General features: G+C 38.7%; 1 protein-coding gene across 4 annotated transcripts; it reads right to left on the bottom strand.

Annotated features, from left to right (window-relative positions):
* Positions 1-9,302: 9,302 nt before the first annotated feature.
* LPGAT1 (lysophosphatidylglycerol acyltransferase 1) lies at positions 9,303-55,863 on the bottom strand. 4 transcript variants are annotated; one of them, XM_063303185.1, is made up of 9 exons: positions 55,564-55,862; positions 53,802-54,030; positions 52,551-52,818; positions 37,189-37,307; positions 31,249-31,344; positions 27,437-27,710; positions 13,625-13,751; positions 12,334-12,440; positions 9,303-11,153 (listed from the first exon to the last, which is right to left on the bottom strand). In XM_063303185.1, the coding sequence occupies exons 3-9, from the start codon at positions 52,786-52,788 to the stop codon at positions 11,002-11,004; spliced, it is 1,113 nt and encodes a 370-aa protein (XP_063159255.1). In that variant the 5' UTR covers positions 52,789-52,818; positions 53,802-54,030; positions 55,564-55,862; the 3' UTR covers positions 9,303-11,001. The 4 variants fall into 4 exon arrangements, with proteins under 4 accessions (XP_063159255.1, XP_063159265.1, XP_063159273.1 ...); XM_063303195.1 differs by lacking the exon at positions 55,564-55,862 and adding an exon at positions 54,289-55,007; XM_063303203.1 differs by lacking the exon at positions 53,802-54,030 and having other exon boundaries at positions 55,564-55,863.
* Between the last annotated feature and the right edge of the window lie 5,085 nt (positions 55,864-60,948).

Consider the following 60,948-nt stretch of genomic DNA (forward strand, 5'->3'; position numbering starts at 1 on the left):
GTCCACACAGTCAAAGGCTTTAGAATAGTCAATAAAACAGAAATAGATGTTTTTCTGAAACTCCCTGGCTTTTTCCATTATCCAGCGGATATTGGCAATTTGGTCTCTAGTTCCTCTGCCTTTTCTAAACCCAGCTTGTACATCTGGCAATTCTCGCTCCATGAATTGCTGAAGTCTACCTTGCAGGATCTTGAGCATTACCTTACTGGCATGTGAAATGAGTGCCACTGTTCGATAGTTTGAACATTCTTTAGTGTTCCCCTTTTTTGGTATGGGGATATAAGTTGATTTTTTCCAATCTGATGGCCATTCTTGTGTTTTCCAAATTTGCTGGCATATAGCATGCATTACCTTGACAGCATCATCTTGCAAGATTTTGAACAGTTCAGCTGGGATGCCGTTGTCTCCTGCTGCCTTGTTATTAGCAATGCTTCTTAAGGCCCACTCAACCTCACTCTTCAGGATGTCTGGCTCTAGCTCAATGACCACACCGTCAAAGCTATCCCCGATATTGTTATCCTTCCTATACAGGTCTTCTGTATATTCTTGCCACCTTTTCTTGATCTCTTCTTCTTCTGTTAGGTCCTTGCCATCTTTGTTTTTGATCATACCCATTTTTGCCTGGAATTTACCTCCAATGTTTCTAATTTTCTGGAAGAGGTCTCTTGTCCTTCCTATTCTATTGTCTTCTTCCACTTCCGCGCATTGCTTGTTTAAAAATAATTCCTTATCTCTTCTGCCTAACCTCTGGAATTTTGCATTTAATTGGGCATATCTCCCCCTATCACTGTTGCCTTTTGCTTTCCTTCTTTCTTGGGCTACTTCTAGTGTCTCAGCAGACAGCCATTTTGCCTTCTTGGTTTTCTCTTTCTTTGGGATGTATTTTGTTGCCGCCTCCTGAACAATGCTGCCAACTTCTGTCCAGAGTTCTTCCGGGACCCTACCTACTAAGTCCAGTCCCTTAAATCTATTCTTCACCTCCACTGCATATTCCTTAGGAATATTAGTGAGCTCATATCTAGCTGATCTGTGGGTCTTCCCTAATCTCTTGAGTCTGATCCTAAATTGTGCAAGAAGAAGTTCGTGATCTGAACTACAGTCAGCTCCAGGCCTTGTTTTTACCGACTGTACAGATGTCCGCCACCTTTGACTGCAAAGGATGTAATCAATCTGATTTCGGTGTTGTCCATCTGGTGAAGTCCATGTATAAAGCCATCTCTTAGGTTGTTGGAAGAGAGTGTTTGTTATGCAGAGTGAATTGTCTTGGCAAAATTCTATCAGCCTATGTCCTGCTTCATTTTGTTCTCCCAGGCCATACTTACCTGTAATTCGAGGTGTCATTTGACTGCCCACCTTAGCATTCCAGTCTCCTGTGATGAAAATAACATCTCTTTTAGGCGTGTTGTCCAGTAGGTGCTGCAGATCCTCATAGAACTGCTCTACTTCAGCTTCTTCAGCATTTGTGGTTGGGGCGTATATTTGGATCACTGTGATGTTAGATGGCTTGCCCTGAATTCGAATTGAGATCATTCTGTCGTTTTTTGGGTTGTATCCAAGTACTGCTTTAGCCACTTTACTATTAATTATGAAGGCTACTCCATTTCTTCTGTGGTTCTCTTGTCCACAATAGTAGATCTGGTGGTCATTTGAAGTGGCCCATTCCAGTCCATTTCAGTTCACCGACGCCCAGAATGTCTATCTTGAATCTTGACATCTCACCAATAACCACATCCAATTTGCCCTGGCTCATAGATCTTACATTCCAGGTTCCAATGGTGTGTTGATCCTTAGAACATCGGATTCGCCGTTCACCACCAGCACCGTCGGCCGCTAGCCGTCCTTTCGGCTTTGAGCTAGCTGCGTCATCACGTCTGGGGCTAGTTGAGCTCATCCTCTGTTCCTCCCCAGTAGCATTTTGACCATCTTCCGACCTGGGGGTCTCATCTTCCGATGGTATACTGACATATCTCTGGTTGTACTGATCCATTTAGTTTTCACGGCAAGAATACTGGGGTGGGTTGCCATTACCTTCCCCAGGGATCGCATTTAGTCTGACCTCTCTGTCATGACCTTCCCGTCTTGGGTGGCCCTTCACGGTTTAGCTCATGGCATCATTGAGGTGCTCAAGCTCCAGCACCACGACAAGGTAACAATCCTTTGCTTTTATTGCATACAGTCAGGAAAATCCACAATTACTGTAGTTCTATTTAGAATACAAAGATTTAGTTTTTAGATTTAGTGTGCTGAAATTGATGGTTCTGTTTTCATGTTATTTCAGTCCTTTGGGAACCTGTTTTTCTTCATTTATTTAAAGCATTTATATCCTGCTCTCAATCTTTAAGGCTCCAGGCTGGTTTACATATGATAAATGGGGTGGGGGTGGGGGCTGGGAAATTGCTTTGGGTTTCATAACTGAATGGAAGTAGCCCTCGGCAGATTCAAATTCAGACATGCTGCTTGAGGCAAAGAAGAAACTGGTCTCCTCATCCTTTCATTTATGGAAGTGAATTGGTTGGGTAGCTGAATTTTACTCCCAGCACTGGTGACATCAAGGCATTCTCCACTGCATCTGAAGGAAGTAGCTTCGTTGAGGCCTTCAGGGTAGACCAGTGTTTCTTAACCTTGACGACTTCAAGATGTGTGGACTTTTAACTCCCAGAATTCAATTATCTTTTTATGGACATGGAAAACAGCCTCCTACTTTAGTATTTTTGTTTTCTATCCTACCTTTATTTATTTATTTATTTATTTTATAAATAACTCAAAGTGGCGAACATACCAAATATTCCTTCCTCCTCCTATTTTTCCCACAATAACCACTCTGTGAGGTGAGCTGGGCTAAGAGAGAGTGACTGGCCCAAGATCACCTACCCAGCTTTCGTGCCTAAGGCGGGACTAGAACTCTCTGTCTCCTGGTTTCTAGCCTGTTGCCTTAACTACTAAACCAAACTGGCTCTTGTTTGATCAACCTTCACAATTTGTGTGGCTCATAAGAAAACAGCCTGTGTTATAGTCAAAGAGACGTTTGCAAGACCAGATAGGCCAAAGGGCATTACTTTCAGTTTCCAATTGCTTCTCACTACAGTCCTGTCAATCAGTGAAGAAGTTGTTCATAGAAAACACACTCAAAGAATTTACCAAAACAATTGGAGAGGGTCCAAACATCATCTTGTTGAATACGGTGAGTTGTTGGACCCTAAGCCTTAGGAGGCAAAGAGCCCTGGTATAAGGTTACTATGAGTGTGCATGTGTTAGTATACTTAACATGTGTGATAATACCATTAGGCCATGATATCAATTGTTGCTTGGTAAGGGAGGCACGATAACGATTTTCTGACAAAGCCTTTCCGAGCGTGAAGACCTGGCAAAGAGTGCTTTGGTATGCATTGTTTATACTTGTCGGGGAAAGTACTGTTGTAATTGAAATTATTCAACCCCCATTGCAAATCAGGTTGTCAAAATGTACAGACTTTCAGCTGTTTGCAATGAACAAATTAAACAAAAGCAATTGAAATAGCTCAACACAATGAATGTGTCATGAGTAAGGATGGCGAGCAGGGGGCTCCCATCCAGACTGTAAAGCGCATGCGTAGCACTGAGGAACTGGTCAGCCATTCAAAGAGACACAGATCGGGACCGCCTTAACCTTTGGGGTTTATATGTCTGGGTTTTCCCACGCTTCTTCAGTTTGTTAGGATTCCTGTTACATACTAGCAATAAACATTAGAGACCCGTTCCTTGTCTCAGCGTGTTTCCTGGCTGTTAGGACAGAATGCTTCAAGTGGTGTCCCCAAATTCAACTGAAAATGCAACTTATAATGGCTTCTTCAGTCTCAAAATTATTCAACTCCCTGAATAGAATCTGTCACAACAGCACGCATACAGTATGCAAAATAGGTGTTGTCTACAGCTGAAAGTCTGTACATTTTGACAATCAAACCTGATTTGCAATGGGGGTTGAATAATTTCAATTACAACTGTGTAAGTATCTGCAGGCCATTGAATTGTCTTTGTGATGTTTGGTCTCCTAGGACATGAGCCTTTCTCCCAGACTAAGGAACGTGGTCCTGGCATGCTCAAGTCATGCTTACTTATACAATTTGTTCCTACCATTAGAAAGTTAATCTAGCATTTAATAAGATATAATTATATCAATTAATATAACAGTAGTGCACATATCGTATATCATTATGGAGCCAAATGTATTTGACTAAACTGATTATACAGTATGTCTGTTTCTAAATAAAAAATTTCAAGTAGCAAATGGCATGCCTAAGCAATGCCTTCCACAGAAGGCAGCATCTTCCTTGTAAACAAAGAGTAGAACCAGTACCAATTGAAGAGAATATCTGTAGCTCAGGGTTGAATTGTGGAGTCCTTGGTGCTCTCTGAGGTTGTTTGCCTGCCTCCAGGTGTTTCGTTGCCCAACTAGGCAACATCTTCAGTGCTAGAGGGGAGTGAAGGGAGAGTAAACCCCATTCCCTTCTAGAACTGAAGATGTTGCCTAGTCAGGCAAACAACCAAACTCAGAGAGTACCAAGGACTCCACAGTAGAACCAGTTCCCACTGTGGAAAAGCCCAACAGCCAGGGGTTTCTAGGAATCATTTCAGAAACTCAATATGTAAGCATCTCAAACTAGAGGATCGTTCTGCTGCCAGAAACATCAGAAAGAATTCAAAGAGCTCTACTTTCGGACTACTTGATTAGAATTTCCTGAAGAGATTAGATGAATCATGCATGACAAGCAATTGGCAGACAAAAACTGCAGATTTAAATACAGGGGTGTGTAAAATGTGGAGGCCATTTTGGTATTCTGAGCTTGGAACAAGACCTGCAGTATTCCAGATATTTGTCACAAGTCCAGGACAAAATGGGAGATGCTTTTGTTCCACAGAGTTTAAGCCTGAACTTTAAAAAAAAAATATCTACCAACCATTAAGAATGTATATTAACCAATCAAACAGGAGGCTGTCCTTACCGTCTCTGGCTGGTGCTAACTGAGGAAAGGAGGTGAAAACGTTTTGATCTGTCGGAACACAAGGATTTAAGGCGGGGCTTTGATTCCACAAAGGGACTTCAGAGGGCACAGGTGCAAAAACGTAGTACTGTACTACGTCTCTGTAACTCTCTAAAGCAGCTGTGGGGGAAAAGGTACACGTGCTTTATCAGGTTGCAAATGAGGGCTACATTCACACGTCCCTAAGCACCTTTTGGCCTCAGATCCAAAGTAATGCACAACCCTATTACTTTGTTTCAGGCTGGGAAGAACACCTTTTCCTTCCATTTAATACATATTCTTGGAGAGATACGAATGCAAGACCTCTCCATTGCTTCTGGGAAATCACCCTCAACATGTTATTGCAATTTTTTTTAATCACACCTTGCAGACACCAGTGCCAGCTCACTTGAATAGACTCTGGAAGCTGAGCTTCTTAGTCACTTGCCTTTAGATATGCAGTTTATGACAACACTGAATCCATGCCAGGTTATGGATATGACTTCTGAGGAAATTTTGCCCAGCTGCCTTGCAGATTAAAATCAGAGTAATTTAAGATCATGCTGTTTCAGAGGACACTTTAATGGCAAATACTGTTCCTTCCCATTATATAACTGCCCAGCTCTGTAGTTATTGTTCTACTGTGATTGTACTGTTGCTTTATCATGCTAGATAGCTATCTGTAACTAGTCATCAATGAAAACTATTTTTCTGAAGCTGGTTATTCTGCTTTAGTTCAAAGATGAGGGCATGTGTTAGTGGATCATCCAACCCACTGGGAAATAGATATTTTTTCTAAACATTGAAAACATTGGTTGCATTCAGACGCTATACTAAGCGATGCTCCCTCTACTGCGGCTCATGTCTGGGTCTTCTTCCATCCTTCCCTTTTCCCCTGCTTGCCTGGGAAAAGGTAATTTAAGCTTCAATTAACTGGTTGTAAAGTAAGTCACAGCTTCTTGCTTAGCCTGTGTCAGTGTATAATATTAATACAGAAATTCGTACCATGTTTTAACCAAATTACAATTTTGTGCTCCATCTCAGTGCATCAAAATTGTGGCCTCTAAGGAATTAAGATAGACACATACTAGTTCACGGGACTAATCGCTACATTGATAAACACAGATGTTTTGCATATGCCTTTGACTGCCAAGTTATACAGAAATGGGCAAATTATCTGGAAATGAATTTAAGGGTTCCAATGTGGGTTTTGGATTTTCCAAACAATTCATTTTTAGTATTCAGATGACACAGAAAAAAGACATCTTAGTTTTCAGTCAAGAATCATAATGTAACTTCACACAAATTAAATCAATGCATCACAGTCCCACTCAGTATCACTGAAGGCATTTTAGTTTGTAGCTGCATGAAAGGAGGTAACACAGTATTTTGACCCTGAAAATTCACAAAGATCACCTGAAACACCAAGCACAAATAGTTCTGAAATATATACATTGTATTGCTTTCTATGGAGTCAGCATTATTATTGACAAACTCATCCTTTTGGCCTAGAAAAAACACTGTGCTATTCCTGTGATCTGAAGTTAACTAACAATTTATAGGCATATAATTTCAACACACATTTTCAGGAAGAGCAGGTGACTTGTTTTTTAATGGTAAGCCAAGTAAGTCACACAATTTTGATAATCCCTGTGATATGTCCATATAGCACTAAGTCATTGTGTGGTTTGCTTTTGGCTTAGTTTAATGTATTAATGGCACTAAATAAACCAGTTTAAGACAATAAAATTGCATAAACAACAGTGTAATCCTGGGTTTCTGACTGAAATTGTGGTTTAAAATAACATTCTAATGGTGATGCTTGTTTTGCCTGTAGCTTCCTGGATTATTCCTGTTGTTTTTGTACTCTGCCCAAGCCACTAAGGTGGAAGAGGAGTTTTTAAAAGGACAGAGAACAAAACAGGTAAACAGGGCAAACAAGACTTGAATTCTTTGCTCATCTGTTACACTGACTCTGGCTTTTTTCTGCTTGATCAAATCAAGGCTAAAAACCTGAGTTTGTATGCAGTTGTCTAACAATCCTGTTAACAATTACAATACTGAACAATTAAAATACTAGCATTTTCTTCACATCGAATCAAAAGTACCTAATCTGATGATGTCACATATTTTGTGGAGGAAAAAGCATGTTTGGTTATGTGTGAAAGTATCAAGAATGGCCATGCAACTAAGGAGAGACCTTAGTAATAGTAACATATAAAGAAAGTATCTAAAAATTCTGTGTTTGGCACTTGATAGGTACAAAATTTAGATAAGCTATAAAACAAAGGACTAAGGCTTCTCCAACTGGATTTATAGAGACCTTGCAAAGCTGCAAGTTTCACTTTAATCTCCAAATAAGACTGTTGTTTAGTGCCCAAAGGCCAATATAATTTTGTAATTTCCATAGTGAAGCTGCTGGAAAAAAATCCAAACTTTTTTTAGGATCATAGAGGCAGAATTGGAAATTGCCATGCTTAAGCTTGTTCAATGAAGAGATTTAGAGATATAGTTGTTCAGAATATGCTTAATTACCAGTATGACAAAGCCCACCATCTTCTAAAACAAATTGTCTAGGAGATATGTCCTATCATTTAGCTTAAGTTTTCTTCCCTGAAACTTTGCACTCGTTAATTCCAGTACTTTTCATCTTTTTGACAGCCTTTCCAGACAAAACGTCTGAATTACTTGTATTGGTTTAGCATAATGATCCCAAATAAATCAAGACACATTCACATGTGAATTTTGCAGTATTGCTTTAAAGAAATCAGCTTGGGGCATGAGCAGAGTTCAGAATACAATGTATGTATTTAGAAGGAAAAGGCACACATAACAATTTTACAAAATTAGTAATATACTTTCCAACATGGTACTGTTAGGGTAGGTATTTTTACCTATTTTAATGTATGCCCATGTGAAGCATATACTGTGATTTGCATTAGGAGCTCCAAGAACATAACTAGGAGTTGTTCATCTGAGTTAATACAGGTGATGCCACAATGTTCTCCATTTGTGATTAGATGATGCAGTGGATATTAAGGGTATTAATTACCCTTCAAGATGTACCAGGTGTGAGGAGATACTGTCCACTTCTATGAAATGCTTTACTGAATAGAGGCTTGAGCTGATAGTTACCAACTAAAAATAACATGGCATACACACCCATATATACATTCCTCCTTCACACTTTTTGCATTCTTAGATTGGTTCATTTGGTCCTGTTGAACTCAAAGGGTTATTGCAGAATAAACAATTTGACAATCACATATTGTGAGTAGAAAAATGCTTTTATTTAGGAGTTCCTGAAACCACTATCTTCAGTTTCTCCTGATTCAGCTGTAAAAAAGACACAGTAATCTCTCTTCATATTTTCCACTGCAAATAGGAGAATAAAAAAGTCCAATGTAATTTATACCCAAATGCCTCATTTGGAAGTGTTCCTCGAAATTAATGGGACATAGCTTCATACCATTTCATCAGAATCATAGGCATAATTCATGATTGAAGGGCCATCAGTGCTTTATAAATGTCACTGTATCACATTAAAGAAAGTAAGCTAAAATAGTGGTTAAGCTAGATTACACCCAGTGATATCCATTTCTGTTTTGACAAGCACCCCATCAGAATTTGTAGTATTTTCCTATAAACAATATCTGCAATGGACAAGAATTATACTCCTGCTCATAGTTAGTAGTTTAAAAACAGCAGTGAATTGAGTATTTTCTTATTTTGTTTAGACCCAAATCATTTTTAGAAGTTGATGTTTCCAAAACAGAACATATCACCTAGCAGTGTACATCCAAACAACTATTATTTTCTATCCACATCAAGAAATGTCTTTTGGATTATAGTCACATCCATCTAATGCGTACTGTGAAAGAAAACCTGTAGCACCTTTCTGCTAGAGGAAAATGAAGCCCTCTGTTCACTTTAGCACCAGTTCAAAAAGACAAGTGGAATTAAAAAGTAATCTTATCCCAAAATGCTACATTTTATAAGAATTCATTTAAATGGCTTTTTTTTTGTATTAGTAATCAATTGCTCATGGGTCAAATACTAGTTAAAATGAACCTTTAATACTCACAGTTGAATATCATACTAACGGCCTTTTGCAGTGTAACTATGATGATGTTGAAAATATACTTTATCCTAGAATGAACTATAGAAGTTGCCATAAATACATACTGAAATGTATTCTGTAGTTTAAAATGTGTTATTTGTATTTTATGACATTTATACAGATAACACAGAAAATCTGCTTTTCTTGTTATGCTTCTTCACCATTCAAAACGAAAGAAATAGGTATAATGTGGTTTTATATCTTTATTTTATATACTACTCACCAAAGCTGGTTCTCATGTAATTTGGGAAAACAAAAACAAAACAAAAACAAGAGAATATATATCTCAAACTCAGCGCAGACAACTGTTGTTGGCTTGGCTTTGCTCTTAGAAAAAAAGTTACAGTCCATAAAAGACAACATTTGGTAATTAGTGTACAGGCCTGAACGTGTAAACTAGAAACTGGTCTCTAGGAATGGTTTTGTATATAACGATGCAGTCATATAGTCAAGGCCAAGCATTCAAAGAGTGATAATAACACAGAATCATTTCCTTCAAAGTTATTATAAAACTGTAATATGATCACCTGGAACCCTGTTTTAGTGCCAAACTGCCTCTTTAGTTAAACTCCCTTTCTATGAGTGACATATTTCAGCAAGATGACAGATTGAGTAATGCCCTTTACAGTTCAGAGAATTTTACAACAGCTCTGGATTATAAAGCAGATTATCTTCCTATTGTTTTGCTCAATGACTAGGTATTCTGTTTGGTGATTAAGCGAAATTCCTCTTATTTTTCCTATAAGCAAAGCATCTAGGTGCTTGGCATATATGTACAGAAACTGTCTCACATGCATTCCCGGTGCTTGTCAGACAAAAATAAAGGCCTCTCTGAAGATTAAAAATTACAAAAAAATATGATTCTGCCAAGTCTGTGGCAACTCATGTACTTCAATGCTGAAAATCCAGACCTCTCTGAACTGCTAATAGCCCTCAAAATACAAGCTGTTAGGAACAGCATCTACATTTCTTTCTAGCTATGCTCCTTCTCATCACTTTTTAAAAGTGACTTTTGTGGAAGAGGAAGGAAGGAAGGAAGGAAGGAAGGAAGGAAGGAAGGAAGGAGAGCACGCGCGCGAGAGAAGGTACATACACAAAATGCATTCTATAATAACAATAGGAAACAGGTTAATGACATTCCATTTCTGAAGCACCCTTTCAAGAGGATATTCACAAGAGGTTCAAGCAACAGAAAACATGGTAAGAATAGATTGGTCTATGAGGTATGCACAATTTTTTCAACACTTCATGACACTGCAATGCTTTTTGCAGTGTACTTTTCCTTTTCTTGGGTTACAGTAAAAGATTTCACTGAGATTGTGTTCAACAGAATTTTTTTAAAAAGAAAAACGAAAAAAAACCCTACTAAACAGGTATCATGGGAACGTCACAATACCATAGCCAGGACTGTGGAATATGTTAAACAGATTCAGCATAATTAATTACAATACAATTTGAGTTGTGCAGATGAAGGATCTCTACCACAAGACTTGCAGTACAGACTACTTAAGAAAGAGTTGCTGAAGATTCGGAGTTTTAACTACAGTGCTGAATACTACCTGTGATAAAAGCATTCTCTGCTACAGATATTCACCTCTGATGGTGTATAACTGTATCTCCTGTTCAAATGCTGAATTTGCTGACATAGGTGTCCTGGGGTCACACCTTTTAAAAATACGGACAGTTCTTAAAATATATCATCATTCGGTCATTATATTGTTGAGCCTTTCTTCTAGTGGAGTTTAAAATCCTCCCCCAAAAGGAGAGAAAGTCCATCCAGTATGTTCCTTTCTACTGGCATATTCATATTTGAACACATAACATGATGCATTCTGTGAAGTACCAAGTTCCTCATTGTGTCCTTGTGTCCCATTCATTCACCTTTTAAAATAGGCATTCATAAAAATACTGAAGAATGCAGTACCACATACCACCCGACAAAAATGCAAATAACTGCACAAGAATTAGCCACAAATTGCTAAGGGTCATCTCCCGGGAAACAACTTCTGTCTGTCCATGCAAAGGAGGGAACATTCCTGAAAGAGAAGAAGAAACACCCTGTGACAAATTCAAGCTATCTTTCTGGAATTTTTCCCAATCATGGAATTAACAAGAACTCAGGGCACGCCAGATATAACCCTGGCTCTCTTTTATGATGATCAATACATTAGGAGGCAGTTGTGTTTCCCTACCTGCAAACATTTTCCTGCCTGGAGCAAATATTGTTTATCTTAATGTTTGCTCCAACTAAGGCTAATTAGGTTTCTTGTTTTACCATCATTCTGAATTGGTTTTCAAGTCCTAGTCAAGCAATGGAAATGAATGTATCTTAGTTTAATTTCTGTTTGGATAAGCATTTGGGTTTAGCTTCAATTATGATTAACATCAGAACTGAATTCCTTGATCTTGAGATAGGGTTTCATCTTGGCAGAAGGCCTATCATACAATGTATTTCCAATCCACACATACGAAAGAATCAGAAGAACTTCAATAGTTTTGCTTCTCAAGATACAGTTTTGCTCATAAAGCAAGACACTGCAACAAATCTAATCTGAAGGAATCTGGATATGTATAGTTTCAAATATCCTCTTTCAATTTTTCTAAAATTAAAGAAGCAAGGATAACATCATTTCTACAATGCCACAGCATGGTGAACTAATATTTTAATGTAAGTTTAATGTATTATATACATTTACTCGAATAGTGAGATTGTTCAATAACTCAATATAAGGTGTCATTGTTTCCTAACAAAATGTCAAAGTTCATGGCAGCAGGAGAACCACAGAACTACTATCAACAACTGTTATTTTTCTACCCACTTGAACTTTCTTAGACAAATCTACAAGCTATGAAATAAATAAAAGTTTCTACTTACATAATATAGATTTCTTTCTTTGTCTTCTGATTTGGCATTTTCAACAAAAAGTCTAATGGACCTTAAAGACTAACAAATTTGTTCTACATAATCTTTAATGTCGATTTCACAAATATATATTATCTCAAGAAAGGATAATAAGTACATCCATTGCTTGATGGACCAGTGAAATGAGAATATAATATAGGAGTTGTGTATCATGAAAGCTTCTAAATGGATTAAGAGTCATTGGTGTTACACAGACATTTCTTATATTGATGAGCTGCTTAGTGCAGCGTGTTAAGAACTTTGATCTTTGACTAATCCATGAGAAATGAGTGTTGAATATTAAAAATATCTACCTGTCTTGTAAAAGTGTGACAAGAGACCCTCCTTTTCAATGAACCGTTGATATAACCAAACAGTGAGGGCTTCAGGATCAATGGGCACTTCCTTAATTGGAAAAATTCTGCATTTTAAAGAAAAACAGAAAAGTGAATTAGATATATGAAATATTTTAATTATCTAAGATGAACTTCATTTTTGCTTTGAACTCTATCAAGATATAGTACATATTCCAGTATTTACACAGCTTATTTTCGTAACAACAATCTGTAATATTCATTAGTATTTTCCAATAGAAACATTTTTTTAAAAATCACCAATTGTTGGGGCAGTTGAATTATCAAATAATAGTTATGTTTCAATTTCAGTTTAAGAAAACTAGACATTAATTCTGGCTTCCAGTTCAAACACCAACACCTGGCCTATATTTCACTAAGAGCTGCGTTTTATTATTTCAGAGACCTCTACATTTTGTAAACATTAAACTATCATTTAAATCTTGTATTAAATATCTCTTTCTTCCCTGGATTCTGGAAAAGAGATGCAGCAATTAAATGTTGACAGCAATAAATATGTAATAAATATATAAATGCTGATAACAAGAACCTGAACCTCAGAATCAATAATCTCTAAAAACTTTCTAGCTCTAATTTTATTTCCTATTTACAAAAGTCTACGAAAACAAGCATTACAAAAGAAATATTAACAAAATTAACAGATGATCTAACAGGAAAAAACTACTTCTAGTGCCCCACAGTCAGGAAACAACGGGAGCTGAAACAAGGAAGTGCTGCTTTCTGGGGTAGTAAGAAACCTCTGGAAAAGTCTCCTTGTAGAGATCAGAATGCTGCTGTCCCTGAGTACATTCAAGATGTCGAAGAAAGAGCTGTTCCAGACAGGGTTTTAACCTGTTTGGGGCCTCCTTTTGTTTTATTTTTGTTTTGTACTTATTTAACTGTTATGAACTTTTGTGTTTGTGAGCTTATCAGAGATGTTTTAAATTTGTTTTATAGTTCATATGCCAACTGCCTAATCATATATAGGTTTATGTATGCAGAGGCTTCCCCTTCAAGTTTGCTGGTTTGGAATTCCTTAAGCTCTAACTGAGTAGCTACATACTTACAGCAACCAGCATTTAAAGCATATTTCCCAGCATTTCCAAATGGAAAATTGCATGTCCAAAAAGGAAAACACTAAATGTAAAGCTGCTTAGATTTCTAACCAACTATATATTCTGAGATGTCCCATTAGGAAATTTCAAAACCAGGCCTGTTCATTTTAACAGAAGACAGAAAGTGCATTTCATACCTGTAATGTACATGAGTAATTGTTGGCCGTCTGTAGCCAAGAATCCACGTCTGAATGTCTATGGGATTAGCTTTGGGATATGCAATAGTTGTATCTATCACCCACTGAAGACCTTTTGATTTATTTTCTAAGAAAGGAGATTATGGAAGAAAGAAAACCAGGAAAATTAACACTTTTAATCACTTATATAATACTTCTAATGTAACGTTTCATTAATGTTAACATTCTAATAATTCATGCTACAGGATGCCAAATCCCACATACTATATTCAGTTTTTATTTCTCAACTTGGCTAACAAATGGAGAATTCTCTTTATCTACAAACTGCTACCTACATAAATGGCTAATTTTAATGAGTACTACACATCAAAATCCTGGATATCAATAATTGTTCTGATTTCTTAATAAGCCATGAAGTAAATCAACACTGCAATTTACTTGCGACAAAAAATGCTTGTTATTCAAATGCTTTAAATAGATTCTATGGTTGTATATATTAATGGAGTTGTTCTGTTATCAAACTTAAATAATAAAACAGTGGCTAAAATATTATTTTTCGAAAATCCATGAGCTCTGAGTGTGCACTGTTTGGTATTCTATCAATAAGTGAGTGGCTAATTAAGCCAAGCACTTAACTCAATCTATAAAGCTAAGTGCTATGTTTGTGCTTTCTTCCCAGGTAAAGGAGCTGACATTAGGCCAGTAAGTAACTTTAATGTGCTTGCAATTTCTAGTATCACTAGCTTAGGTCTAAAATCTATTTTCAGATCCAATTTCTGCACAGGAATATATAAGATTAGGTTCTGGCGTTAAGATTTCATGATCTAGAACTTCTCTTTCTTATTCTCTCCCTCACTCATATTTGCAAGAGTATTCTTGTAATTCTTTAATATACATGGTCCTCTGGTAAATATGCCTTTAGGGTTAGGGTTTGGGTTAGTCTAGACTAAAAGTATGACATAATTAAAAAAGAAAAAAAGCAACGAAGACAAAAGGAAAATTTGTCCAACCAAGTGCTATATTTGAGAGAAGAAAGAGACAAGAGACAAAGAGTAATATCTAATTAAGCAATATAAACACCACCAAAACTTTTTAACAACTTAACAATGATTTAAATGCTATCTGTAAAGGTAAAGGTAAAGGTTTCCCTTGACGTAAAGTCCAGTCGTGTCCGACTCTAGGGGGCGGTGCTCATCTCCGTTTCTAAGCCATTAGAGCCGGCGTTGTCCGTAGACCCGTCCGTGGTCATGTGGCCGGCATGACGACACGGAACGCCGTTACCTTCCCGCCAAAGCGGTACCTATTAATCTACTCACATTTGCATGTTTTCAAACTGCTAGGTTGGCAGGAGCTGGGACTAGCAACGGGAGCTCACCCCGTTGCGTGGATTCGAACCGCCGACCTTCCGATCGGCAAGCTCAGCAGCGCAGCAGTTTAACCCTCAGCGCCACCGCATCCCCTTAAAATGCTATCTGTACTTTTAAGCAAATATGAAAAATGCAACAATGATCACAGGACTGGAAAAGGTCAATTTATATTCCAGTATCAGAAAAAGCAGTGCTAAAGAATGCTCATATAACTGAACAATTGTACTTATCTCAGATGCTATTAAGATAATGCTCAAGGTTTTATAATCCAAACTTCAACAATACATTGAACGAAAACTGCCAGATATACAAGCTGAATTCAGAAGAGGTAGAAGTATGAGTAGAGTGCAGAATCTAACTGAAAACACCCAAAAGATAATGGAAGAGAGAACCAAAACGATGCCTCCTTCTACTTCATTGATTAGTCAATGGCTTTTGACTATGGAGGCCATAACAAATTATGGATAGCCCTTAAATACATAGGTGTTTGGGGCAACCCCATCTGCCTATGGAAGAACTTGTGTGATGGTCAGGAAAAGCAATTAAAATGACATATGGAGCAATTACAGGGTTCAAAATTGACAAAGGAGTGTGCCAACATTATATACTCTCCAAGTATTTAATTTATATGCAAAAACACTGGGCTAGAAGAAATACAAACTAATATTCCTGGGAAATCATCAAGCAAGCTGATGATACTACTCTGATGGCTGGAACCAAGGAGGACTTAAAGAATCTCATGTTGAAGATGAGAGAAGGTACAGCTTACGTTGGTCTGCTGCTCAATATTAAAAAACCCCTAAGGTTATGACAACAGACAATACAAAAAGGCAAAGAAGAAACTGAAATAATAATAGACATCATTTTCTTAGACTCAAAAATTCACTGGGATGATTACTATAGCTATGAAATAAATAAAAAAACCTCTGCTACTTGAAAAAAAAAACCTGACGGATCTAGACAAAATATTAAGTGCGGAGACAGCATACCACTAACAAAGGTATGCATTGTCAAGGCCAGGTCTTTGCAATTGTATGCAAGCTGGACCAGAAGGTCTAAACAAAGAAAAAGGTATGCTTTTGAACTGTGATGTTGGAGAAAATAGTTGAGAATACCCTGCATTGCAAGACTGACTTCATCTAATAGTCTACTCACTGGAAGCCCAAATAATGAAGCTACAGTTTAAATTTTTTTGGACACATAATACAAAAGCAAGAATCATTGGATGTCCAGAAAAGTTAACGCTAATTGAAAAAGAGACCAAGAGATGGCACAGTATCTAGCACATACCAACTCTGATGACGCAGGCATAAACTTACAAGACTCAAAAAAGCTGCTACTGACTGACAGTCCTAGCAAGATTATGTCCATCAGGTACACTCCAATTTTTTCATGCTTGGTGGTTCCAAGCCTTCACTCAAAGTGTGTGTGTATAAAATATTGCCAAGAAAACTGCAGGGACTGGTCCAAGCAGTTGCCAGAAGTCAACAATGACTCAAAGGCACAAAAAATGTGTGTGTGCGCATTCGTATTTCATTTCCACTTTCTTCCCCCAGGAATGATCGGAGACCTCTAATACAGGTAGTCATCATTTAGCGACTGCCTCGGACAGTGACCATTCACAATTATGAAAGTGATGAAAAAGTAATTTTGCAACCAATGCCCACATTTATGTCCTTTGCAGTGTCTTAGTCACATGTTCTCCATTACTAACTCCATTAGTATGGGTTGTCCTGTGTCTGACCATTTTTTTCTCTCCCCCCCCTTCACACAGCAGAGAGATTGCCTAAACAAGCTATCTCTTCCTGAGCTGCTTTTCTTCCCAGCACAGCTTTCCCTGAAAAATCTAACTGCAAATTAACAAGCTTATCTCTGTGACCTTAATTAATTGATTATTATTCTGGGCCCACTTGCAGCTGCTACCTGCAACTGACAAGACCCTAATCAGTTTCACACCAAAGGCTTTCCTTTGCCTCCTAAGCAGCTCAGGGCTGGCAGCTTCCAGCATGCTGGGCAAACAGCCGGTGCCAGCACATTCCTTTCAATGTGTATTTTACATTGTCTGTCTGCTTACTCTCTTGTAATCCCTTCCTTTCCAATAAATGTAAATACAAATGTTAATTCTCTTCTTGCTAATTATCCAGCACTGGGGTGAGTTTTCCAAAGACCAGGGGAGTGGGAAAAAAGAGCTATAAGATTTGCCCTTTTATCCAGCTTCCTCGTGAGTCGAGTTCCGGAAACCTTCCCTGCCATTTGGGCTCACCCAGCTGTTTGGAGTCGTATCCTTCCAACACTGCAAAGCAAAGGAAAGCGGAAGTAAAATCATAAGCACGGTCATGGTCACATGATTTTTCACTTAGGAACCGCTTCACTTTATTTATTCAATTTATATTGCCGCCCATCTCAAACTAGTGACTCTGGGCAGCTAACAACAATAAAAACAGTCATAATATAAAACAAAAATAACAAAATTTAAAAATAAAAATATATATATATATATATACAGCCGAGCGATCTAAAAGCCATGGTGTTAACATAACCATGAAACGGGGCCCTTCCCACACTTGGGGGCCCAGGCACAAAGACCCTGTTGCCGGTCCCAAATGCAGTCACTAAACATCCTTCCCCCGGAAGTGAGGTTAGCCTCCTCTCCTCCTAGACTTCAGAAAACAGCTGAAGACCTGGTTTTGCTGCCTTGCCTGGAGTGGGGAAGGGAAGAGCCATTCTTGGGGCTGGTTGGTTCCCTAGTTCTGCTGGGACTGGTTTTATCCCCTTATGGGTTGAATTAGATCCACCGTGGCTTAGATTCTATTGCATTTTATATTTGTTGATTACTGGTAGTATTTATGATTTTATTGAATTTTAAATTGTTCTTATTGTGAACCACCCAGGGTCCCCAGTCTGGGGGAGATGGGCAGTGATAAAAATCTGATAGATAGATAGATAGATAGATAGATAGATAGATAGATAGATAGATAGATAGATAGATAGATAGATAAACAAACAAACAAACAAGGACTACCTATACTATTATCTACACAGCATTGTTCCCATTGCTATTTAACTTTTACATGAAACTGTAGGAAAGTTCATCCCAGAAAGTGGGCACAGTATGTAGATGACAACCAGCTTTATCTTTCCTTTTCATCTAATGAGGCAGTGCTTGAGGTTGAGTCAATAAGGTTGAATTAATTAAATTAAATTAATTAAAACTTAATCTAGATACTACTACAGAAAAGGGACCACCTGTCCAGGTCATATTCTGCCTGTTCCAAAAAAGGACTGCGCTCCCTTCCAAAAATGAGACAGTTAGGGAGTAATACAGGATCCATTATTATTACTAAAGGCACGCATAGCCTTGATGGTCAGGGGCACTTTTTATCAGCTTAATCCGTTTAGTCATGCCGGCCACATGACCACGGAAGTGTCTACAGACGAACGCTGGCTCTTCGGCTTTGAAATGGAGATGAGCACCGACCCCTAGAGTCGGACACGACTGGACTTAACGTCAAGGGAAACCTTTACCTTTACTATACTGATATACTAGTTGCATCGTTTCTGGGCCAAGATACCTCAGCCTACCTTATCTGCTAAATTTGCAACTGAATTACTACATATATGTAGGGCTACTTGTGAAGATTATTCAGAAATTTCAGTTAATCCCAAAACTTGCTGCAACCCCTCCCCCCCCGGCAAACTTGAACTGCCCAATATAATCATATTGCAGTAGGGCTTCATCAATTGCACTTGTTGCCCACTCATTTCTGGGGCCCATTTTAAGATTTTGTGTTCAGATTCTAAAACTCTGAACAGGTTGGGGTCAAAGTACCTCAAAAACACTTCCTCCTCGATAACTTTTCAGACTTCCAGTGGGGACATGGCAGACTGAACAGCTGTGCCCATGGGCTCAATGGGCAGAACTGACAAGTTGGCAGTTTTTTTGGGCTCAGGCTGGTTTTTCCTGAAGCTGAGGAGTGTTTTTCCAGAAAAAGGAAAACACCTGGAATCACCCCATCTGTCCTCCAGATGGCTGCTTGCAGCCAGATCGCACACACTGTTCACACTCGACTGGTAAGAGCAGCCGGGAGGCTGAGACATCACCATTTTCCAAGCCACACTGTAGCCTTAAAGGGACACTAAGATCGGCCACCCCATTTCTAAATCACCCAATTTTTATTTCTTTTAAGTATCCATACCCTAAGACAGGCTTTCTACAGCAAGGAGAAGCGGGTTCTATTGGTGCTGTTATTTTGGGGATCAATTTTTTTAAAAAAATATTTTTAAGTTTTGGACATTGTTTTCCATCCAAATATTAAGCTGGATTGAGAGTAAATAATTGTCTTCATGTTATTATTTTCTACTAAATATGAAGATATTAGCATTTTTCTATACGATGAAACGTCTGTTTTGAACTTTTAGTATTCTGTTTCTACTTTCCCTGGGGAATTGTCTGCATATCTCACTTTCACTTGAGTAAACATATTCCGGAATTCTTTCATATCTTTGACTCTTGCTGGTTAAGCTCCTAGGGGGTGCCATAATCTACTGCATGAGACATGGAGGATTTTAAACAGACTTTCTCTGACTTCTAACGACATTTTATACAGATTCTTTCTGATTCCTACCAAGTTTTTATGCAAGGCATTCAGGACATTGTGGAAAATAATGAAGTCTAAAATATGCCATCTGGTTGGGGATGTCGTGGATGAAATTGAGGAATTTAAAAGCAACAGAAATGTCTTTTTGACTTTTGTTGAAATGCTGGATGAAGATCGGATAGTCGAGTTGAAGAAATTAAAAGGGAGAGATTGAGTGGCAAGCCGTAAGTGAAACTGATCTGATGGAACGCCATGGAAAAGAAGGGGTTATTATGTATGGGAGATCTCCTGAAGAGAAGTCAGAGTTTTTGAGGGGGGCAGTTGGGCTCTTTGATTTTTTTAAGAAAAAAGCTCTCTGCGCATTGTGGGGATATGTAAATGCTCTGGTTCATTTTCAGGTGGGATAAGGATTTAAGAATATTTATCTGGATTGTTCTTAGGGTTTGGCTGACTTCATTTATCTTTAACGATTTGGATTAAGATTATTAAGGTGTAATAAAAAATAATAAATGTCTGGTTTGGGGTTTAATATGATTAAGATTATTAAAATTGTTGTATTATCAAGTACAATGGCAGACAATTTGTTTTTTAGTTTGATCTTTATTACAGTAGACAGGAATGTATAGAATAGCAGTAGGAAAGAAATGTTATCTTTGGGGCAGGGAGTTGATTAGGAGGCATATATATATATATGGAGTTGATTAGGAGGCATATATATATATATATATATAGGGAGTTGATTAGGAGGCATATATATATTCCCTCCCCCCTTTTCCCCTCCCCTTTAATATACGGGGAGGGAACAACTGTATTTAGTGATGTTTATAATGCACCAATACAATGACTGATGGAACTAATGTGATTTTGGTTTAATATAGAGTAAGGGATTGATTATGGAAAACTATTGTATATCCTTGCTATTAAAAGTTGGAAGTCATGTCTTTTTGCAATTTTAAAAAAATTTCTCTTGTGTTTCTACACTTGTTTTTTCTTTTTTTCTTTGTAGTTTTTTTTCTGTAGCTTTTATCTTTGCTTGAAACTTAATAAAATTCTTATATATATAAAAAAACCTACTTCCTCCTCTATTACATACCTGTCCAGGCTCTTTGAAACCCTCCTTAAGAAGCCCCTACCAACTGAAGTGAGGTACTGAAGATCAGAGGTGTCAAACACGCGGGCCGCATGTGACCCACAACACTCCAGAGTCTGGCCCAAACCAGATTAAAATGCAATTGGGCAACATTTAAGAAAATAAAATAAAAATACAAGAAAACAGACATTATATTTTAAAAATAAATGATGATAAATTTTACGGTTATTTTCTTAAAAAAACACTTCTTCAAAAAATCCGTCTTAAGAGACCTTCAGTTATTGGATGGATCAGACATTTAATAAATAAATAAATAAATAAATAAATAGGTGGCGCTGTGTATGGGACAGGAACATATAGTCTTGTTCTAAGAGTCTTTGTGAATTTTTTTTAATCTGTTCTCTTTTTTTTCAACTCCATGCTTTTATAGAGTTCATCCTTTGCTTCATTGTTATGTCAATACGCCACTTTTGTAAGCTCCTTAGTGGTCTATCTCCAACTTCCTGTGCAACTTTCTTCAAAATTCAGTTTTCCCTGACTTTGAATAATGGATAATTATATTTCCAAGTCATGCTACTTTTGTGTTTATTAAAATACTGCCTTATTTGTACACTACTCTGTATTTTTTAAAAATCCATATAAACCATTGTTTTTAAATAGTATTTTAATGCATCTTTACTTAGCATACATACATTTAAACACATCTGCTCTCAAACACAAATTTTATTAAGTTGCCTAAGAACTGCACAGCACTTTTTGCACAGCTACAGAAATCCAACATATAGCTAAACTTCAGTTTGAACACTAAGTGAAGGTAAAGCCAGGTGAATTCCTCAACAGTTTGAGGAACTGAGTTTTGACAACTTTCCTTTCAGACACAGAAGTGGGGCTATAAACTTAGTCTCATTCCTCAAACTGGTATTTTCATGCATATTCTGTCATAACATGAGTATAGTTATTTTCAGAGACTTCACTACTAGAAGTACCAGTAGTGTACCATATAGATCCAGCCTGATGTATCTGGGAGGATAAAGCTTGTTAATAAAACTGGTTTAATGCCTTAGTGACAGCTACAAAATCACTTATAGTTCAGAATAGATATATTAATCTCCTTTAACATGACTCCTTTTGTTCTAGTTGAGAGATAATTAATCATCTGTATCATTATTGCTCAGGTTTCATGGTCTTACATAATGCTGAAAAAGATTTATAGAACCATCTGCCTCAAGACACTGTGATTTCTAATCAAAACAACATATAGATAAGCAAGCAGCAAATTTTACTTAGTTTCTGCTCCTTTGGGATTCAGGTATCATTTTACAAAATTAGGGTCAGGCTTCTCTTGGCAGACAATAGAACTAAAAGTTTTGGTATAAGGAATTAAGTGACCCAAATTTCTGATTAGTAAATTTATTTGAAGACCTGTAGAAGCTGTTAAAAAAGAGCTGCCCAGGACAACACACAAGCCTTATTTATACTGAATTCAAGTTTTAATCTTTGCAACTATTTCTCCTGCCCACATACAATGGACTTAAGTTGTACTAAGCGAGTACTGGGTGAAAGGAAGGTTTCCAAACGTCCCTTAAAGCAGAGAATCTGATAGCACCTTTTCAGACTAACAAATTTTATTGAAACACATAAGCTTTTGAGAAGTACACCTAACTCCATCAGGCATCTTAGAAGGCAACTAATGAAGTAAGCTATAGCTCACAATAGCTTATGACTTTTAATAAAATGTGTTAGTCTGAAAATGTGCTACCACACTCCTAGTACCACACAACTAGCCTGGTTTCAGGTTGGTTGCTTGAATAAACTCTCATAACCAATGAAATTCCAATGCTTGTGAAAATTTGCTGTAATGACATTTCAAAAATCCGAGAAGCTGTTTCACATGAACTATTTTCTATGTAGTTTGTGATGTCTCTCTTCATATAATAAGATTGCCTCATGGTTAAAACCATCGACTGGGGCACTGTCCTGAGTATACCTGGCCGGTGATAATAAAGGGAAGAACTTTTTTGGCTATGTTGACTAATCTAAAGAATGCCATCTAAAAGGAGTCTCATCTAGCTTTTCAGTGCAACTTGATGTGCTCCTTTTATGCACCTCATGTTCTTATATTTTACTGAATTGAATACTTTAAACTAGGGATAGGTAACCTCTAGGGTTGAAAGAACCACAAATGATACTGGATAGTATGTTGTGGAGACTCATATGCTTATTCACATTTTTTTTTTTATTTTTAATATCCACAAACAGGAAAGGGTATGCATAATTGAAGTAGCACAAATCAGGGAAACACATGCAAAGCTTTTCCCTCCTCACACGGATCTTGATGCAGCTAAAACTGTTATGGAGATTTTAAAAACTAAAAGACTAAGCTGACGGAGTTGATCCTTCTGTTGATCTTGTTAGAGCATCTGCATTTTCTATTCTTACTATTTGTAGTTTTTGGGTGAGGTTGTTTTATTGTTTATACTTCTATTAATTTTTTATTTGTTTTATACTTTATTTAAGGCACTGAGAGTTTCTGGTTTGCAGCAGGGTAGAAATGTGATGGATGGATGGATGGATGGATGGATGGATGGATGGATGGATGGATGGATGCTTTCCCATATGCCAGTCCCTCCCAATTTTATCAATATTGGAACTACTACTGATTTTCTGAAAGCCTCTGTTCCTGGCAGTGCCCAATGGTTCAGGACTTCAAAGCAACTCATATTCTCCTTGAAAATGCCGGGTATATATTCAATAACATAATATGGAAATGGGTTGGCTTTATTGTTCCACTTTAGCTTGATTTGGAACTTGCACATGAACAATTTGTGATATAATCAGTTTGATTTCTTTGTACTCTGGAGACATAGGCATCATTTTGGTATTTGAAGACTGTGTTAGCAATGAAGAAATCACTGGATTGGTAGAAAAAAATGGTAAGACATTCTCCTGCATCATTTCTGTTTCCTAGGACATACAGTCCAACTATGTTTTCCTTCTTACCATTTCCAACTTTGGCATTCTAGTCTCCAACCACAAGCAGCACATCTTGCTTGCATGTTGATTTCAGATTGAACTTAACCATAGAACTAATCAACCTCCTCTTCTTCTGCATCAGTGGTGGATAATCATATGAAATATGACATAAATTTTGTCTGCAAAATCTAATTGATATTATTTGGTCATTGAATGCACTGTACCTAAGTATTATCTTTGCTACATTTTTCCTGATACAAAAGCAACAAAATTTCTTCTTTGTTTTTCATGTCCTAAGTAGTAAACAGTATGAGAGTAGAGCCAGTTTGGTCTAGTGGTTAAGGCAATGGGCTAGAAACCAGGAAACTGTGAGTTCTAGTCCCTCCTTAGGCATGGAAGCCAACTGGATGACCTTGGGCCAGTCACTCTCTCTCAGCCCAACCCACCTCACAGGGTTGTTGTTGTGGGGAAAAGAGGAGGAGGAAGGAGTATTAGGTATCTTCGCCTTGAGTTATTTATAAAAATAATAAAGGCGGCATAGTAAGTAAGCAAGTAAATAAATAAATAAGTCTTCCACGTTCCCACTATAAATCCGTCTTTGCAGCTTTGGATTTTCTTTTCCTACATGGCAATATCAAAACCAGATACCCAGAAGGCATCTTACATAGATATTATATATGTCTATATAATCTAGCCACATCATAAAAAACATTAGTACTCTGAAAGATCCTCAGCTTTTCCTCAGTAGCCTCTTTTGAGTGCCATCAGACCGAGAGGCCCATCATCCAGCACTATATCATCGATCACTTTATCTTGTTTATATGTGTGGTTTTCTTGTTAAAGTACAGGAGTTGTTTACCGTCTGCCTTTTCCCACGTAATACGTAATGATGCCTTTGCTGTTGTCACCCAAGTGATCATCCACCCCCAGCAACTTCCTGTATTACTGCTGCTTGATCCAGGTGCCTGCTTGCTTTAGCTGGGCAGCTAGTATAACATTCACACACTGAGTGACCTGCTAGGAGTATACACTCTTGGGGTACACTCCTAGAATTCTTAACTCATCCCTCCCAGGAACGCCTACCCTCCTTGCTATGAGGAGGCAGCACAGAACTTGAGGGGAATGTGATTGTTTAAGTACTATTAAATATGGTGATGCATCAACAGTGTGAAGACACTGCCCACATTGCAAGCACCTTTCCTAACATTTGCCATACAGATACCTCAATGAATATGGCAGATAAAATCCAGAAAGAGATTAATTACACTCCAAGTTCTTGGTTCCTCTGAAAGCAAGCAAATTAGCCTATAGAGAATTGAACAGAAACCCTGCAGAGTGCAGGATGCATAATATCTATTTCTCTGAACAGGTCATTTTTCCCTCTTGGTTTCTTGCAGTCACAGGCTGCTAAGTACAGTAGTTTGCCTTAACATTTCTGAATAAACCATGAAGCAGAGTGGCTTTCGCTCAGTGTCAATACAAATTCTCACAATACTGAGGCCAATTAAAAAAAAATAAAGAATGGAAGGAAAATTTCGCAATGCTAACTGGAGTATCATTGCAATTCAAATATATTTTGAGCCACACACTGTGCCTGCAGGAACTAAATAGAAAATGAATATAAACATGCACACTTTGGGGGGGGGGGTTGAATAATATTATCTGAGTGCCATCACTATCAACTGCTTATCACAGAGCCTTTGGAAGACAAAAAAATAAGTGCATTATTTATTATACCCCACAAGGAATATCATTTTGCAACCACCTATTAAGTTGACTTACATGTTAGTCTGTATGCATGTCATGAAGTGTGTGATTCAGGTAAGCTCCTACATTTTAGTATTAAAAACCTACAGAAATATTATGAACACAGAAACAACACATGACCAGACTTGTAGCATCACACCCTGTATATGACCACCACGAAAGCCATTTATATAAAAAAATGGCAAAATAAATTAAGTGGCTAGCCAAGACTGGAAAGTTGTCAGACTAAATGAACTCTTGGTTTGATCTTTGCATAAATGTTCTTGTATAACTTTCCCTTAAAAACAGCCTGCTTGTTGAACAGAGTTGAAAACTTAGAAAATATTTGGTCTAACTAAAGGTGTGGTCTCACTTGGTCCTGTGATTGTTCTTTCTATAGGATCAGTACAGCACTTAAAAGCAATGCCAATAGATTGGTTTTTCAAGAAACTCAAAACACATGAATCCTATCTATTTTTTAAAAAACTAAGCAATGTATATATTGTGGTTCTGTGTTAGACTCCCTGTAGCTGCTGAAATATATATTGTTTATCAATGCAGATAGATATTTTGTGGCAAACTCTGATCCTAAGAAAGACATTGACAAGCAGTTATTTTAGTGATGGTTTGCACTGAGAATCGTATCAGAATCCACAGAAATGGGTTATCACTTGAACATGAAAAACTCATCCCAGAACTGAGACCTCACACTGGCTGGATCCCTTTCTTCCTACTTCAATCACAGAAGATGCATCCAGCAATTTTATAAATCTATTCTGGGTAGCTGAGTTGACTCTGCACATGAGACTAAGATGGTCTGAACAGAGTCTATGTTCTGCAGTTTGCCATTGAACCTCCTGTTGTGTAGATGTAATTAGCTTTAGGTGACTGTGAACTCCTCAACTGACTAAATCTGATCTAGGTAGGACTTTTTATGGTGGCCTCATGGACAGTTGTCGTAAGTGGGAGTATTCAGATCTTCTGGTATCTGAGTAACAGAAAGAAAAACCAGAGGAGTGCTAGCATTTGTACCAGATACTTTTGGGTGTGGTCTCTATTGACAGATTTTGTGGGAGTTAGGCAAGATGGTTCTTCTTCTGGTAATTGCCATTTCAGCAACCAGTTTCCCTGGTGGCAAAAGACTCACTCTACAAGAGCCCATGGAATTGAAACGGCACAGAAATTCGAAGGAAATTTGTTAGCGAAGACCACCTGCCTTATTGAATAGTGGAAGTCTCAGTGGAAATTGGTCCTGTTAACTATCAGGGAAGATCAGTAGCACTACGGCTTCCATCTATTAACTTCCTCCTTTCCCTCCACTCCCCAGAAGGATTGAGAATGATCTTTCACCCAAGGGAACTGCATAGGCAACCTCTAACTATTATGCTGCAGATGCTGAGGGTGATCCCTGAGAGCTACATGCCTTGATAGGTAGTCACATATTCTGGGGAAGATACTATTCAGATTCCCAATCTCCATGAAAGGTCACCCAGTGTAAATAATAAAGAAGATGACCTTGATGGAAATATGTAAGAACCATCACCTAGGCAAAAGCAGCTGAAATATTTTTCACGTCCAGAATAACGAGAAAACATTTATAAGAGGCTCAGGCAGACACCTTCCTAATTCACTGAAGTATAAAAGGGGGAGGAGGTACAGCACAATCAGACTTGATTTTGTCATTGTAGCCAATCTCAGTAAAGATAGTTTTAGCATTCCCATGGAGTTGATTTCCTGGTCTGGGGCTGACATCCCATCTGTCAGAAACCTTTCCTCAAGCCTTCAGAGGTCATAGCAGTAAAGGAAATTAAAAGAAATTAAAAGAAAAAGGGAACTAGAAATTGATTTGGTACAGCTTAACAGTGTTGCACAGCTTTATGTGTTAAATTTATAGCATACCGCAATGCTAATTTGTAAATTAATAAAATTGCTATATAACAAATTATACATGCAATACAGTACAGGATGAAACCTCAGACTACTTTTTAGATTCTGATCATGTGCCAATTGTTTCATAAATATTCAAAATGTTCCATACCTGATACAGCAACCTGTTCACCTGCCAAAGTTCCATTTTCTTGCTGAGCTACAAGATTTTTCAATATAACTTGTGTGGCTCCTAGTCTTGGCAATGTAACATGTGTAAGAAATGGCAAATTGTTTTTCTTGGCGAACACCTGACTGATTTCTCTTCTTTTTCTAAGAAAACCACCTTCTGGAAACAATACAATCCACTTGCGATCCCGGCTCCTGTAATATTTTTCTAGATGTTCATGGAGAAGCACAAGCTGCTGGTCACGATAAGCTTTTCCCTAAAATTGAAATGACAAAGAGTACTAACTAAAATGTCAGAGTAATGTCTACTTTCCCATCCAAATTAGTTATTATTTACTCAAAGAAAAATTCCAAACCAAGTTGTTTCAGTTAATTATGAATTTAGAAAATAAAAAAGGGAAACATGAAAGTAATACTATAATCAAAATATTTTTACAGGACTTAGGCTTCCTTTATCAAAAGCTAGGTTCATACATTGCTTGAAGCCATATTATACTTTGTTTGATTATAGCTTAATATGATGTGTGAACCAAGCTCATATGGCTTTTTAAATAAATTATAAAACAAGCCATGGCTTATTGCATTGTATGATCTCAAACGAAGTGTTTGGTTTACGAGTATTATTAGAAATTAGATACAAAAGTAAATCATAGAGTTGTCCAGTATTTAAGAAAGAAGACATTCATGTATTTTGTAGTTTACAAACAACACTATACATACCAATTCATATGCTTCACTAAAAGAACAAGGAATGGTAAAAGAACAATACCATCCACAGAACTGAAAGAAAGATAGCTTTCATTCTGTTGCCAAGTTTAAGTGCTGGTCATAACTTAGGGGCCCTTTATGGTTTGGCACCAAGTTACTTTCAGGACCACAGTCACCCACTAGAATTGGCCCAATCAAGTTGATCTCACTGAGAAAAGCAACTGGTAGTTCTCCACTCTGGAGAATGGGAGGCGGGTGGGGAGAAACCTCAGAGGTGCTACTTCTGCCACTAAAGATCACACTAGCTCTTATTTCAATTGCCTTCAGAAGCATCTGAAAACAGAACTCTTTCCGAGGGTGTTTGGGATGTGACACCAGGGATTTTGATTTATTCTACATGTTTTTGGTGTTTTCTATTTTTAATCCTGACTGTGTATTAAGAGTTTTGTGGGACTGTGGTGGGCCATAAATGGAATAAACAAACATACATTAAGATAGGAGCGTATGGGCAACAGAGAGAACGCACTATTCTGGCCCTAGGAAGTATGTACACAGGTAAGGATGTCATTCATAGGGGAGAAAGACGTATATATAAAATCACTAGCAAACAGCATAATTATATTTTATTTTATTTTCAGTGTCGTAAGCATTGTGTTTAGTAAAAAAAATGATTTATACAAATTATGCAAATTTTAAATGATCTCTTTCTTCTGCATTTCCTAGCAATAAGACCAAGCCTACAGTTGGGCAGGGGTCAAATTACTTCTTACAAAGTACCCTATTTCTGCAGATGATCTTCCATACATCTATAAAACACTGGGCTTAAGCATGAAGCTTCAATTTTAAGAAGTAATTCTTCACCACCCTTACCCTAGAAAAGGGCATCCAAAAGCTGAAAAATCATCGTGACTGACGCCTGGAAATTAAGAGGTGAGCTTTGTGTAAGAAGTCTAATTCTTTTAATCTTATTTTTAAAAAAAGTTAAAAGGGAAAAGGTGAACCTAGATTGTAAGTGAATATTTCCACATGGCTAAATAAAGCCAATCTGATCAGGCTTATCATTCAACAAACCTGATCATGTGCTAATCCAGTTAAAATTAAGCTTCCCCATCAACAGGCAATCACGTTAAAACTAAATACTTGTGAATTAATAATCCCTACATTTCTCCCTGTCAACCCAACAAGGTAGACCAGACTAAGCCAGCTGAACGTGCTTCTCCTCCTTCATTTTATCTTCATGTAAGCTAGGGAGGGGCCTGTCTCACATGTTTACTCAAGCCCCTCTTATCTGACCATTGCCTTGATAGCAGCTCTTCCTCCTGCCTTCAAGGTTATTCCCTATTCCCTCTACACTCCCGCATTGACATCATCAACATCCCCCATTTGGTGGATAAATCCAATCAAAATATGTTCCTGCCATTAGTTATAAAGCTAGCAGCAAAAGAAACAGAGTCTCCCAAGATCAACTATTTCTAGCCAAACAGAAATGAATACTCAAGCCCCTAAACTCTGTCCATTTCTTTTCATAATTTGCCACAGAAACCTGGAGAGATTATAAACTGAGGGAGAGAAGCAAACAAACTGCTGCTTTTATGAAGTTTTGATGGTCTGCTCAAGGCAACTTTCCTGTACAATAGAGAAAATTTCCCGTTTTTCCTAGATACAGACATAGTTGCTAAGTCTCTGTGCCTCTCACCTGGAAAGTGTTAAGCAGGACACTACAATAGAATTGAAGGTCTGAAGAAAAGGAAAAGGATCCCAGAGTTTTGCAGTGCTATGACCATTCTATTTTGAACCCTCATAATTATTTTGTGGCCTGGATCTAAGCTGCTTCCATTCTTCAGCTACTCTCCAAAGTGGTCCATTAGGAAATTTTTGAACCCACTCCTCTTTCTCCAGGAAGCACTTTTTGTCTTTAAGTTACATGTTCATCTTAATCCCTTTGAAGTTAATATTGGTGCTTGTCCTTATCTCTTTTTCTTTGACTTTTTCTGCAAAGGCCGCTGAACAGCAGGTAACAAGTTTCCAGAAAGCAGAATATTGCATCTGCATCAGTAGTGTTCTCTGAAATACACAGTCTTGATCATCATTGGCTATTTTTTAATCATATGGCATGCTGCTTTTTCTTGCTGGGAAATCCTTGTGAGGTCCAGCAGCCAGATGTGTAGACTATTTAGCCATGACAAGTCACGTTGCCTGGGGTGCATCACAAGGAGGCTAGTCTACATTGCACCGAGTTGGGCTGAGAGAAAGTGACTGGCCCAAGGTCACCCAGCCAGCTTTCATGCCTAAGGTGGGACTAGAACTCACAGACTCCTGGTTTCTAGCCCAGCATCTTAACCACTAGACCAAACCGGCTCTCATCACTGGCTATCTAACCGTGTATCTTAGGATTTGCTAAATTAATAATTAAATGAAAGTATTTGGAAAGTCTATAAAAGTACAAAAATCACTCAATTTGGGGTTCTTTGCCTATGCGTCTACTACGGAGATCAAATTAACAGATTTATATGATTCATAAGGTAGATTTATAGGAGTTGAATTTTACAGCCTAAACAACCCCTTCCAAATCTATAAAGCATATAAATGGTTTTGCATATCAAGGATATATTGTTACAATTTCTGATCCCTGACATTTTAGAATGGATGCAAAATAATCTGCTCCTTTCCAGTTCCAAAGAATCCTCTATAAGTTGTAGGAAGCACCTAGCATACAGAAGTCATTCAGACAAAGCCAAAATATGGGTTAATATTATGAAAAAAAATATTTGGACTCAGTTGTTCCTATCTCCCACTGCAAAAGGATTGGAAAGTTGTGGCATACCATGTACTCCAATCCCCAAAAAGCATTTCAGCCTCTGCCTGAAATTTCTAAGCTGGTGAACAAAATAAATAGGGAGCATATCTATATCTATACATAATACCAAACCATTGTATGTTTCTCCACATTCTGTTAACATTTTTATTAGTTTTTGACACTATTTGAAAATGGATTTCAATTTAATATATATTGACAATCATAGCAAGGTATAAACGAACATTTAGGAAAGCAGATTCTGCCATTAAAATATTTGTATTTGTTCTTGCCTGTCTTATAAAGAAGTCTCCATGAATCAGAGATACAATTCCAAAATTTGTGTATTTAAAAATATGATCCATCAGCCATATCATCTGACGAACAACCTGGGAAAATTCAGATAAGAAATAGTGTGTATTCTGCATATAAACAAAAATCAGAGATAGGTTTTTTTGTGCCATCAGATATAAGCATGTGTTTTTTGTAAGAGACATGCAAGCAAATATATAAAAATAAGAAAAATATTTTTATTATTAAATAGGAAACTGAATACAAATTGCATCCTTAGAGATAATTTTCATGTAAATGTTTTTACTAAAAGCCTTTTAGCTTTCAAGAAATATTTACTAAAGCAGCATTGTCTCTCAGTATATTTCTCCTTCATTCTAAAATCCTCACTTTCATTTTACATAAAATCAACAGATTTCTATTCCCTGAGCATCTGGGACAAATCTTATTATTTAAAATCCAGTTTCAGTAATTAACATTTTTTAAAAAGCCTTCATACAACCTTTATTTCTATATGAGCGTTTTAATTTTGTGCTTTTTTCATGTAAGAAAAAAACAAAGAATACAAAACAAACATGTAGAGGTAAACAGGATTTGCAAACTATATAGATTATTCAAAAAATATACCTACCCAATAAAAAATTTTAGGAAGTTCTTCAAACCTTTCTATTTACAATGTTAACTTAATTTTTAAGGTTTTTGTAGCTGTACAAAGTTGAAAAAATTAAGCTAATTCTCATTATCCCCATCATATTCATTTTAAGCATTCCATTATACATTGTCTATTCTACTAGTTCCAATTTTAATGATAAGATTTCTTACACTACAAAAACAAGGAGACAAGAAAAACCACATAAACCAAATTAAGATGTCTCATGGCCATCACTAGTTTCCCAGGAAAAAAAATTTAAAACAAAAACAGATAACATGCAAAATAGTACACATAATCCTCAGGTTACAATGGCAACTGGGACTAGGATTGCTGTCGCTAAGCAATGCGGCCATAAAGCACAACATCACACATCACTTAGCAACAGCAATCCAGGGAGTCCCGGTTGCCGTTGTAACCCCAAGACGCATGGATCCTTAAGCGGGAAGTGGTGGGAGTTCCAGGTAAGGAGCGTGGGGGTGCCACAGGGTGGTGGGGGAGGCCCTGGGAGGCCCAGCGCAGGCCGCATGCAAGTTGGGGGAGGGGGTGCTGCAGTGTGGCATGAGCGCAGGAAGGCCTAGGGAAGGAGGTTGTGGGTTGGAACACAGAACGGCAAGTTACCAGAGCAACTTGCAACCTTCCCTGCTGGCTTCCCCATTGACTTTGCTTGTGGGAAGCCAGCAGGAAAGGTCACAAATGATGATCACGTGACCATGGGGCACTGCAACCATCCTAAGTGCAAGCTGGTTGCCAAGTGCCCGAATCGCGATCACATGGCCATGGGAGCACTGCGACAGCCAGAACTTTGAGGACCAGTCATAAGTACCACCGGTTCAGCATGGTCACAACTTTGAACAGTCATTGAACGAGTGGTCAGTAAGTAAGGACTACCTGTAATACTTTTATATGAGAGCGCTTTGTGTGTAAGTTTTGTCCATGCTGAAATTTATAAAATTTAAATAGATAGTAACCCTTCTGGATAAAAATCTCAGGTTCTACTTTATTCTATTTACCAAGCCAACAACAGATTCTACATTTTGAGGTGTAAGTTCTTTCTGTTATAGGAACAGCTATAACTTTTCAATGTTTGTGCAATGAATATATAAAACCCAGAGAGATGTGTGTATAAAAGGGATATACTGTATAATCAATAAAGTAATATATTGAATGATTTCTTCTGATATACAAATATGATCAAAATGAATTCAGCATTAACACTGATTTAAATATATACTGTACATATGAATGAAAGCTATATTTACCATTCAAATTGTCTAGGCCAGGGTTTTTCAACCAGGGTTCCATGGAACCCTAGGGTTCTGTGAGAGGTCACTAGGGTTCCATGGGAGATCATGACTTATTTAAAAAATTATATATGAAAAAAAAATATTTCAAATTTGGGCAACTTCACATTAATGAGGTAACTTTCATTCGTTATTTTTAGTTTATGAACACTTTAATGCATATATACAGGCCTACACATGAAACAAATATAATAATTTTGTAACTTGTGGCCTGTATTTGAGCCTGAATGCACAGGGGCTCCCCGAGACCTGAAAAATATTTTATGGGTTCCTCCAGGGTCAAAAGGTTGAGAAAGGGTGGTCTAGGCAATTTTACAGTTATTTAAATTCAACACATTTAGTGCACTACTGAAAACAGTTTCATTTCAGTATTAACTTTCAAAGCAATTCAATTTGTTTTCCTGTTTTTATTTTTAAGCAACATTAAAAAATAGCATCCATGACATTTTATTTTATTTATTTTATTTATTTTCTATCCTGCCTTTATTATTATTTATAAATAACTCAAGGCATATTCCTAGGTGCAAAGATTACTGCAGATGCTGACTGCAGTCAGGAAATCAGAAGACGCTTAATCCTTGGGAGAAGAGCAATGACAAATCTCGATAAAATAGTTAAGAGCAGAGACATCACACTGACAACAAAGGCCCGCATAGTTAAAGCAATGGTGTTCCCCGTAGTAACATATGGCTGCGAGAGCTGGACCATAAGGAAGGCTGAGAGAAGGAAGATCGATGCTTTTGAACTGTGGTGTTGGAGGAAAATTTTGAGAGTGCCTTGGACTGCAAGAAGATCCAACCAGTCCATCCTCCAGGAAATTAAGCCAGACTGCTCACTTGAGGGAACAATATTAAAGGCCAAACTGAAATACTTTGGCCACATAATGAGAAGACAGGACACCCTGGAGAAGATGTTGATGCTAGGGAGAGTGGAAGGCAAAAGGAAGAGGGGCCGACCAAGGGCAAGGTGGATGGATGATATTCTAGAGGTGACGGACTCGTCCCTGGGGGAGCTGGGGGTGTTGACTGACAGGAAGCTCTGGCATGGGCTGGTCCATGAAGTCACGAAGAGTCGGAAGCAACTAAACGAATAAACAACAAAACTCAAGGCAGCGAACATACCTAATACTCCTTCCTAATCCTATTTTTCCCAGAACAACCACCCTGTGAGGTGGTTGGGCTGAGAGAGTGTGACTTACCAAGGTCACCCAGCCAGCTTTCATGCCTAAGGCAGGACTAGAACTCTCAGTCTCCTGGTTTCTAGCCCGTTGCTTTAACCACTAGACCAAACTGGCTCTCTTATACAGTGTTATTATCCTAATTAGAAATAAAATTAAACTCTAAATCAATACAATCTCAAAGTGATTTCTAATTTACTTATTTCTACTGCATATATATCCCACCTTTTATCTTCAGAGTTCAAGATATAAATTCCCCTTCATTTTATCGCCACAACCACAATTTCTGTGAGACTGAGCTAAAAAAAGTGACTGGCCCAAACTTACAGCATGAATTCTGAGATCAAGCAAAGACCTGAATCTGAGACTTAATCTAAATCAGCTCAAAGGTCAGCTTTATAATTATTCCTTTATAAATCGTAATACTTCATGTATTCCCTTATAAATTCAGTAATCAGAAAAAGATTACTGAACTTTATTACAGAAAAAGATTAATGAACATCAAAACTGAATATAAAATGCAAAAATCCCGTTTCATCTTGCATATGTGACTGTCAGATGTAAGAACATTTTATAAGGAAAGACTACTGCAACAAAGCAAATTTTATTTGGCAGCCATTATCTCTTGTATGTAAATGTAAAAGAAAAACAGTTGCTGACTCTGAATGTGCACTGCTTTACTTTCTATTCCTTGGTAAAAGTTACATTTACCATACAGCACTGATTAAAATAATAACTGTTCTTTAAAAGTGACAAGGCAAATCTATTGCTTTGTGTCTAGATCTAGCTTAGCTTATTTTTGTGAGAAACTGTACAGCATCTCCTTCAAGATGTTGGATGAGGTGAGCCAGAACAATCAATGGCAAGCTATGAACAATTTGCATCATTCTTTTAGAATAAATGTGAGTAGATCCAATTTGATCTTAGTTTTTAAGAGTACGAAAAAACTAGTCATGTAACCCAGCAACTGTTTGTGAAAGTACAAAGAGAGGTTGTGCCACCACCAGGTCACTTGACTGTTGCACCTCTTGGCTGATTGAATTTGCCAGGATGAGATTAGTTCCATGGTTAAGATATATAATAATGCCTCCTTCTGGGAAGGATATGTCCCATTCTCATCTAAAGGAGACAGAAATCAGATCTTTACAAAGAAATGCTCCCTGAACCTGGGAGACTGGAATAAATATAGGCCAGTCTCAAATGTTCCACGTCTTGGAAAAGTGATGGTGTGGCCTTACAGCTTCAAATGCATCTGAATGATACTGATTTCCTGAATCAATTTCAGCTGTTTTTTTAGCCAGGTTATGATACTAAAACTGCATTGGTTGCCTTTGTGGATGCCCTTTACTGGACACTGGATAGGGAAAATGTGAGTCTGCAAGTTGTCCTGGACCTCTTGGTAACTTTCAATGCCATCAAGCAAGATATCCTTCTGGGCTCCTAATGGCATTAGGACATCATGACACTGTTTTACAATGATTTCTGTTATTTCCAGTTGGACTATGTCCAGAAAGTGGTGCTGAAAAGTGGTGCTATGTCCAGAAAGTGGTGCTACTGTCCTATGGTGACCCACAGGCTTCCATCTTGTCACCCATGCTGTTCAACATCTATGTAAAACCCCTGGGGGAATTTATCTAGAGTTTGGAGGATGGTCACATTATATTAATGATACCCAACTCTATGGCTCCCTACCACTGAATTCAATCAGTACTTTTGAATGTTTCCTAAGTTCAAAAATGGGCTGGATGAAAGAGAATCAGTTGAATTAAATGAAGACAAGATGAAAAATTCATAAACAGGACTCAGGGACTGAGGTTCAGCCTCTTTTGGATAAGATTGCATTCCTCTTAGAAGATCAGCATCCCAGTGTAGGAATGCTCCTTGAATCTCAGCTGTGACTAGATTCTCTGGTGACAGTGACAGGGGAGAAAGAAAGATCTTTGCACAACTACATCTAGTACACCAGCTGCATCCTTCCTGAGCCAGTCAGAGTTATAACTTTCTTCATGCCCTGGTTACATCCTATCTTGAGTACTGAAATGTGCTCTACTGGAGCTATCCTTGAGAAGTATCTGAAAATTGAAGTTAGTACAAAGCACTACAGGTGAATCACCAACTGGTGGAAGATAGGGATTCAAATGATGCCTATGCTGAAAGATCTGCAGTGGTAGTCATTTGCTTCCTGGGCACAATTTAAGGTGTAGTTACTACCTTTATAGTCTTAAAAAAATAAGCCCCTGGTTACCGAAGGGACAGCTTCTCCTGTTACAAACTTGTTTCGTTTGTAAGATCAAAAACAGAAGCCCTCTTGAATGTCCATACCATCAAATGCTCATCTTTCTGGCATGTGGGAGAGGCTCTTCTCTTGCTATGCCATTCACTCCCTTGAGATCTACATCTGGCCCCCATTCTCTCAGGGTTTAGGAAGTTTGTAAAAATGCATATCTTCCATCAGACTCTTAACTGTCAAATGATTTGATGGGTTTGTTTTTTAAATGTCTATATTTTAACTTCAATACTCAAATTTTTATTAGCTGTCATGACTATACATCAGAGCAGAAAGGCAGGGAGATAGACAGACTTCAATACTGCCTGACTTGCACACACCTCTATGGTTTGTGTGTCCTGCTTCCAAAGCACAGACATGTAAATATTATAAGTTAATGTGAGAGGATATAGAAATAACAATATGATTAAAGTACTGGATGGACATAGATTTGTGCATGAGTCTTCCAATGTTATACTTATGAGAAAGTTACCCAGATGGTTCAACGAGTACAGTATATCAATGGTATATATAAAAGTAGCATACCGTGCCTTTGTCTTGAAGGCACATCATTAGAGTGCAAATATCGCCTGTTGCTTGATGGTTCACCAGCATCACAGCTCCATCTTCTGAAATTGTTCTAACATCATCTCCCCACTCCATGACTGTACAAAAACAAAGGGAAAGAACAGACTTAATTAAAATAATGATCATTTACACTAATTTAAAATAGATAAAAATAACTCATGTTCCAGAGATATTCCAACAGATTACAGTACATTAATTTGTAAATTTGGAATACTTCAAATACACCATTTAAAGCTAAAATGAAACTTCATGGAAATACTTTCAAATTCTCTCAAGCCAGGTATTCTTAGAAAGCTTCCAATTTATATTCTCCTACATTTATTTTTCCCCAACATTTTCCCCAATTGCTATTAAATTTATGCATTTTCAGTGGAAACATGTATGCAAAAACCATTTAATCTGAGATACCACTATATAAAAATTTACTTATAAAAATGATGAATTTGTTAAATTACACATATATAGTAATGTACACGAAATCAAGATTTCAGTAGCAGTGGAAACAAGAAAAAATGAATGCTTATAAAAATGAGGCAAAACTAAAATAGTTTTTCTTACAGTAAAATTTCTGAATCCACGAAGAAATACCCTAGATTTTCTGTGTTTAAATTTGTAAATTATTATGTATATTGAACATGTACATAGAAGCTATCTTCAAAAATAAGTAAAAACAATGCAAAGGTAAGACAAAGTCTCCTTCAAGATGAACTCAGTGCCTGGTGATTTCATGATCATGTCCTTGTTATTTTCACAAATATTGCAGTGTTCCCATTGTATTCTTTCATCATTACTTCCTTAATTTTCCATTCTAGCCTGACATTTCCCATAAGTCTCCAGTCAAATACCAATCCAGTCCAATCCTGAGCTTGGATAAGTATAGCTAGAAGCTGCCACTTAGTGAGACTAGGCAAAGATGAAATGGAAATTAAACTTTGAGACCATTCTTCATTGAAGCAGAAAAATGGTTACAATGCTTCTTTATATTTTTAATTCAAGCATTCATATTCTGGCACCAAATGTCTAAAACTTAAAAACACTGATGAATGAGAATGATCTGCATGCAGTAAGACTTTTGCCTTCACAAGTATACAGATGTGTCTGCATACAATACTGAATCACATATAAGTTCAGTGTATCATAAAACCCCACTTTAGTTTTTTGGGTCACACAAATCCAGCCCAGATACAGTTCTAGTTCAGTGTATTATGCAGACCCCAAAAATGGGTCAACTTCAGTTAACCATGGATAAGTATGTCATATAATAGCCTATGACTGAGCAAGACATGTGAACAGAGCTGTAAAACATAAATCAGTTGCTAAACTTAACATGGGGCAATTATGGTTCAAGTTTTTATTTTCAGAACTTAAAATACATTCCCTGGAGTGGACCACTTTGTGGTTTTCTTATGAGCATACTGACACTAGCTCATATGCAACATTGAAGCTGGCTAGTTTTCTTGCAAGGGAAAGAGAATCATGTCTGAACAATTCTGAGAATAAATTTCTTTGTGAGTTCTCCCATATGAACCAACTGCCTATTGTAATTATTACTGAAATATCAGCTTCATATGTCATCATTAAGAAAAGTAAAGAACTCTGGAATACTGTCACCCAATAGTACTCCTAGAGATGTAGACTGATCTCCATCAAGAGTTCCAATAGTAATATACAGCTCAATTATCTAGGAAAGCTTTGGTGCATGACGAATGTCAATTCCTAAGTGTTATTCTGTAAAATAGTCTGAACTAATTTTAACTCCACTGTGGTTTTAGATAGGATTCCCTCACCATAACCAGTACATGGTACACTTGTGTTGATCCCCTTAATATTTATTATCTGTTCAAGAAGATCTTATATGTAAATATTGGATGCTAGAAAACGTTTCTAAGAAAATAATACAGTATGGGAAAATAACATTCATAATTATGCTCTTCCAGCTAAATTAGGTGAAATCTTAAAATAGAAGGTCAATACTCTAATTTTTGTAAAACTGATATAGGCAAGGAAATATATCTGTAAATAATGATCAAGTTTTTGACTTAATGATAACAGATACAGATACGTTATTAACAATTCTAAACTTTTGAAGCTTGCTATAGGAGAGAATAGTCATCCTGAGAGAATACGAATTTCTTCTAGCAACTAGCTTCAAAGCCTCTGTAATAAGCACAACTCAAAAGACTCTTATTCTTATGCATTTGACAAGACTGGTCAGAGTCTAAATTTTATCTTAAGTTCAAAATACACATACACATTTTTGTAAATTAAACTGTTCATGGGGCAAGGTCAGGTTAAGGTGACGTAAGTCAGTAGAGGTGGCCTAACATTTAATATATGCAAGTTCATACACAAATATAAATAGACCTACAGTATCTACACATATACACAGAGATAATAAAGATATTCCTAAAGCAATTTTAAATGCTTTTGAAGTTAGCAAATCTTAAGATCCTAAGTTTTCCTTTAAAAATTTATTATTATTTTTATATCAAGTACAGTATAAAACCAATGAAAGAGAAAAGTAATATGTAAGAGAAAGCCCTGCTAAAACAGATTATTACAAGTCTGATTTATTACAAGTCTGAAGCTATGATTATGGTGGGAACTGGTTATATTACTGAATTTAGAACTGTTTTATTGCTTGGATTAGCATCCATCTCATTTACCTTATAGTTACACAACCTCTAAAACCATTATGGCCCTATTCTATTCCTTGTGAGTAAAAACATAGGAAAACTTACAGTAAATTATAAACATTAAACTTTCAGCATTGTGGAGCTTTTAAAGTAATTTTTGCAATCATTTCTAAAAAAATCAATAGGGTTTTAAAGCTGTTTTTAATGGAAGCTTTATAGCTTTGGGCTCTAGTTCTAATAATGTTAACTGCTGTTTTTAGTTAATTACTGTAGTAAATAGGCAGACAAGCCATCACCCCACGTTCACTAACAACCAGCAGTACCTGAGTTTTAATACATATTCAAGCTAACAGAGACTTGTCTGGAAATGACATATCCAAATGACGTATCCATATCCCAACCCCCTTTCTCCTAGGGAGAAAAACTGCCTTTTTAAAACAATACAGAAGTTAGTATTGACACTGAGAAGAAACAACAGCCTCAAAATCAAGGATTTGGGGAAATTCAGGATGGAGACAAAGGGAAATCTATTGCAGGAAAATGGCTATCTATGAAAGGATTGGTGAAAATGTTTAGCTATAAGTGTTGCCCAAGACAAATTTTTAATTACTTTTAAAAGTATGAAGGAAAATATATAGCTTTGTGCAGATCACACAATGATGATTTACTCAAAGCTATATATTTTTCTTCTTATTTTTCTATGGGGGATCAATCCTTTTAAGCCATAATCTGTGATCTGCACAACTCTATTTTTATCTCCTTGACTAGTGAATGTTTTGCTTGTGACTATTTCAAGCCACAAGTAATCTTTACATTCCCCTTTATTTATTTATTTTTAAATGATTTTATATCTTGTGAAATTGGCCTATCTCCCAAAAAGTGGAGAAAGAAGGGCAGATTTTCCTAGCCACACACCTTAACAGTATAGGGCCTGAAGGGGCCCTGTAAGAGCCCCCTCTCTCTCAAATGCTGGGATTAGGGGAAGCACCCCTCTGGAAGAAAGGTGATAGCAGCAATAACTAGCAAGATACTAGACCAAGGCAGGAGGAAGAGCTACCCTCTGTGTAGAGCCAGAAGGCTTCTGGGACAGGTGGCTTGAGACCTTCAATCTTTCATCCAATGGTCTCATTCCTATACGGTATTACAATAATACTTTATCTGTGCGTTTTTGATAACTCACCATGATATTCACACAAATAATAATGTTCTGAGATCAAGCTATAAGTCACTTTGATAATCAAGTAAGAAATAATATTTTGAGAACATACTCTTCAAATTTAAGAAACAAAAAATGTATTTAAAAATTAGAAGATACCCTGGTTCAGGTCTCAGTGCTATGATACAACCTATGGATTGTGTATTTGTGTAGCCAACTACAGAAGTGAAACTTTAAAAGGTGTAAATTCATGGATGATAAAGAACGTTATCAATGGTTGAGCATAGTCCACTGCAACAGTATTTGCTTCCTATATTCTTTTATTATCTTATCACAAAGCACTACTCAATATTAAAATGTTATTTAAAAGTACTCTCACAAAAGATTTGTTCTGCAAATACAAAAAAACCCAGGATCATCAGACTTTAGCTTGGAGTAAAATACTACGAGTTCTTCTTTCCTTCCCTCCTGAAACAGAAGGTATGCAAGGCAATTACTGAACACTAGAGTACTTTTAAAATTGCCATTTTTATCAAACAGTGGAGAATGATGAAATTGGAAGTTTTAAAAACAGAACTGGTCAAGTTGCATAAATTGGCTACTTCTGAAATGAAGGATTTCCTTTAAAAATAAATGTGGGGGTGAAATTAGTAGCCTGAAATGTTTCAGATTAGCAGAGGCCATCTTTGAAAAGCAGCACATTTATCCCATTCTTAATTTGATTTTCATCAAGACTACAATCCATATAACAGGCCAGAAGAGCATGCTAGCAAACTAAGTCGCTGTTCCTTACCTATTAAAACAAATTAAAAGCTGAAATCCCAACATTTTCTTTTCATCAGTTTGCTGCATAAGAATTTTCTGTGAATATCATCGAAATATCTGATCTTTTTAAAAGTTCCACTGAAATAGATCAGAAATTTTGTATTCAGCTGGAAAGTTAATGTGCGTGTTTGTGTATGTATATGTGTGTATGTGCGGCAGGTGTTTAAGTTTATGAACCCTTTTGAATGTTCAATATTTCTGCATAAATATGATCTAAAATATAATCTGTTCTCCGCATGTCCTAAAACTAGATAAAGAGAACCCAATTAAAGAAATGAGTCAAAAATATATTTGTTCATTGAGGAAAATGATCCAAAGCTACGTATTTGTGTGTGGCGAAAGTACGTGAAGTATTATTAGTTCATTTGAAAGGGGCATTAGAGTCAGGTGTTTCAATCAATGGAATGATAATCAGGTGTGAACGTGAGAGGTCCTGCCTTATTTAAAGAACAGAATTCTGGGTATTCCCTATCAAAGTCTGATCTTCACAACACAGGGATGTGGAAGTGTGTCATGGCTCAAGCAAAGGAGATTTCTGAGGACCTCCAAAAAACAGTTATTAATGCTCACCAGACTGGAAAAGGTTACAAAACTATTTACTAAGAGTTTGGACTCCACCAGTCCACCGCATACAAATGGAGGCAATTCAACACCACTGTTACCCCCCAGGAGTGGCTGACCAACCAAGATAACACCAAGAGCAAGGCACGTAATACTTGAGGAGGTCTCAAAGAACCCAGGGTAACTAAAGGAACTAAAGCCTTCTCTTGCATTGGCCAACATCAGTGTTCATGAGACCACCCTCAGGAGAACAACAGTGGTGTGCATGGCAGAATTGGAAGGAGAAAGCCACTACTCTCCAAAAAGAACACTGTTGCCCCAGTTCGTGAAAGACCACGTGGATAAGCCAGAAGGCTACTGGAAGAACATTCTGTAGATGGATGAGACCAAAATAGAACTTTGAAAATGAAAAGTGTTATGTTTGGTGAAAGGCAAACATTCCATCAAAAGAACCTTATCCCATCTGTGAAACACGGTGGTGGAAGTATCATGGTTTGGGCCTGCTTTGCTGCCTCTGGACCAGGACAGCTTGCCATCATTGACGGAGCTATGAATTCTGAATTCTACCAGCAAATTCTACAGGAAAATGTAAGGGTATCTGTCTGTGAAGTGAAGCTCAAGGGCAAGTGGGTCATTCAGCAAGACAATCCAAAACACACAAGCTGTATGACCAAAGTGCTGTTAAAGCAGAAGAAAGTAAATGTTTTGGAATGGCCAAGTCAAAGTCCAGACTTTAATCCTGTAGAAATGTTGTGGAAGGACCTGAAGCGAGTAGGTCATGTGAGGGAGCCTGCCAACTACCTACGTTGAAGCTGTTCTAAAAGGAGGAATGAGCTCAAATTCCTCCAGGCCAATGTGCAGGACTGAACAACAGTTATTGGAAAAGTTTACTTGCAGTTACTGCTGGCAGGGGAGGGGTTCATGCCAGTTACTGAAAGCAAAGGTTCCCATACTTTTGTCACATACAAGTATGTAGCTTTGGATCATTTTCCTCAATAAATAAATGAACAAGTATAATGTTTTTGACTCATTTTTTAATTGGGTTCTCTTTATCTAGTTTTAGGACTTGGGTGGAGAATAGATCATGTATTAGGTCATATTCAAGCAGAAATATTGAAAATTCAAAAGTGTTCACAACTTTTAAATATCACTCTTTGTGTGTAAATAATGTGCAAGACCCAGCAATATTCTCCATACCCAAAAGGTCTTGTTATAATCATAGAATATACTGTGAATGTACATTCACCCTTCTTTAAACATATATTTTGCGCAGTCACAGTTCTACAGAAACTGGTGCTCTATACAGACTGTCATAGATTGCCATGGCTATTCCACATCTGCTTGAGATATATTTTCAACCTGAAAATGTCCATCTTTACTTCCTAATTCATAAGGTTGCGCAAATCCATTGGAAGAGGAATGCTATAACACATGGAAACTTGTACAAATCACCTCTCTTCAAATAATTAAAGTAGCTGCATCTTTTCTAAGTCTCCTATAACTCCTGGCTATTTCTTTGAAAAAAGCAAAATTGTTTGGCTTGCACTTGCACAGGAAGTCAGCTAGGAGCAGCTTAAGAAGCAGTTGTTCAAACCTGGAAAAGGTATATTTTATTGATACATACAGAAGTCCTTTGTAGACACTACAGCACATTGCAAAGCACATTTCTAAGTATCTAAATAGCTGTACTAATTCATACACAATCAATCAGAAAATACCTCCATAAGTATTTCCCAACACCTCTTTTTCAAATATTTCCTCTCATTTCTAGGTGCCATTTTCAAATGGTTGCTAGGATTTTATAATCTATATTTTGCAATGATTCTTTAAGCTGTGCCTTTGCCATTGTCTCTTCACTTTTTAAATGGACATTGTTGTAAATGAAGTGGTAAGAACAGTGAGTTCCTTACTGATAATGAAAAACAAGTTTGGAATTGAAGGACATAACTCTGAACTTAGATTTTTTAAGTAAAATTATTTCAATTCAAACTCTCCTAGTTATTACATGGACACAATCATTCAGTTTTTTGGCAACAATGAACAAGCAGTTTGCTGCAACTTTCTTCCAGGATTTTCTTTCAACTTCCAAATCGAATCTATACTCCTGCAATTTTTAGATAGTCTCCTGTCCAAGCACTAGGCCCAGACAAGACCAGCCAGGTGGTGCTACCAGCTGAGTCTTAGTCTTTATGGAAAATTTCATTTACATTCTATAATACTGAAAGAGATAGTGTTTCCTTCTTCTGGCATGGATACAAAATAGATTCCTCTTATAACCATAAACAGATGTACAATACTCCACAATAAGCATTTGAACCAAAACTGTTTTGTGTAGTGCCCTTTTTCTCACACAGACAATAGGTACCACCCAGAGTTGTCTTGGACTTGGGTGGTGCCTAAATCTAATAAAATAAATAGATTAAATATGAAGACGTACCAGAAGTCTATAAATATTCGAGGAATCTTAGGCAAGTATGCATCCATGAAAATCTGAAAGAGAAACTACCCACTGAAGTTTGAATGCTAGGCCAAAAATTGTCCAAAATGTCTTTCACAGGTATTGAGGAATATACTGACTATGAAACACAGCAGAGAGAAAATACGGTGTGTGTGTGTGTCTGTGTGTGTGTATACACACACACACACATACAGTATGTATGTGTGTGTCTGTGTATATATATAAATGTATAAGTGTTTACAATAATTTGCTTGCTTCCTTTTCACAGCAAGATTTGGAAAAGCCTTTATCACAACCTAACCCTATGTGATGTCTGAATACTAATTAATGTGTATGTCTGAATACTTGCTATCATGTCATCAAATCATGTAAGCTGTTACAGATATGGATCCACTATCAGCCACAAACTGAAAAGTTTGTAGACAATTCATACAACTTCAACAAAAGGTACAAGGTGTTGTCTCTAAAAATTTTGGATAGAATCAAGATAAATGCTTACTTTATTATAAATCACAATTGGTTATTTTTCAAATTTAAAAGTTTACTGTAGTCAAAATATCAGAACAATGAAGGTGTGCATTTTTCAGATCTGACTCATGCAGACGATCAGTGTCTGTTGGCTGCTACTTAAAAAGCTATGTCTTAATACCCGGCTAGGTCACGGAAAATACATGTTCAAGAGACAGCAAGGGGCATATGGTCACACCTTGTTGCCACCCCCTTAACAAAAACGCATATATTCCTAAGCCTGCAGAAATACCAAGTGAACCCCACAAAAGATGCAGCTTTAAGGAATGCCCAACCACTTCAGCAAAAGTGCCAATGCCAGATCCAAACCACTCTTGCTTGCTTTGCATCCGAATACTACACCCATCTAGAGAATAGCAAGGGTGGAAAGATGTCTGCAAACTAAAATTTCTATTCCCATTCCCATGCTATCCAATTTCTAATGGTTCCAAGATATATAGAGCTAAATAAGTTTCTTCTCAGAAAACCATAATGGAAAAGAAAACATTTTCCTAGCCACACTTCTTGTACACTACAGTCCAAAGTCCTTTTCCCTTTAATTCAGTTCTAATACCAGAAGTAACCAAAAATGAAAGAAGGTAACACAGAGGAACAGAGAAGAAAGGCAGTGAAGATGTTCACTACATTTGATTTTTAAAAATTTATTTATTTATTTATCCAATTTGTCCCCGCCCAACTCCTCCCATCGGGGGACTTGATCCATAAATTAAATCCCTATTCCTTCAATGGGAGTGCAAACTTATCTAGAGCCAACTTTAAGATTTATATGTGGAGATGCGGACTATCAGCTCTGTGTCATGTTCACTGTTTCAATGTGCACTGTACATCGTAACGTTTCACATGCCATGGTGCTGACACGCGTTTCTGTTGGGAGGGAGCTGCTGTGAAACCTTGTGCCAAGCTCTGTATCTATGTTCATTTCAATGGAATGTGTTTGGGTTATGTGCTCTGCTCAAGGACTTTTCCCGCGGACCATCAGAAGCCGTTAGGAGCACCTGGGATTGTGAGCCTGGGAAGATTATATGGGGGGAGGGATCTCGTTTGCACCGAGGGTTTTTAGTTTGCATTTGGCGCGCTTTCATCATTCTCAGCTTTCTTTGTGAACCTGCATACTATTCTTTAATAAATCAGATATCTTTGTGATCCTGCTTATGAGTCTGATGGTGTTTAGAATAGGCAATCATTACATAAAGCCAAGAATCACCAAAGTTGTACCGTTAGCTCCTACCAAGATTAGTTTCTTTGTGAGGGAAAACAGTTAACGATGGCCAAATCCAAATCCACGACCGAGAGACTTGAGGAGTCGACTGGCTTGATGCCCGAGTCAACGGTCAGGAGCGGAGAACGGAGCCTCACCCCAGAACCTTCAGGTTTACAGCCAGATTCAAGTTCCAGCCGTGAGGGAGAGGAATCCGAAGATGGGAGAGCACCAGAGCAACCGGCACCCAGCGAATCGCCCGCAGAGTTGATCACCTGGGAGGAAATGGGAGAACCCCAGCCAGGGACATCCCGGGTGTCCTGGAAGTATCGGGTCCCGCTGACCCAAAACGTCACAGTATTAGAAGGGAAACAGCCTAACAAGCGAGGGAGGGAGGAATCTCAAACCCCTGAAAGGCTAAAAGTGGTAGAGACCAAATTAGAATCAATGGAGTACATGTTAAGAAACCTGTCTCTATCACTGGGGGGGCAGGGGAGGCGCGAAGGAGATCCCAGCTTCACACAACCATCCCCCATCCTCCCACCTGGACCGCCAGCGGAGCAGGGCCGGAGCCGGGATGAATCTCCACCCCACAGAGCTCGTCCATCAGTGTCCTCACCCCGAGACAGGAGAACTACTGTAACCTGGGGCCCAACCACTCAAGCAGCCGCTAATTCAGCTCCAACAGGAGCGGGGGTGAAAGACTTTTCTGTCAAGTTTGATGGGGATCCAACTAAGTTGTCTTTCTTCTTCACTAATGCTAAAAGTTATATGAAACAGTTTGGACCCTGCTTCCCTTCCAAAGAGGCTAAAATAACTGCCATTGCCACCAAGCTGAAGGGACGAGCGGCTGATTGGTATGTTCAATTAAGCGAGGCTAGCTCCCCTGAGCTTGAGGATTTCGAGGAATTTATGTGGGCGTTAAAGCTGCACTTTGAAGATCCACTAGCCAAAGCAAGAGCTAAAAGGGCACTGAAGGATCTTAGCCAGGGCCAACTGTCTGTAGCTGATTATGCCCTGGAGTTTAAGGCTTTAGCTGGGAAAATTGACTGGTCCCAGTCTACCTTAATAGAATGGTTTAAAGAGGGACTCAGTAGGGACGTCCTGCGGTGGGTGTTGTACAGAGACGACCCAGAGACATTGTAGAAATGGATCTGTCTGGCCGGCAAGGCTGAGCATGCCCAGCATACCTACATGCAAACCAAGCGACCGGAAAGGCAACCAGCCACCATGAGGGGACCCCGAAGTGCCGCAACTGCTGCCCGGCCAGGCTACAGAGCCTGGGAAGAGGAGAGAGATCGGCACTATGCGAAGGGTCAGTGTCTCCGATGCGGAAAGGAAGGACACCGAGCAGCTGATTGCCTAAAAGTCAAGGCTGGAGACCGGGCGGGCAAACTGCTGGCCAAATCGCCGCCCTCATCGCGGCGGATGACGGCAGCCAAGGGGGTGGCCGACGCTGAAGAAGTACCCTACTTCATGGGAGAGGTTGAAGATGACTCTAAGGAACCGGCAGGAAACGCCAGCCACCTGCCTTGAAAAGCGCCTGCAGGCAGGTGGAGGAGGATGGGCGTGGAAATGCTATGCTAAGTGCTGACTGTCCAACTCTAGCAGTAAAAGTGAAATTGGGCTCCTGCACAAAGACTACAGAGGTCTGGGCTTTAGTTGATTCTGGGTGTTCCAGGTGTCTGATTCACCCTGATCTGGTTGCTGCTCTGGACCTGCCTAGCTTTCCCCTCCAGCAGCCTTTGATTTTCACACAGTTGGATGGTTCAACGGCGGGGGGGGGGGGGGCGGCAACCCATTTCACTGGAACTGTCGCGATGCAAATGGGCAGCCACCGTGAGACTTTAAAATTTGTAGTGGCCCCTGTTGGCAATCCCTTGGTAATTCTGGGGATCCCCTGGTTGACCTATCGAAACCCATATATAAACTGGGAACGCAGAACTCTGACTTTTAAGGATGGGTTTTACCAAGCCCCTACAGCGGACTGAGCTTCACGTGTGGGGGTTGGAAGGGCTGCAATTGCCACGCTGCGCCCCAGCTTGACACATTTAGAAGGCTTGCCAGATTGATACCAAGGCTTTGCAGATGTCTTTGGGGAAATGGAAGCGGATCAGCTACCCCCCATCGAAAAACTGACTGTGCAATAGAGTTGGTTCCCAACGCTCAATTGCCCAAGCCAAAAATTTATCCAATGACTCAGAAAGAGCTTGAGGAATTGCAGGACTTTATTGACAAAAACCTGTCAAGGGGGTTTATTGAACCTGCAAATTCCCCAGTTGGGGCCCCTGTGCTTTTCCAGGAAAAGAAGGATGGCACGCTTAGACTTTGTACGGACTATCGGGGGTTAAATTCCGTCTCGGTCTGCAACAAATATCCTCTGCCTCTAATGAAAGACATGTTAGCCCATTTGTCCAAGGGCAAGATTTTTTCCAAGCTCGACCTTCGTGAAGCCTATTTTCGCATCCGCATACGAGATGGAGACGAATGGAAAACTGCTTTTAATTGCCCATTGGGTTCATTTCAGCACAAAGTCCTCCCTTTTGGGTTAGCAGGGGCACCCGGGGTCTTCGTGCAATTGATTAATGAAGTGTTACATGATCATTTGTTTAAAGGGGTCCTGGTTTATTTAGACGATGTTCTCATTTACACTGAAACCGAGGAGGAACACAAACGCCTCCTTAAACAGGTGTTAAGTAAGCTTAGAGATGCCAAACTCTATGCCAAGCTTTCCAAATGTGAATTTCACAAAACCCAACTTGACTATCTAGGCTATAGGGTATCTGACAAAGGTATTGAGATGGACCCTGAAAAAATTCAGGCGATTTTAAGTTGGGAACACCCCCGCACCCAGAGGCAATTACAAAGTTTTTTAGGGTTCAGTAATTACTATCGACAGTTTATCCAGGGATTTGCTGAGATTGCTTTGCCCCTTTCTCAATTACATTTAAGGTAGTAAGAAAAACAGCTAAATATTACCTTATACATTCTTCCATATATAATTAAATCATTCTGCTACTATTGGTAGAAAATGTAGGCATAAAAGCCACTACCTCAACTATCACAGCTTCAAACTATTTTAGCAAATAGCTGTAAAAAATGTTGACACCTGAGGAAGTCAATTTTTTCCATAATAGGTAGCAGATGATATAACTGTAAAGCACATGATGCAAATGTAAAGAACTAAAGGGGGAGTGTTCAATTTTTTTATTTTGTCAGGGCAGTTTTATGTACCTCATACATGAAATTTTGGCACTTGTTTTCTTCTAGGCAGAGAAGCATGATTACTGGAGCATCTAGTCATTACTGACCATCCAGCTTTTCATCACTTCAGAAACCTTTAAACAGACAATCACCTGTTATGAGATTCTCTATACATTAAACAGAAAAATCATTTTACTAATATTGTTTATCTTAACTCTATTGTCAAACTGAACAACTATATTGTAAACTCAAGAATTCTTAAACATTGTAAAAGAAATATCCAGCCAAAATGCTATAGGTCTGTCACAATTTCAAAGATACAGAACATTCCAGAACCACCCTTTAAAAAAGAACAGAAGAAACCAACATAATCTTCACAAGCAAACATATACCACCATGGAACAACTTTTTAAAAACAAATACTTTTTCATTAGCAAATTATGACTTCAGTATACAGGAGCACTGATCTCAGAATTTCCCCTTGATAATCACACAGGAATTTCCCTTTATCAATTACTAACAAGAGTTGTATAGATCCATTTCTTGCAGCATCCATGCCAGTGATCATTTATGAACCAACCTAAGTTGATTATGTGCATGTGTATATAATTCAAAAACATAAAGTAACTAGCAAGGTGATTAATTAAATATGGCCTGGATGGCATGACAATTACATGGATATAGACCTGGCCCCAAAATCATACTGAGAGAGTGCTCAGCAGACTTTCACCACATTGGAGTGAGGTACCAAGTGAAATACCACACAATTTGGTCCTGGACCCCACACTTTTAAATATTTATTTCAGGCTTAGATCAGGAGATAGAGAATTCCTATTACATGTCCAGATGAGTATCTGTGAAAATGATCTTGGAATAGCGACTGATTAGAAGTGAATAATGAATCAACAGTGTGATGTGGTTGAAAAAAAGGCAAATGCAATTTTAGGCTGCATCAACATAAGTATGGCTTCCAATCATAAGAAGCAATAATTCCACATCAGCCCTACTTATTAGATCTTACCAGAACTCTGTCACCTCCAGTCATCACAATTTATAGAGTTAGCCAAACTAGACCAAGTTCAAAAAATGGCAATGAAGATGATCATGAGACTAGAAACTCAGTTCTATGAGGACAGACTGAAGGAATTGGGTATGTTTTGCCATAAGAAGACAACAGAGAGAGGATATGAGAAAATTCTTCTAAGCACCGGAAAGGATGCCAATATAGAACATTAAGATCTGTTTTCTGTCAGCTCAAACAGAAGATACATAACAATGAATTTAAGTTACAAGAAGACAAATTCCAGCTGAATGTTAGGAAAAAAAATCCTAACAATAAGAGCAGTTTGACAGTAGAACCAATTATTCAAAGAGACACTGGGTTCCCCCAACAGTGGATGAGTTCAGCCGAAGCTGGATGTGTTCAACCAATTTATCACTGATGTTCAATCAATTTATCACTGGATTCTTGCTTTGAAAATAGAAATGTCCTTAAGGGTCTCTTCCAATTCTGAGTACACTTTCCTGTAATTATCTAAGTCATCACTTTGGATATCAACACTATCTGGATGAATATGACAATAAAACAATGAAGTAAAGTGGTAAAGGGTGACATTCACAGAAACATTTTCACAAACTATCTGCAACAGTCATTATTAAAAAAATATTAACATTTATTAGATTTGAGCATTCACTATGGCTGATTTCACACACCAGTAAATCATGTTTAAACATTAATTGAACAAACCACAACTGGTTGAATCCACACAGCTCATACACCACAGTTGACAAATCACTATAGCTGACTTTGCACAACATGCTAGGCTACAAATACAAGCAAACCACCTTTTGGTTTAGTGTGCTGAATGAATCCAAGCTGTATAAGAATTCATACATTTCAATGCAACCAAAAAATAGCATCTAGGACAGAATGCAGAATAAATATAACCTGCTCTTCACCACAAACAATGAATGTACCTCCCCATATAGGCAAATCATCATTCAATCCACTGAAAAACAAGTGTTGCATTTTGGAGAAATGTTGATGGGAAGAAAAAACCAGACTTTGATTTTTTACCTTGAAGTAACTCAGTTCTCACAATTGGATGTCACAGCTGGGCATAACACAGTCACCAATTCTCCTGGCTTCCTTGTGAAAAACACATTTCACCACCACAAATATTTATTTATTTGCTTGCTTGCTTGCTTGCACATAAATCCCTCTGAATCCAATACAGCTTTTTTTCTCTTCAAAGAAATCAACTTGATTTAAAAATAGCAAATAAAAATGTTTATGTCAAAGAATGCCTCTGAGGCAAGAGTGGACTAAATGAATTTAAGAACTATATATATTTTCTATTGGAGAATCAGTTTTGGTACTGGTTTTTTTAGCTGCCATGTATACATTATTGTACCTTGTTTAAAATACTATAATGTGATTAAGATGGCAACCTAATTTGTAATACTCTATATGCATTTTCTGTATCTGTGAAAGAACACATGCAAATATTTTAAGAGGAATACATTCATACAATGTTTAAACATAGTTGCTCTGTTTGCACAACACCCTTAACTGGATTATGGTTTATTCAATTAACCAAAATTTGTGGTTTGCATAGCAAACCATACCATAAATTATGGACAGGGTTCACATAACATGTTAACCTAAAATGTGGCTGAGTGTGTCATGTAATCAATGCCAGTGATTTACTGTATATATAAGCATTTTATTTCAAGTTAAGAAAATGTTCTTACCTGTATATCCTGCCCACCAGCCCCAGGATGCCACCATGGCTAAAAGCCATTTAAATAATACTCCTTCGATATACCAAAACAATTTACTATCCAACAATCGAAGAGGTTGCAGTACTATTAAGTACAGAACATAGGACGGAATAGCAACAAGGTTATTAGCAACCATGAAGCTAAATCTTAACAGTGCCTTCAGAAATATATAGCCTGCCCTTTGGGCCTTCTCCACAGTTATAGCCATTCTCTTCACACAGAAATCTGTAGTCTTTTCCTACAGGATAAGAAAGAGAAAAATCACTCAGCATCAAGTACACAACCTCCTGCTTTAAAAAAAAAACCTTCCTGAGTAAAAAAAAATCATTTAAAGATATGGTAGTATACTTTGCCAGTATTTTCATATATTTTTTCTGAATTTTCTAGATTGTTACACAAAGTATTGTCCTCAAATCTTTTTTAAAAACCATTAATAAAAAATTTTACTACAGGCTACCAATAAGAATTACTTGTCTTAAATCCACAAGAGCTAGAAGAAATCTTATAAAACTTTTCCTCATGGCCCTAGGGTTTGTTTGAGTTTTTACAAGAATATGTATTTTGATTATTCCCAATAAGATAATTATATATTACATAATCATTATTTTCAATGTCTTAAGATCACAGCAGGCATACAAAAGACATGTGCATTCTATATGGTAAGACAGAAGACATAATCATGGTATACAAAGGGCAGATCTTTTGAGAAAAAGAATTCTTTGCTTTTCCCCCATAAAAGAACTGTTATCATGATTTACACATTAAGATCAGAGGTGTTTAACTCCCCTTTACTTTGCAAGAGGAAATGTAGGTGAAGAGAAAAAAATGAAAACATTAAGATTGCTTTTTTATACATGCTTTGACTTTTTTTTTTACAGTGAGGCCGTATAGAAATGCTTATCTAAATGATTTAAGAAATGGCAAAGCCATTAAGTAACAGAATTAAAATTACCTCAACTCTTAAATTACAGGAAGGAAACAGTGAAATAAAAATACAGCAGGACGCACCAGAAACCCAATTTAAATGGCAAATAAATAGCAAAGGGGGAACAAAGACTAGAGCTACCATCCCAAAGACACTTATCTAGGAGTAGGACTTACTAAACTCAATGCTTTTGTTTGGAGTATGTAGAATTCTACTAAAAGGCTGGGGGAGGAGGACAGAAGAAAAACAGAGGCATCAGGTCAGGCTCAGCCCGTGCCATTCACTGGATCACTCACCTTCTGCTGCGCAGAAGAAGGGGAACAGGAGGGCCCAGAGAAGTGGTCCCGATGGTCTTAGCAGCAGAGGGTGGCGCCTTGGTCGGTGGCTGCCGGTGAAGGAGAAGGAAGTAGCGGCAGTGGCAGCAACTCTGACGGGATGACGGCGGTCTCATGGACATGGAGGTTGCTGGCCTGGACCCAACGGAATGGGCTGGGAACACTCCCTATTTATTCCCCTTGCGCCTCACTAAGGAGGAAAAGACAAGTGGAGATAGACCAACTGAAGGAGACTGAAGCAGCACAAATGCCGGAGCCTGGTACGTTACAAGGGAAGGCGCCATCCAGAGGACTTATCTCATCCTAACGTAGTTTCCACACTATTCGGGGCCTATTGGGATTGGCGCGCCTTCCCAGGAGACGAGGCTGAATTCTGCCGCGAATCACCCGACGGGTGCATCCGCTTCTCCTCCCGGGAGGAAGAGGGCAGCAAGCTCAACTCCCGCACCTGTTGGGGTGTCTGAGCGCTGTGCTCTCTACGACAGGAAAAAGACGCGGAGGATCTCTTAAATCTGAGCCCCCGCGTTCTCTCTCTCTCCTGTCGATGATTTCGGACCAGGACATAGGCTCTACCTCTCTGGACATGCACGAACTTGCAAAGGCCCGAAAGGGAAGCTCTACTGCTCCCCCGGCCAAATGGAGAACTAAGCGTAGCACTCCGCTGTGCTCAGTAGCATCTATTTAAGTAACGGAAGGGGAAGGGTAGCTCTCTTGGGAAAATTCTGCCTCCAGGCATTATGACTTTCACCACATCGTAATAAAATTAACTTCCTCCCAATAGCATAAGTTGAAGGGGCAGATTTTCACAAGTGCCACTAGCGTGGGATGCACAGCTACAGAAGGGAGCATCGTGACTCAAGGTCTTTCGAAAGCGTCGGGAGTGACCTATTCCCCTATTTGGAGGCGAGGAGTTCCTCGAAAATCCACTATCCTTACATTCAAAGGAAAAACTGGAATCCCTCTCAAGTCCTCTAACAGCGGGGCGGGGGGAATCCTCAACCTTTGTTCTAAAACGGAGGAAACAAAAAGGATCCGAGAGGAAAAAAAGCACATTCTGGGTAACACCCGGCCATAAACTTTAAAGGTTGGGAATGGTTCTGTCCCAGGGACTTGAACTGGCTCCCTCCTCCAGACTGGGAGCTTCTTTCAAGGGCACCCACGGGGTGCCTCCGTAGCCCGAAGTAGGGGACTTTTCGCGAACAGCATCCTTGCCTACGTCGACTAGGCTCCACAGGACCCTCGTGGGTCACTCTCTTCCTCCGCCGCCCGCCGTCCCCCCTTTGGAAGGAAAGCCCCTAAAGGGTCGTCTTCCCTCTGGGCAGGCGAAGGCATCTCCCCTCTGCCCAAAATGAGCCCAGAAAGGCAGCCATTGGACATGACGACCCTGTCCCTTTTCAAGTTCAACCTCGGGCTTCCGGTCAGCCTCCTCAAGGGCGACAGCCGCCCTCCTCCTCCATCACCGCCGCCACGCCGCGCTGCTCACCCAGTGTAAGGGGAGGATCCGAAGAGAGCGCCAATGGGAAGGAAGCGCCCCGACCTCATCTCGGGTGGCAAGGGGGATCCTCTCAAGGGCGCTGAGGGGCTGTCCCCGGCTTCTCCCCCTGGAGGGGCTACCGGGGAAGCGGCGGCGGTTCCAAGCCTCCCTCGCTTATCCCGCGCCTCCGTCCCCTCCCCTCTCGAGAGGCACCGCTCCCGGGCAACGGATGGGTGGGGACTGTAGTACCTCCGGCCAGGCGGCTTTCCTCCCAGAGCCGTTCCTGTGGAGCCCGCCGGATTCATAGTGGTGGCAACCGTGGCCGCCAGGGCCCTCGCCCACCTCGACTGCCGCGAAGAGGCTGCGCCGTGACCCCTCGTCGCCGCCTCTTTCTCCTACGGCTAATTCGGCTCCTCGGCCGGTTTCTCTGGCTCTCGAGGAGGTGGAAGCGGAGGCAGGAGCAGGTCCCTCACTGCAGCAAGCGCCGCTCCCTCCAGCCGATAGCTCCCTCTAACGAGCCGAAGCTTAGCAGTCTGCCTTCGTCCGTCCCTCCGCCCGCCAGTCAGCCAAACTCCCGGCGGGCTGGGCCTCAGCAGGCCGCCTCCCTTGCAGCTCCCCTCCCCGCTCCCGGAAGAGGCAGCGAAAGCGCGTCCTTCTTCCCGCTAACGGGAACGCCAAAGTCAGAATATCGGAGAAACGGTAACAGGAATTGCAGCCATTAAAAATGCAAAGAGATTTAGCAGCCTTCCCCTTGTTCTCAGGCTTGAATGATCGTACCAGCAGCAAGAAGAGGATACGACCTAATGACGGGCTGGGCGACCTGACAGGGCCACGGCCTTTGCTCTAGCGAGTCTTGAGTTTAAAAAGTTATGTTAAAAGATCAATATCGATGGTGTAAAAAACGAGCCCCACCGCCCCTTGTTTCATGTGTTCTCCAAAGGCTCAGAGAAAGAGAAGGGACGAAGAAGAGGCAGCAGGAACTTAAGGGAGAACAGCTGCAGGAGAAAAGCTGACCCAGGGCCTAACTGAAAGTAAAACTTGGTATTGGAAGAGGCTGAGGACTGGAAAAAGGATACAACGTATGGGATCTGAGAGGAGGCCTTCAACGGGAATCTAAAAAATGATGGGGTTGAGTGGTTATGAGGATAAAACCTCTCACTGAGTAAGGACAGAAACTGGATGAGGGTTAAAGTCCACCTTGGAGATCCAGGAAGTGAAGTAGGACTAAAAAGCACACAGTAAAATGATTTGAACTGTCAACATCATTCTACTCTGATTTTCATTGTTGTTTAAGATTGTTGGATGTGTACGTGTCTGTACTGACTTGCATTTCTAGCTAAAAAACAGGAACATCAATTTTATTACTGTTTATTATTTATCATGGTCATTTTCTAAAGTATCTACCCACATAGAAGGAAAATGGCTCCATCCACAAAGAAGAGGCAGGCCCAAGGAGGTGCCCCAAAGTTTACAAAAACTTAACTTTAGAAAAACTCTAAAATGGAATATTCTGCAACAGCTCAGTGAGGAATTAGCATGTACCGACAGTTGTTTGGGGCCAAAATACAGGTTATTCTGAAAGAGGCACAACTAGCTGGAACCCTGAATGCATTCTGTATTACAATCCACAAGTTCTAGCTAATGTAAAAGTTACTAATCTGCTTTTGATAGGATAATGAATCACATCATGATGCTAAATCACGGTTATACTATTGTGTCAACTTCCATAGTGGCTGGGTGCTCACATTACAATTTGTTGGCTTATTGAATAAACTAAAATTGACTGGGATTGAGCAATTTGCTGAGCAATAAATAATTATTTACAGTCACAGCAACTGAGTTTATGCAACATACTAAACCCAAAGTAAACCAGTCACATTTTGGTTTAGAATTACGTGTGACCCATTACATGTAAGCCCAATCATTATTCAGTAAGCCCTGACTAAAATAAACCATAACTTAGTACTTTATGCAAATTCAATCATTTTTATGATTCTTATAGGCAGTCAAGAATTATCTGTCAATCTATCTTTATTCAGCAAGTCTAAATGCTACAGAACATAAACATCCATAACAAAGCACTATGACCTCAGAACAATGATGTGTTTACATAAGCAATGTAATGTACCTCCATCACAACATGACTGTCATTATTCCATGCAAAGCTCTTAGATTCAGTCCCTAGTGTCTCTAGAAAGGTTTGTTCAAACAATATTCCTGAGTACAAATTTGGAATCATTACTGATCAGTATAGTAAGTACTGGGCTAGGTGAATTGGTGATCTGAGTTTGTACAAGGTACAGTAGATTCCTAACAGAAATGCTACTGTATGATTAAGTAAACAGTTTGCTCCACCATTGGAAACTGCCAGTGCTAAGACATCAGTGTAACCACAAATCACATTATTCAAGAAATTTCTGATTACAATATAGTACACTACAGCTAGCATGTTTAATACTTTTCTATTGCCATATTTCCAGTCAAAACTTCCCCTTCCCAAATTGGTATGTTCGCCACCTTGAGTTATTTATAACGATAATAAAGGTGGGATAATAAATAGAAGTGTAACTATCAGCGTTTTCATCCATCATGGGAATTTTCAATATATCTGAAGATACCAGGTTGGGAAAGGCTGATCTATACAGATTGGCAGCAGTTGTCAGACAAGCAACATTCTAACCTCACTTGAAGATGATGATCTTGTCCACTAGCTCAGTTTCTCCATTATGCCATTGAAAAAAAAACAGTGATTTATTTTGCTACAAATGGCCAGACACCAGCTTGAGCCAGTGAGTCAAAATATGAACTGAACATGAAAAAACCAAGTCCAGAGTCTTGTCTACCTGGATATGTAATGCGAGATTGTGGATACTTATCATTCAGTTGCTCGCAGTCCCAGCTCCCAATGCATAAAATAAGAACTAAACATTACCCAATTACGTACTCATAAAATTTGCCCTTTGTGTTGTGCACTTCCCTACTCAAATCCTACATCATTGGCTGAAGGAGGGGTGGCAAAGAAAGAAAAATACTTGATGCCGTACCAGGAGTTTCATTTCTGCACACTGCTTGAGAAAAGAGGGAAGTTAAATACAAAACAGCTCTTTTCAGCAACAGCCCTAAATTTTCAGTAAAGTTTAATTCAGAATTTTCCAACCTGCTGCACTCCAGATGTGCTGAACTTTAATTCCCAAAATTTCCAGCCAGTATAGGTATCATAGGAAATTATCTTTCTTAATCTGGAAGGAAACAAGCTGGGAAAGGCTGGTCTAGTATAAATCATTGGGTTGGTATGAGAATAGATAAAAACAAGATAAATAGGGCCAGTTTTAAAAATCTGACATGTCTATAAGCAGGGAAATACACTGGTCAATCCATAATTAGAAAATCATTAATGAAACATCAGATAGATGTTCAAATTTACTGACGATAATACAGAAGACTTCAGTTGGTATTGGTCAAATTTGGCACAAAGCATACACTAAGACTTAATTCAGGAAACAATTTTATTCATTGAGCAAGAAACCAGCGTGAAATGATTATCAGATTTGTTTACTGCAAGTTAATGGTACAGCTGCTGAAGTACAAGTTCCAGCTTGCTAATCTTTTTAAAAGAGTGAGAAAGAGAGAATGCATAATGCAAAAGTACTCAAGTAGTCATTTGTATGTAGATTAAATCTAAATCTCACTCAAACTTTGTGGAAATCTCATAGAGTGGCTGGTTTATGACTTACTTTGTTTTTGCATTTCTGAATGGTGGGGGCCTGTTTTAATATGAAGGGGAAGAGTCGACACTCAACACATGTCTGTTAATTATTTGCTATGATTATTGAGAGCTAATACATATTAACCGGGGGCAAATTATTATTTATATATTATTATTTCCTCAGTTTTTACCCTTTTCTCTTAGCATAAGTCAGACCGTTAAGTCAAATGGAATGACAAATAATAGTAATGACACTAAAGACAGTGTAAGGTTCCACAAGTAAAATAGCTTTATGACTCAGAAAAAGTGTATTTGAAAGACAGAAGCTTAACTCCTTCAACAAGGAAATGCTTTTGCAGTCTATTTCTAGAATAGTCTTCCACAAACTGAAGCAGGGTCTTTTATGGGGGAGTGGTGAAGAAAGGGAAAATGGCAGCAATGGCTAACTGAAGCCCCGCCCTTTTTTGGTTGACTCACATAGACGCTACTCATTCTGATACTGTAGAGGGAAGAAGGAATGGCCTTGAGGGACAGGAGAAAGAGCCACTACCAAGACAACAATCAGATAAAAGGACTGAGTCTGAGGCAGGAATGTAACCTGAGTAAATGTCTCTGACAAGACCCTCCCTCATTCTCACAAAGATGGTGGGGGGGAGCACATTCAGATTCTGTTATTGTAGCTTTGCAATAAAAGTAGTATTAACCTACATGATACTGGATTCCTAATCTGATCTACCTTGAAGGGCTGACAGATACCAAGAGATAGTGCAGAGGAAGAAAAGTTTTGCAAACTCAAGTCATATTTAATACTTTCAAAAAGTCATGGAATTCCATCTCTCTCTAAAAAACAACAACAAGCCAATGAAGACTAAAGGCATAGAGAACAATATGGAATGTTGCTTTTAATGAAAAAATGTAGAGCTGGATATGGGAGGGGGAATTGCTGGAATCTTGAACAGGGAGCATTTATGTTGCAGTATTTTGTTGTATACCATACTGGTTAATATTAAATATGCTGTGTGATGTTGATTTGCTCACATTTGTTCCTACAGGCTCTAAACTCAATTGATCTTGACTTTAGTCTCTGAAGCTCTATACACTAGTAGAAGGAAGTCCTTGGCCTAAGGTTTTCACAAACATACAAATCGCATTTAATAAAAGTCCAAAAGTCCCACCATGAACACAGCTCCTACAGGGTGGCAACAATATCTCAAGATTCTTATGAATGATTTTCCGCAAATCTTGGTTTTCCCCACTGTGTCACTGTGACATCTATTGACTTTACTAATCTCCTATGTGGGATGTTAGAATATCCCAGTGGTATTGAGACTTTCCTTTTAGATCAGTTAGGAGACCTTTAGTCTGGCAAGATTCTGTATGTGGCAAGAACAATAAAGAAACTAGAGTTGCAAACCCGACTCAGCATGGTTTCTTCGCCAATTCTCCTGACATTAGAGCAAAATTAAATCTAAATTAAGTTTAGAGCAGCCTTTGTCAACCTTTTGACTTTGGAGAAACCATTGAAATATTTTTCAGGTCTCAGGGAACCCCTGCACATTCAGGCTCAAATACAGGCCACAAGTTACAATGAGAAGTTGCCTGAATTTGAAATAATTTTTTAAATAAATTGTGGTCTCCCAGGGATGGAGATGGCACAAGAACATGGCGGCCGCAAGTAAACGCCAAGCAAGCACTCTGGGGTGTGGGCTCTAATTTTGAATTTTAGACTTTACCCTGGCCCACTGGTTTGTCTGTTGAGGTTGGGGTGTTCGTAACCCCTTACCTTGTGGGCTGGTATGGGTCTGGGGGAGCCCCCTGGACGGAGCGACGGTGAAGGCTGGTGGGTCCTGGCAGGGCGCGGAGCTGGGACGACCCAGGACCGGAGTGGGAGCTGGAGCAGAGTGGAGAGTTGTGGAGGCTGGAGCGGC

This window comes from Candoia aspera, chromosome 1, assembly GCF_035149785.1.
Source record: "Candoia aspera isolate rCanAsp1 chromosome 1, rCanAsp1.hap2, whole genome shotgun sequence".
Lineage (NCBI taxonomy): Eukaryota > Metazoa > Chordata > Lepidosauria > Squamata > Boidae > Candoia > Candoia aspera.

What these genes read in the sequence shown, in the direction of transcription:
- LPGAT1 (XM_063303203.1), bottom strand. Translation starts at nt 52,788, where the DNA reads ATGGCTATAACTGTGGAGAAGGCCCAAAGGGCAGGCTATATATTTCTG. An exon ending in CTGGTGGGCAGGATATACAG is followed by an intron (nt 37,308 to 52,550) that starts GTAAGAACATTT and finishes GTTTTTGTACAG; the next exon opens with TCATGGAGTGGGGAGATGAT. An exon ending in TGAACAGGTTGCTGTATCAG is followed by an intron (nt 13,752 to 27,436) that starts GTATGGAACATT and finishes CTCCTTTCTTAG; the next exon opens with AAAATAAATCAAAAGGTCTT.